We start from the raw sequence: 60,948 nt of genomic DNA, 5'->3' as shown, positions 1-60,948 counted from the left end.
TTATCCAGACGTTAACACAACAATACCGATTGAATAAGTAAATACAATAATTTGATAATTAAAATGCTGTAGCCCACTCTGAAATCTAATATCATGGATTGTATTATACGGAGCTATTTTTACAGCAACCTTTAATAGTTGATGTAGGCCCAGCTACCTCATGCAAACTCATGCAAATAATTAAGAGTAAAATATTAAACCGCCAACAGGGGGACAGTCTCTAAAAGCAGTTATAGTTTTACATATCTGTGATGTCATTCTCTGTTGGAGCATTTCGCGGCAGCAGCAGGCGACACGGGTTGGGTGAATAACAAGAGATGGGGGGGCAGTTGACAGTTTACCAGGCGTAAAAGACGGGAAAACGAAGCCAATTGACTAGCTACAACCTCCAGGAAGAAAGCAGCTGTGCGTCAACTTCTCCAAAACGCACTCATGTTATCCTTAGCCATTAGGATACGTTTTTATTCTGAATAGGCTCTTATTCTCCAATCACATCGTTCTCTTCTCCCAAAACAGCCCAGGATAGGATAGAGTGGATGTTATTGTAATAATAGCAATGAATTCGGCGGAACAGACGGTAACGTGGCTGATAACGTTGGGGGTCTTGGAGTCACCGAAAAAGACAATTTCGGACCCTGAAGGATTCCTGCAGTGTTCTCTCAAAGATGGGGTTGTCCTGTGCAAGCTGGTGGAGCGATTGCGCCCTGGGTCTGTTGAGAAAGTAAGGTCATATCTTATTGCCTGGATGTCCCACCTCTGCCTTAGACAACTATTATGTGGAACTTGAAGAATTAAACATTGTGTTAGTATTTCTTTTTTGTTGTAGATGTTCTCAAACCGATCCTAGTTTAGATCATTAACAGAGGGGTTATTGTACGAAATACAGCGGAATTTCCGGACAGATGTCCGTGTGTCTCTCTCACACTTCAGCACTGGTTTACATTGACAATGAGATACCTATTCCCTTCATTTATTCCAATATAACCTATTCTTAAGTGTGTAATAACGCAATTGTTTTCACATAGGCTACACATGGCATTAAAGTCCCATGTTTTTTTTCTAGATTGAAAACAGACGCTTAAAAAAAAAAAAAAACATGTTTGATTGTCGGCGTAAGTATGCACATTTGGCCACTGCATTTATTTATATTCCCCCCAAAAAGGATGTTGCTATAATAAACGGGTGTTTTTGGTTCGGATCAACTGCTATTAATTAGGGGTACACTACAGATAGATTCACATGAGTGGGCCGCCATTGACTGCATGCAAAGGAAGACCACTCCCCCTTTAAAGGAACAGTGTGTTTTAACACAATATTGCCATCAGAGTAGACTACTTATATAGGCTTACATTGTAACACTGGGAAACGCATTTAGCCTACTGATGGAACTCTCCCAATTATTCAATGAAACTCTCATTTAAGGGTTATGGAAACACCATTGTATTAGGGACAATGGGCATTACTTGTTTGTATTTTTTTATTGTAAAGCAATTCAAAATATACAATATAGAAAAACAGAGTATATAATGGAGTATACAAAGAACAGTCAGGGGAATACAGACAATACATTATATAAAGACAGTGATGGCAAAAGTACCCAATTTTCATACTTGAGTAAAAGTAAAGTTACGTAAATAGAAAATGACTCAAGTAAAAGTGAATGTTACCCAGTGAAAGTCTAAAAGTATTTGGTTTTAAATATACTTAAGTATCAAAAGTAAATGTAATTGCTAAAATATACATAAGTATCAAAAGTAAAAGCATAAATTATTTAAAATTCCTTATATTAAGCAAACAAGACATCACGATTTTCTTGTTTTTTATTTTATTTACAGATAGTCAGGGGCACACTCCAACACTCATACATAATTTACAAACGAAGCAGATCAGATGCAGTAGGGATGACCAGGGATTTTCTCTTGATAAGTGTGTGAATAAGACAAGTTTCCTGTCCTGCTAAGCACTCAAAAAGTACTTTTGGGTGTCAGGGAAATGTATGGAGTAAAATGTACATTATTTTCTTTAGGAATATAGTGGAGTAAAAGTAAAAGTTGTCCAAAATATAAATAGTAAAGTAAAGTACAGATACCCTAAAAACGACTTAAGTAGTACTTTAAAGTATTTTTACTTAAGTAATTTACACCACTTTATAAAGACTAATTAATTACAAACATTAAACGTTTTGATTGCTTTTTTGTTATGAGAAAAATAAATCGTCTTTATTTATTGACCTGACATTTTAACTGAGGGGGAAAAAAACGTTATTTCTGTCACACACCCACATAGCAAGAATGTACTTTCCCTTGCACACTTGCAATTTATGCACAATTGGAAAAAGTTAACAGCATAACTACAACAACAACAACAGGGTCAGGGACTTCTAAATAATAGCCAATTGACTATGGGCCTAATAATGAGAGAAATTGCTAGGTTATTAAGGTTATGAACCATGTGATTGCCACTATTGATATAGTCACGGAGGGTTCTGTTTGCACAGGTAGGCACCAAAAGGTGTAGCCACAGGGCTCTGGTTTTCACCCTGGAATATACACAACACGTCATTTCCTCTCCTACTAATCCAATTTCCCGATGGGAGATTGAGAGGCCTTTTAGAAACACCGATTGGAGATTTTAGTTTCACACTGAAATCGTGGAACTGTACAATCTCTTGCAAAACCGAGAACGAAACGGGTTACCTACCGACGGCCGTATGCGTGCACGTACGGCTCAGGATTTGCTTCATAAAACGTTTTCCACCCCTTCACACAGATCTTCCAAGAACCAAGGAATGATAGCGAGTTCCAGAGCAATATCAAGGAGTTTCTGAAAGGCTGCGGTTCCTTCCGAGTGGAGGTGAGTCATGTAACCTGCCTGCTGCTCTGTAACTTTGTTGCAAATATCGACAATACAATGCGCTCTAAACATGACTGAAAACACTGTATCAACATTTCATTTGATCAACACATGAGCATTCCCCATGGGGTGTTAGCACAGCCTAGTTGTTTTACCAGCCTACAAGTAGAAATACTACAGTTGCATCCGTCGCCATTTGGATACTAGTCTAGGCTATCATTTACAGTCATTTGGTATTTCTAACATAGTGTAACAATATTCCAAAATAATACTAGGCTACTCAGTGTGTAAGGTTAAGGTAGAAGGATTTGGTCATCATGATTTGGCCGTTTAAAGGAGAAGTTCACTATTTTACAACTTGATGGTAGGTGGTTCCTCACCCTGAAAATAATCTATGGCCGGGAGAAACTGCAATCCATGGTTCAGTTTTCTTTACAAGCCATTACAAACTTCGGCTAACATTAGCCACCGTTAGCTAAAAAAGCAAAGGAAGTGATGGGGCATGTGAGCATGTAACAAGAAAAAAGTGTCCAAATCACCTGAAACCAACTCCACATTTGGTTTGATGTTACTTAAAGGTTGATGATTTAGCCCAAAACATTATTTCTTTTTAAATACATGCTCACAAGTTAGCTGAAGTTTGTAATGGCTGTGTAAAGAACTGAACCATGGATTATAGTTTCTCCTGGACCATAGACTATTTCCATCTAACATGAAGTTGTAAAATAGTGAACTTCTCCTTTAATTCAACAACTAATTATTATTCTGCATATTGAGCTGTAAAGAGGTCAATATGCAGAACAAGGGAATTTAACTGTGGGCACATCTACTGTCATGAGGAGCCAAGGCTGAGGGCCATATTTAAGTCAGTCAATACCGTCAACCCTATTTCAACATTACAAAACACTTTCAAATGAATAATTATTATATTTCAACTGTGTGAAACCTGAGTTGTTGGAATTCCGTTTCAAGCACAAACTTCATCTATTGGAATACTGTACATCTATCACACATTTTTTCTATTTGTCATAGAAACAAGATTTGCCTCAAACTTCTGAGATATTGTGTGATATGGCAGGTGCCAGGTAGACATGTAAACAAAGGTATGATATGAACAGCCTCCTGATTTCAAATCTGTCTGGGAACTTACAGTCCACTACTCCCGAAAATATTAATGTGTACACCTTGTAGTAAACTACTTACCTTACCAAGGCCTAGTCTCACCTCAACCCTGTCACTGACTGCTTCAAGACCAGGCCTTATGAAAAGACTGTGACAGCTCTGTTGCAGTGTTCACATGGTACCACTGAGAATGAAGCAGTGTATTGGCATGCATCCAAGTGCTATGCTAGTGTGGATATTGGCCTATGACTCATACCCACCAGGAGTGAGAGCTGCTGGACAGTTATATCTCATGGCTGCTCACTGCAGTATTGAGGCTGGGCTGGGAAAGGCAGCAGCAATAGTAACTAGCATGGCCTTTAGCGCCTAACTCAGGGCTCTGGTGTCTGTCCTGTCTGTGTCTGTCTGTCTATCTGTCTGTGTCTCTGTCTGTCTGTGGTCAGTCATGCCTAACTGAATCAATCAATACAGTTTATACAAGAGGTGGTACTGGGGGGGAGGGGGGAAGTTCATGAGAATGTCAACCAACCAATGGATTTTCCAACGAGGTCGATTAGGTCGGAAGGCTAAATTCCAAAATGACCAGACATGGGCATACACTGTAGTGTGAAGGACCAATAAGATGTCATGGCCATGATTGATTATTGTCCCAAAACAACCCCTACCCTATAGACATTAATTCATGATAGATCTCTCCACTCTAGAGGCCACATTGAGCCCATCCACCATATTGCTTAATACATCCATTTAGTTCTCTGTCAGATCAGGAAGAGGTCATGTAGAAGTGTGTGTATAGGATTAGGGAGTAAGGGGTAGTTAGGAAGAGGTTGGGGGGTGTTAGTTAGAGAACATGATGTTGGGGGGTGTTAGTTAGAGAACATGATGTTGGGGGGTGTTAGTTAGAGAACATGATGTGGCAGAGATTAGAGAGATGGCTCAGACTGCTGGTAATCCCCCAGACTGGCCCTGGGTGGTTAAAGGGTAGGATTGAGGGTGTGTGTGGTGTGTGTGTGGTGTGTGTCCAGACTCAGGGGGCAGGGCAGGGGGGTAGAAGGTGGGACTGTGTGTGTGGATGCTTAGCCAGAGTGCTGGACCAGACTGGGTGAAAACGGCAAAGCCCTCAGAGCAGAGGCAGCATGTAGGGATGAGGAAACCAATGACACTACTGAGTTACCACTCAGCTATGAAAATGACCTAATACTCTTACAGGGAAGTAGACCAGGGTGTTGGCCTGGTTGTGCAACAGAGTGAGTACTTCTGCTGTGGCCCAGTCACCTGGTACAGTTAGTCACCTTAGGAAGCCTACGGCTGGTCATGCTTTCCACCTGGCTACCACTACCCAGGCCACCAGCTCTGCACCCTCCTCTGCAACTTGACCCCCCCCCCCCCCCCCCCGCTTCTCCTTTACACAAATTCAGACAGCTGATGTTCTGAAAGAGCTGAAAAATCGGGACCCCTACAAATCAGCTGGGCTAGACAATCTGGACCCTTTCTTTCTAAAATTAGCCGCCGGAATTGTCGCAACCCCTATTTCTAGCCTGTTCAACCTCTCTTTTGTAACGTTTGAGATCCCCAGAGATTGGAAAGCTGCCACGGTCATCCCCCTCTTCAAAGGGGGAGACACTCTAGATCCAAACTGTTACAGACCTATATCCATCCTGCCCTGCCTTTCGAAAGTTTTTGAAAGCCAAGTTAACAAACAGATCACCGACCATTTCGAATCCCACCGTACCTTCTCCGCTATGCAATCTGGTTTCCGAGCTGGTCATGGGTGCACGTCAGCCACGCTCAAGGTCCTAAACGATATTATAACTGCGATCGATAAAAGACAGTACTGCGCAGCCGTCTTCATCGACCTGGCCAAGGCTTTCGACTCTGTCAACCACAGCATTCTTATTGGCAGACTAAATAGCCTTGGTTTCTCAAATGACTGCCTCACCTGGTTCACCAACTACTTCTCGGATAGACTTCAATGTGTCAAATCGGAGGGCCTGTTGTCTGGACCTCTGGCAGTCTATGGGAGTGCCACAGGGTTCAATTCTTGGGCCGACTCTATTCTCTGTGTATATCAATGATGTCGCTCTTGCTGCTCTTGCTGCTCGTGACGCTCGGATCCACCTCTATGCGGACGACACCATTTTGTATACATCTGGCCCTTCATTGGACACTGTGTTAACAAACCTCCAAACGAGCTTCAACGCCATACAACACTCCTTCCGTAGCCTCCAACTGCTCTTAAACACTAGTAAAACTAAATGCATGCTCTTCAACCGAACGCTGCTTGCACCCGCCCACCCGACTAGAATCACTACTCTCGGCGGGTCTGACCTAGAGTATGCGGACAACTACAAATACCTAGGTGTCTGGTTAGACTGTAAACTCCACTTCCAGACTCACATTAAGCATCTCCAATCAAAAGTTAGATCTAGAATCGGCTTCCTATTTCGCAACAATGCCTCCTTCACTCATGCTGCTAAACATGCCCTCGTAAAACTGACTATCCTACCAATCCTTGACTTCGGCGATGTCATTTACAAAATAGCCTCCAACACTCTACTCAGCAAATTGGATGTAGTCTATCACAGTGCCATCCATTTTGTCACCAAAGCCCCATATACTACCCACCATTGTGACCTGTACGCTCTTGTTGGCTGGCCCTCACTACATATTCCTCGCCAAACCCACTGGCTCCAGGTCATCTATAAATCACTGCTAGGCAAATCCCAGTCTTATCTTAGCTCACTGGTCACCATAGCAACACCCACCCGTAGTCTGCGCTCCAGCAGGTATATCTCACTGGTCATCCCCAAAGCCAACACCTCCTTTGGCCGCCATTCCTTCCAGTTCTCTGCTGCCAATGACTGGAACGAACTGCATAAATCTCTGAAGCTGGAGACTCTTATCTCCTTCACTAACTTTAAGCATCAGTTGTCAGAGCAGTTTACTGATCACTGCATCTGTACACAGCCCATCTGTAATTAGCCCATCCAACTACCTCATCCCCATATTGTTATTTATTTTGCTCATTTGCACCCCAGTATCTCTATTTGCGCATCATCTTTTGCACATCATTCATTCCACTGTTAATACGAAATTGTAACTATTTTGCACTATGGCCTATTTATTGCCTTACCTCCATAATTTACTACATTCGCACACACTGTATATATATTTTCTGTTGTATTTTTGACTTTATGTTTTGTTTACCCCATATGTAACTCTGTGTTGTTGTTTTTATCACACTGCTTTGCTTTATCTTGGCCAGGTCGCAGTTGTAAATGAGAACTTGTTCTCAACTGGCTTACCTGGTTAAATAAAGGGGGAAAAAAAATGTCCTGTGTTTGTACTCCAGTGTTAGGTAATTATCTGATAAATACATTCACACCATATCCTACCAGGCCAGGGTACTCATAGCGTTTCATTTTGGTTGTGTTTGTCTAATGGTCATTTAATGGACTCTGACAATAACATATAGTTTAAAGAGACACCGCAGGCCAAATGAGACGTAAAACTTGGAGGAACACAATGAATAGGGTCAGATGTGTGCTGCCAGACTTAGGTGTGTTTGCACAGGTCAAAGTTGAAATAATAAACGCCCAACATTGCAGGTAGCAATTATTTTGAGAATAATACAGCATGAAGTGTCATGAGTGTATTAGTGGTTTGTCCCCACTTAGACAGAGGGAGCATTTCAACATGACAGTCACATTCCTGACCTGTCTGGACTGAGAACAAAGAGGGTGTAGGGAGAGAGCAGGATGTTCCTAGCCCTGGGGCTTCCTTCCTGTTGTTGTCTGTGGTACTATGCACTGCGCTGTCTAAATCCCAGCGTCTGTACAACGTCTCAGTGATGCTTGGGTAGATTATGGCTGAGTTCTGCTGCCTGTGTCTATCAGTAGCTGTTTTAACTCTGTGATGTTCTCCAGGCCTCAGACCTAGGCCTCCTTACTGTGAGAAATATCTTTACAGGTCACTACAGTATGGGAACACAGCTATGTCTGGAAGTTAATGTGTCAGGTTATTATCACTAGAACCAGATGAAATATGCACATGAGGTCTTTTGACAAGACCTTTACGCCGTTGCAATGTTATGAAACAGTGTTTGGTTTGATTTCAATCAGTTACACAGATGTGTTTTTTTAAAAACAATTATCTCTCCTCTCCCTCCTCTTCTCAGCCATTTGAGGTCAATGACCTTCTCCAGGGACTGAACTTCACCAAGGTGCTCAACTCTCTGGTGGCACTGGCCAAAGCCACCGAGGGTAAGTGGACTAAAACAGAAGCGGGTCTGTGGTGATTCATGGAAGGTTTCCTGTTTTCTATGCAAATTCATACCTGTGAAGTCCCACATGTAACCTCTAGTCTAGATATCAGAGAGGGTGTTGTGTGTCATTAGGCCTGTGTTTCTGTGTAGAATGATGGCTGCATGTTGCAGCATGTTGAGTTGTGTTCTTGACTCACATTAATGTGTGTAACCGAAAGTAGCAGGCGTAAAATAAACAGCCTGGAACTAGATCCCCCATATTCTGGTCTTGATGAGAATTTAAAAAAGCTGTTGGCGGTGGTTCTCGTCTGCGCTGTTCAACCAATCCAGTAAATGTGGAGGAGGAGTTAAGATGGAGTGTCGCCATGTTAACATCTGAAAGCAGAAATCACGTCACAGGCTCTCTTCTATTTCCCATGAAAACCGGAACGTATGGTTGTTGACGACCCCGCTGAGGCTAATGTGTGTGTGTGTCTTTATGTCTGTACTCATACCTTTCTCTCCTCCACAGACATAGGTGTGGGCAGTGACTCTCTGTGTGTCTCTGTCTATGTACTCATACCTCTCTCTCTCTCCTCCACAGACATAGGAGTGGGCAGTGACTCTGTGTGTCTATGTACTCATACCTCTCTCTCTCCTCCACATACATAGGAGTGGGCAGTGACTCTGTGTGTCTCTGTCTATGTACTCATACCTCTCTCTCTCTCCTCCACAGACATAGGAGTGGGCAGTGTCTCTGTCTATGTACTCATACCTCTCTCTCTCCTCCACAGACATAGGAGTGGGCAGTGTCTCTGTCTATGTACTCACCTCTCTCTCTCCTCCACAGACATAGGAGTGGGCAGTGACTCTGTGTGTCTATGTACTCATACCTCTCTCTCTCCTCCACATACATAGGAGTGGGCAGTGGCTCTGTGTGTCTCTGTCTATGTACTCATAGCTCTCTCTCTCTCCTCCACAGACATAGGAGTGGGCAGTGTCTCTGTCTATGTACTCATACCTCTCTCTCTCCTCCACAGACATAGGAGTGGGCAGTGTCTCTGTCTATGTACTCACCTCTCTCTCTCCTCCACAGACATAGGAGTGGGCAGTGACTCTGTGTGTCTATGTACTCATACCTCTCTCTCTCCTCCACATACATAGGAGTGGGCAGTGACTCTGTGTGTCTCTGTCTATGTACTCATACCTCTCTCTCTCTCCTCCACAGACATAGGAGTGGGCAGTGTCTCTGTCTATGTACTCATACCTCTCTCTCTCCTCCACAGACATAGGAGTGGGCAGTGACTCTGTGTCTCTGTCTATGTACTCATACCTCTCTCTCTCCTCCACAGACATAGGAGTGGGCAGTGTCTCTGTCTATGTACTCACCTCTCTCTCTCCTCCACAGACATAGGAGTGGGCAGTGACTCTGTGTGTGTCTCTGTCTATGTACTCATACCTCTCTCTCTCCTCCACAGACATAGGAGTGGGCAGTGAATCTGTGTGTGTCTGTCTATGTACTCATACCTCTCTCTCTCCTCCACAGACATAGGAGTGGGCAGTGAATCTGTGTGTGTCTGTCTATGTACTCATACCTCTCTCTCTCCTCCACAGACATAGGAGTGTGCAGTGACTCTGTGTGTGTCTCTGTCTATGTACTCATACCTCTCTCTCCTCCACAGACATAGGAGTGGACAGTGAATCTGTGTGTGTCTGTCTATGTACTCATACCTCTCTCTCTCCTCCACAGACATAGGAGTGGGCAGTGACTCTGTGTGTGCGCGTCACTCGTCCTCGTTACGGATCAAGTCGTTTGACTCTCTGAACACGCAGTCTCCCCGCGGACGCTCCTCCAAACTCCTCCACAACCAGTACCGCAGCCTGGTGAGTCACACAACTACATAGAACCCAACAGAACCAGAGAACCCAACAGAACCAGAAGGAACCATTTTGCCCTTGAGGTGGTTCTCACCTGCAGCTTGGGGTTGTTTTTGGTCCATCCTCACTTCCTCCATTTCTCTCTTCTCTCATGCTCCTTTGCTCTTTCCCTCCCTCCGTCTCCCTCTTTCCTCTCCACTAGGACATGTCAGAGAGCGGCGGGCAGCGGGTACTGGTGAAGGCCAAGTTCACCTTCCAGCAGACCAATGAGGATGAGTTGTCCTTCAACAAGGGTGACATCATCAGTGTGTCGCGCCAGGAAGATGGCGGCTGGTGGGAGGGCTCGTTCAACGGCAACAAGGGCTGGTTCCCTAGCAACTACGTCAAGGAGGTCAAAGGCAGCGGTGGGGGTCAGTGATTGGGCGGCTTTGATTTAATATAAGTAGGGATCATAGTTTGTATTGGCGAGTATAAACATTAGGCATATGCATCTCTATAACAACTTTATAATCATCTATAACAGCTCTATTACAACTGTATATTACCCAGAATAATATCTCCTGTGTTGAAGATGATATCTGATAGTGGCGCCCCCTATAGCTGACTGTACCACTGAATCATGCAGCTAAACCAGTCTGTTGAGATTTACACCACGTATTTAATGTGGGTCTCTAGGGAATATCTGCTGTTTTTAATGGCTATACATCAAAAACCCATTTCAGGCAGTCAGCATTTCCCCCGGCTGCTAGAGCTGTAATGTGTAATCCATTATTTTTTTATTTTACCAGGTAAGTTGACTGAGAACACATTCACATTTACAGCAAAGACCTGGGGAATAGTTACAGAGGAGAGTTGAATGAGCCAATTGGAAGCTGGGGATGATTAGGTGGCCATGATGGTATGAGGGCCAGATTGAGAATTTAGCCAGGAAACCGGGGTTAACACCCCTACTCTTACGATAAGTGCCATGGGATCTTTAGTGGACCACAGAGAGTCAGGACACCTGTTTAACGTCTCATCCGAAAGACGGCACCCTACACAGGGCGTTGTACCCAATCACTGCCCTGGGGCATTGGGCTATCTTTTTTTAGACCTGAGGAAAGAGTACTTCCTACTGGCTGTCCAGCACCACTTCCAGCAGCATCTGGTCTCCCATTCAGTGACTGACCAGGACCAACCCTTCTTAGTGTCTGAGGCAAGCCAGCAGTGGGATGCAGGGTGGTATGCTGCTGGCCAATGAGGATGATCATGAAGAGAATGATTTAAAGCTGCAATATTTAACTTTTTGGGCGACCAGACCAAATTCACATAGAAATGTGTTCTCACTGAAAGCAAGTCTAACAAGTGGGAGATCTGTTCTATGTGTGCTATTTCTATGCTACTTGTTCTTAAGTTTAGTTTTTGCGTCTTCTACTTTAGTTTTTGTACACCAGCTTCAAAGAGCTGAAAATACAATATTTTGTAGTTTAGATGGTACAATGATTCTCTACACTGGCTTGTTTTGTCACAAACTGAAATTAGGAGAAATATTAGAATTTTAGCAACCAGGAAATAGCGGAGCAATTTTGCATAGTGCACCTTTTTAAAAGAGGAATTACAGAGTGAAGGAATATGTTGCCAATAGTAAACTCCCCAGGACATGGCTCTACACCTGCTTATTCAATGGACCGCAATGTGCAAAGCATTACAGATAGAAATAGAATGTATAGAATGTGATGCAGATTAGAGCTCTGTTTGTTCTATACACTACTTTTCTATCTGCAACACTTTGTGTTCTATCAGATCATATACAAAAATGTCCAGTAGATGTATAAACTGTCTATTTGTGCACAGCTGTTGTGCACGGTGATTGTGCACTTTTAATGTAGCTATTGTGCACTGTAACTGAAAGGAAGGAAACTGCATGGTCAAACAAAGACAGGACGCTCCTTAGCTTAGCCTGTGGATGGGACTTCCCCAAACACACCAAACAGCTCACAGTGCTACCCTCTGTTGGTCTACTACCTACTTACACATTATGAACTATGTATCACACTGCCATAGCTTGGAATCAAAGTGCCATTTCTCTATAAGCTCACAGTGGTAACCCACCCCCTTTCTGTATCCAATCAGTCACAAATGAACATGCCCTCAGTCTCTGGCTGCAGAGAGAGAGGGAGAGCTACAGCTTTTTTCTTTGCTGTGTGTCATGTTCACTCTCCATTCAGTATTCTATCTCTGCTCCAAGGGTTAACTACTAAAACACAGCAACATGAATGTGTCCCCATTTCTCTGTAGTGCATAGAAAGCCTCTGGTCTGGTCGTTAGCTAAATGAAGCCAGCATCTTTCCCTGGACCCTGCCGGATAACATTGCTTTAAACTCTGTTACAAAATGAATGACTTCATGTTTCAGGGCTCGTCTGGCCTACTTCTACTGTCCCCTGCTTCTCCTCCTCTTTCTCTTCTAATCTCTCTCTCCTTTCTTCTCCTCTCTCTACCACACAGACAAACCAGTGTCTCCTAAGTCTGGCACCCTCCAAAACCCTGGGAAAGGCTTCGACACACCAGCCGTCAGCAAGACCTACTATAACCTGGTGAGAAGCTACACGACCTATTGTCACTGAGATCTGAAATGCCAGGAGGGTGTTTAGACCTTAGGCTTTTGCCAGCCGTGTGTGTGTGTGTGTGTGTGTGTGTGTGTGTGTGTGTGTGTGTGTGTGTTGTAATGTAGGTTGTTTCTTCCGTCTGACTGGCTGCTGTGCCAGCTGTGCCTCAGGGCCCTGTGACTGGCTGCTCTGTTTCTGTCTAGTGGTAGCACTCTGTCACTATGCTGTGTGTGTATCTGGGTCAGTGATAGTTCACAGGGACTGTGTGTCCTGCTGCCGTGACGGTGATAGGAGCACATTGCAAAGCATCCTGGGAGGCGCACTGTTTGTTTTGGTGCTGAGAGAAGAGAAGCCCAGGGAGGGAGATATCAACTATTCAAGACAAGACACAGAAACTGTCAGGAGAGTAGATTAGAGTAGATCAGAGTAGAGGAGAGGAGATGAGAGGAGAGGAGATCAGAGGAGATCAGAGGAGATCAGAGGAGATCAGAGGAGAGTAGAGGAGATCAGAGGAGAGTAGAGGAGATCAGAGGAGAGTAGATCAGAGGAGAGGAGAGTAGATCAGAGGAGAGGAGAGTAGATCAGAGGAGAGGAGAGTAGATCAGAGGAGAGGAGAGGAGATCAGAGGAGATCAGAGGAGAGGAGAGGCGATCAGAGGAGAGGAGAGGCGATCAGAGGAGAGGAGAGGCGATCAGAGGAGAGGAGATCAGAGGAGAGGGGATCAGAGTAGATCTGAGGAGAGGAGAGTAGCTCAGAGTAGATCAGAGGAGAGTAGATCAGAGGAGAGGAAATCTGAGTAGATCAGAGGAGAGGAGATCTGAGGAGAGGAGAGTATCTGTATTGTCCCAATGGACAAGAATACATTAAGATCCACATGGAGCAATCTCATACAAACCAATACATTATGATATGGGGAAAGAAGTCAATAGTTCAGTACTAGTCTTTATGAAGTGCTTCAAAGTAACCTCATCACAGTGTTAGGTTATCCTGTGTTACAAGATCCAAATGAGTCGAGAGTTGAAATATGAGCCCTGACAACATCAGGAGATAATAACTACCTGTCTGTCTGCCATTAGTGGATGCTAGAAGAGTTAAAGCCAACTTAAACCCTCCACCCTCTCCATCTCTGCATCCTGCCTAAAGCCTACTCTGAACCTAGCCAGTAATGACATGGACTAAAGAGGTCAGTATTTGATGAGAAAAGGATAGCACAGTTTATTTCTGTCCTCTGGTTTCTCCCTCTAATTGTCTCCTCATATGAAACTTAAAAAGACAACAGAAAATAAAGTACTTCAAAAAATGACGTAAAGAAGACCGGATTCAGGAAGCAGAATGGAAGGACTCCCTGGCCCCATTCTGTCAGCGAGGGGGAGGTTAGGAGGAGAGAGGGTGGGTTTCCTCAGTGGGTGTGTGTGAGTTCAGTATCTGTCTGGCTGTCTGTCCGCCTGCCTGTCTGTGTCCATCCGTCAACATCCTCTCCTAACCCCCCTGTTCCGTCTCTCTCCATCCAGGTGCTCCAGAACATTCTAGAGACCGAGACCGAGTATTCCAAGGAGCTCCAAAGCCTTCTGGCCTCTTACCTGCACTCACTGCAACCTACAGACAAGTGAGTGTGTTTGTGTTCACATGACTGTGAGTGTGTCTGGTGTGTGTATTTGTCAGGGGGGTTGTGTGTGTGTGTGTGTGTGGGGGACACACGTGTGAGTGTCTGATTTGAACATACTATGAACCTTACTGGACCCCCCCCCTCTTTTAGTCAACCATATCGCTCCACCTTTCCCCACCCCGTCTCCCTCTGTGTCCAGGTTGAGCAGTGCAGACATCAGTCACATCCTGGGGAATCTGGAGGACATCTCTACCTTCCAGCTGATGTTGGTTCAGTCATACGAGGAATGTACCAAGTGAGTCCCCGAACCCCCCCACACACACACACACACACACACACACACACACACACACCATATGATCAGTCCACCATTGACCAAATGTATCTCATCAGTACATGGATGTACCAAATGAGTGCCCATAATCTTCATGCAAGTTGAAAATATGAATCAACTCTGAAATAGACTCTGTCCTGTCTGACAATAGGATCTAAAGGCACACCTTAAAACACACTGTGTGGGAGGGTGCACTGTTCCTCATGTAGTACATCAACATGCCGTTTATACAGGTCACACTGACACATACTGGCCGTTTTCGGTAGTGCTGTGGTGGTGAGCACAATCTAACAAAGTGAATGCAATCCTCCCTGTGTGTGTGTGTGCAGGCTTCCAGAGAGCCAGCAGAGAGTAGGGGGCTTCTTCCTCAACCTGCTGCCCCAGATGAAGGGTCTCTATGTGGCCTACTGCTCCAACCACCCCTCGGCTGTCAACGTCCTCACAGAACACAGGTAACAGTGTGTGTACGTCAGCTGGGGGAGGTTAGTATGTTACTGTGTGTTTCAGTGAGGAGCTGGGGGAGGTTAGTATGTTACTGTGTGTTTCAGTGAGGAGCTGGGGGAGGTTAGTATGTTACTGTGTGTTTCAGTGAGGAGCTGGGGGAGGTTAGTATGTTACTGTGTGTTTCAGTGAGGAGCTGGGGGAGTTTAGTATGTTACTGTGTGTTTCAGTGAGGAGCTGGGGGAGGTTAGTATGTTACTGTGTGTTTCAGTGAGGAGCTGGGGGAGGTTAGTATGTTACTGTGTGTTTCAGTGAGGAGCTGGGGGAGGTTAGTATGTTACTGTGTGTTTCAGTGAGGAGCTGGGGGAGTTTAGTATGTTACTGTGTGTTTCAGTGAGGAGCTGGGGGAGGTTAGTGTGTTACTGTGTGTTTCAGTGAGGAGCTGGGGGAGGTTAGTATGTTACTGTGTGTTTCAGTGAGGAGCTGGGGGAGGTTAGTATGTTACTGTGTGTTTCAGTGAGGAGCTGGGGGAGTTGAGTATGTTACTGTGTGTTTCAGTGAGGAGCTGGCGGAGTTTAGTATGTTACTGTGTGTTTCAGTGAGGAGCTGGGGGAGGTTAGTATGTTACTGTGTTTCAGTGAGGAGCTGGGGGAGGTTAGTATGTTACTGTGTGTTTCAGTGAGGAGCTGGGGGAGGTTAGTATGTTACTGTGTTTCAGTGAGGAGCTGGGGGAGGTTAGTATGTTACTGTGTGTTTCAGTGAGGAGCTGGGGGAGGTTAGTATGTTACTGTGTGTTTCAGTGAGGAGCTGGGGGAGGTTAGTATGTTACTGTGTGTTTCAGTGAGGAGCTGGGGGAGGTTAGTATGTTACTGTGTGTTTCAGTGAGGAGCTGGGGGAGGTTAGTATGTTACTGTGTTTCAGTGAGGAGCTGGGGGAGGTTAGTATGTTACTGTGTGTTTCAGTGAGGAGCTGGGGGAGGTTAGTATGTTACTGTGTTTCAGTGAGGAGCTGGGGGAGGTTAGTATGTTACTGTGTTTCAGTGAGGAGCTGGGGGAGGTTAGTATGTTACTGTGTGTTTCAGTGAGGAGCTGGGGGAGGTTAGTATGTTACTGTGTGTTTCAGTGAGGAGCTGGGGGAGGTTAGTATGTTACTGTGTGTTTCAGTGAGGAGCTGGGGGAGGTTAGTATGTTACTGTGTTTCAGTGAGGAGCTGGGGGAGGTTAATATGTTACTGTGTGTTTCAGTGAGGAGCTGGGGGAGGTTAGTATGTTACTGTGTGTTTCAGTGAGGAGCTGGGGGAGTTTAGTATGTTACTGTGTTTCAGTGAGGAGCTGGGGGAGGTTAGTATGTTACTGTGTGTTTCAGTGAGGAGCTGGGGGAGGTTAGTATGTTACTGTGTGTTTCAGTGAGGAGCTGGGGGAGTTTATGGAGGGGAAGGGAGCCAGTAGTCCAGGTATCCTGACCCTCACCACCAGCCTCAGTAAACCCTTCATGAGGCTGGACAAATACCCCACACTACTGAAGGAACTGGAGAGACACATGGAGGTGAGAGGGAGACGGTCTGTGTTTATATTTTTTATATACAGTGAGGGAAAAAAGTATTTGATCCCCTGCTGATTTTGTACGTTTGCCCACTGACAAAGACATGATCAGTCTATAATTTTAATGGTAGGTTTATTTGAACAGTGAGAGACATAATAACAACACAAAAATCGAGAAAAATGCATGTAAAAAATGTTATAAATTGATTTACATTTTAATGAGGGAAATATGTATTTGACCCCTCTGCAAAACATGACTTAGTACTTGGTGGCAAAACCCTTGTTGGCAATCACAGAGTTCAGACGTTTCTTGTAGTTGGCCACCAGGAGGGATTTTGTCCCAATCCTCTTTGCAGATCTTCTCCAAGTCATTAAGGTTTCGAGGCTGACGTTTGGCAACTAGAACCTTCAGCTCCCTCCACAGATTTTCTATGGGATTAAGGTCTGGAGACTGGCTAGGCCACTCCAGGACCTTAATGTGCTTCTTCTTGAGCCACTCCTTTGTTGCCTTGGCCGTGTGTTTTTGGTCATTGTCATGCTGGATTACCCCATCCACGACCCATTTTCAATGCCCTGGCTGAGGGAAGGAGGTTCTCACCCAAGATTTGACGGTACATGGCCCCGTCCATCGTCCCTTTGATGCGGTGAAGTTGTCCTGTCCCCTTAGCAGAAAAACACCCCCAAAGCATAATGTTTCCACCTCCATGTTTGACGGTGGGGATGGTGTTCTTGGGATCATAGGCAGCATTCCTCCTCCTCCAAACACGGCGAGTTGAGTTGATGGCAAAGAGCTCGATTTTGGTCTCATCTGACCACAACACTTTCACCCAGTTCTCCTCTGAATCATTCAGATGTTCATTGGCAAACTTCAGACGGGCCTGTATATGTGCTTTCTTGAGCAGGGGGACCTTGCGGGCGCTGCAGGATTTCAGTCCTTCACGGCGTAGTGTGTTACCAATTGTTTTCTTGGTGACTATGGTCCCAGCTGCCTTGAGATCATTGACAAGATCCTCCCGTGTAGTTCTGGGCTGATTCCTCACCGTTCTCATGATCATTGCAACTCCACGAGGTGAGATCTTGCATGGAGCCCCAGGCCGAGGGAGATTGACAGTACTTTTGTGTTTCTTCCATTTGCGAATAATCGCACCAACTGTTGTCACCTTCTCACCAAGCTGCTTGGCGCTGGTCTTGTAGCCCATTCCAGCCTTGTGTAGGTCTACAATCTTGTCCCTGACATCCTTGGAGAGCTATTTGGTCTTGGCCATGGTGGAGAGTTTGGAATCTGATTGATTGATTTGCTTCTGTGGACAGGTGTCTTTTATACAGGTAACACATTGAGATTAGGAGCACTCCCTTTAAGAGTGTGCTCCTAATCTCAGCTCGTTACCTGTATAAAAGACACCTGGGAGCCAGAAATCTTTCTGATTGAGATGGGGTCAAATACTTATTTCCCTCATTAAAATGCAAATCAATTTATAACATTTTTGACATGCGTTTTTCTGGATTTTTTTGTTGTTATTCTGTCTCTCACTGTTCAAATAAACCTACCATTAAAATTATAGACTGATCATGTCTTTGTCAGTGGGCAAACGTACAAAATCAGCAGGGGATCAAATACTTTTTTCCCTCACTGTGTGTGTGTGTGTATATATATATATATATATATATATATATATATATATATATATATATAGTACCAGTCAAACGTTTGGACACACCTACTCATTCCAGGGTTTTTCTTTATTTTTATTATTTTCTACTACATTGCAGAATAATAGTTAAGACATCAAAACTATGAAATAACACATATGGAATCATGTGGTAAACACAAAAGTGTTAAATCAAAATATATTTAATATTTTAGTTTCTTCAAAGTAGCCTCCCTTTGCCTTGATGACGGCTTTGCACACTCTTGGCATTCTCTCAACCAGCTTCATGAGGAAGTCACCTGGAATCCATTTCAATTAACAGGTGTACCTTGTTAAAAGTTGTGGAATTTCTTTCCTTAATGCGTTTGAGCCAATCAGTTGTGTTGTGACAAGGTAGGCTTGGTATACAGAAGATAGCCCTATTTGGTAAAAGACCAAGTCCATATTATGTCAAGAACAGCTCAAATAAGCAAAGAGAAACAACAGTCCATCATTACTTTAAGACATGAAGGTAAGTAAATCTGGAAAATGTCAAGGACTTTGAAAGTTTCTTCGAGTGCAGTTGCAAAAACCATCAAGCGCTATGATGAAACTGGCTCTCATGAGGACCGCTACAGGAAAGGAAGACCCAGAGTTACCTCTGCTGCAGAGGATAAGTTCATTAGAGTTACCAGCCTCAGAAATCGGCAATTAACTGCACCTCAGATTGCAGCCCAAATAAATGCTTCACAAAGTTCAAATAACAGACACATCTCAACATCAACTGTTCAGAGGAGACTTCGTGAATCAGGCCTTCATGGTCGAATTGCTGCAAAGAAACCACTACTAAAGGACACCAATAAGAAGAAGAGACTTGCTTCGGCCAAGAAACACGAGTAATGGACATTAGACCTGTGGAAATCTGTCCTTTGATCTGATGAGTCCAAATTTGAGGTTTTTGGTTCCAACCGCCGTGTCTTTGTGAGACGCAGAGTAGGTGAAATGATGATCTCTGCATGTGTGGTTCCCACCGTGAAGCATGTAGGAGGAGGTGTGATGGTGTGGGGGTGCTTTGCTGGTGACACTGTCTGTGATTTATTTAGAATTCAAGGCACACTTAACCAGCATGGCTACCACAGCATTATGCAGCAATATGCCATCCCATCTGGTTTGAGCTTAGTGGGACTATCATTTGTTTTTCAACAGGACAATGACCCAAAACACACCTCCAGGCTGTGTAAGGGCTATTTGACCAAGAAGGAGAGTGATGGAGTGCTGCATCAGATGACCTGGCCTCCACAATCACCTGACCTCAACCCAATTGAGATTTGGGATGAGTTGGACCGCAAAGTGAAGGAAAAGCAGCCAACAAGTGCCCAACATATGTGGGAACTCCTTCAAGACTGTTGGAAAAGCATTCCAGGTGACTACCTCATGAAGCTGGTTGAGAGAATGCCAAGAGTGTGTAAAGCTGTCATCAAGGCAAAGGGTGGCTACTTTGAAGAATCTAAAATATTAAATATATTTTGATTTGTTTAACACTTTTTTGTTTACCACATGATTCCATATGTGTTATTTCATAGTTTTGATGTCTTCACTATTATTCTGCAATGTAAAAAATTGTAAAAATGTAAAACCCTTGAATGAGTAGGTGTGTCCAAACTTTTGACTGGTCATGTATATAAAAACAAATTGTGGGTAGATTAGCTTTAATATTGCAGATAGATTGTGGCTTCTATCAATGTAATTGTCTGCATCATTTCCAATCCCCCATATATTTTTTGGGTATGTGTATATATATATATATATATATATATATATATATATATATATATATATATATATATATATATATATATATATATATATATCTTCCATTATTTTCCCCTAACCCTACCACCCCTCCTCTAATTGGACTAAACTAATGGACATCAACACTTATGCTTCTACTTCCAGCTTATACATACTATATACATTTTACAGACACAGTATATTTTACAATAGCTATCTTTTGTTTGTTATTAGTCCCATCGCTCTGTGTTTCTGTCTGTGTAGTATGAATAAAGGTCATTTGCCTGTGAATGGTTGTTTTTTGTTGTGTAGGTGTATTGACTGTGTTAAACCTGTGATCTTCTGATGAATCAAACATCCCTCTTTTCTGTACCAGGAGCATCATCCTGATCGACCAGACATCCAAAAGTGTATGACCACCTTCAAAAGCCTCTCTGTAAGTCGGACATGAGTAGGCCGTATACCGTCCCTGTCTCGGTTTAATGACTTGTGTAGTGTTGAAGGGTTAAATTGACATGTCTCTGTCTCTTGGTGATGATGTATATGGAATCCAGTGTTGTTAAGGGTTAAATTGACATGTTAAATAGTCTTGTTGATGTATGTATGTATGCAGGCAGTGCAGTGTTGCTAATCCTGGGCTGAGGGAAAAGCTTTAGCCTGGCTCTGAGCTCCACGGCTTGGCTCTGCTGTTCTGTGGCTTGGTGCCCTGGCTAGGGCTTCTATGCAGCCTGGATCTTCCTGGCTTGTGTGTGTGTACATTTGTCTGTTTTTCTCTCTCTGTCTCGCTCTCTCTCACATGGGCTGGGATTCAATACTTTCAAACAACTTCCTTTTATTTATTTGTGTGTGTCTCCATGGCTCCAGGCTCAGTGTCAGGAGGTGAGGAAACGGAAGGAGCTGGAGCTTCAGATTCTATCTGAGACTATCAGACGCTGGGAGGGAGATGACATCAGAACCCTGGGCCCTGTTCTCTACATGTCACACACACTCTGCCACACACACGGATCAGAGGTAAGACACACACACAGATCAGAGGTAAGACACAAACACTCTGCCACACACACGGATCAGAGGTAAGACACACACACACACACACACACGGATCAGAGGTAAGACACAAACACTCTGCCACACACACGGATCAGAGGTAAGACACACACACACACACACACGGATCAGAGGTAAGACACAAACACTCTGCCACACACACGGATCAGAGGTAAGACACACACACACACACACACGGATCAGAGGTAAGACACAAACACTCTGCCACACACACAGATCAGAGGTAAGACACACACACACACACGGATCAGAGGTAAGACACAAACACTCTGCCACACACACAGATCAGAGGTAAGACACAAACACGGATCAGAGCTAAGACACACACACACATCTAAAATCTACACCCATGAACGTCTTAACAGTGTGTGTGTGTGTTTGTGTGTGTGTTCTTTAGGAGAAGAATGAACGCTACCTCCTGCTGTTTCCAAATGTTCTCCTAATGCTGTCTGCCAGCTCCAGAATGAGTGGATTCATCTACCAGGTCAGTATCTCTCTATCTATCCCGTTATCTCTCTCTCCAACTATCCCTTTATCTCTCTCTTTCTCTCTCTCTCCATCTATCACTTTATCTCTCTCTCATCTATCCCTTTATCTCTGTCTCTCTTTCTCCATCTATCCCTTTATCTCTCTATCTCTCTGTCCTTTGTTAGTATGTAGGGCCCTGTAAAATCAGCTTTGTGGAGAACATGACGGAATCCTGGAATCCAGACATTCAAACGGAATTAAACAATATTCAAAAATGTATTAAACTTAGTAGGAAATCAACTAAATGTATTGAACTTATTAGAAAAGTCATTAATTTGCCCAAGATTATCATAAGACATGAACAAAATGCATCAGTGATTTGTATTTTCCTTCAACTCTCTGAAGAGACAACTGCACAGGAATGCCCGTCTGTGTGTGCACGTTTGTCTACCACTTATTGTAGCCGTTAGCGATTATGCTAATGTGTTGCCAACTGTCTTCTGGTGGATGGTAAGGCTTTCCCTAAAACCTTTTCAATTAAATGTTAAAGCTGCAATATGTAACTTGTTGGGCGACCCGACTAAATTCACATAGAAATGTGACTAACAGATCTGTAATTCTCATTGAAAACAATTCTAAGAAGCAGTAGATCTGTTCTATGTGCGCTATTTCTATTCTTCCCGTTCTTAAGTTTCGTTTTTGCATCTTTTACTTTCGGTTTTGTACACCAGCTTCAAACAGCTGAAAATACAATATTTTTGGTTATTGAAAATATATTTCACAGCTGTTTTTAAATGATATAAGGAAGGCCCAAAAAATGGTCAAAGACTCCAGTCAACAAAGTCATAGACTGTTCTCTCTAATACCGCACGGCAAGCGGTACCGGAGTGCTAAGTCTAGGTCCAAAAGGCTCCTTAACAGCTTCTACCCCAAGCCATAAGACTGCTGAACAATTATTAAAATGGCCACCCGGACTATTTGCATTGACCCCCCCCCCCCCCACCCCCAAATAAATGCTTCACAGAGTTCAAATAACAGACACATCTCAACATCAACTGTTCAGAGGAGACTTCGTGAATCAGGCCTTCATGGTCGAATTGCTGCAAAGAAACCACTACTAAAGGACACCAATAAGAAGAAGAGACTTGCTTGGGCCAAGAAACACGAGTAATGGACATTAGACCAGTGGAAATCTTTGATCTGATGAGTCCAAATTTGAGGTTTTTGGTTCCAACCGCCGTGTCTTTGTGAGACGCAGAGTAAGTGAAATGATGATCTCCGCAATTGTGGTTCCCACCGTGAAGCATGGAGGAGGAGGTGTGGGGGTGCTTTGCAAACTTTGAGTGGTACAGAAACATCCTAACCAAACAACGGTCTCTGGCAAGTGAGCAGTTAAATTAATGGGTAATTACACCCAAAAATCTAAATTTCTTAGATTTTTCCCAGACCTCAAAAGTGGTCTCCTGATGTGGTTTAAGCATTGTTATGGACTTAGAACATCAAATGTTGTTATTTTTTCTATTTAAAAAAAGTGTGATTTTGAGAGTGAAAAAACGGGGAAGAAATGGAATCAGGCCAAAAATCGAACTGATTTTATAGTGCCCTAAATATGTAAACACAAAAGGTTTCTGTAATTCTTATTTGTCGTTGATTTGTTTTAAAGGGTAAGCTGCCATTGACAGGAATGCTAATCTCAAGGATAGAAGATTGTGAGATGGTCAAAAACGCTTTTGAAATATCAGGTACGTTTACAGTTTACGTTTATTGGTTGAGTTTAAACAGCTCAAATTAAGGGTAATGTCTGTGTAATTACATGTGTGTTTGTGTGTGGATGTGTTTAACTATACTTGTGGGGACCCGAAGTCCCCACAAGAATAGTAAACAAACAAAATGTGACCAACATTTTTAGTCCCCACAAGGAAAAAGGCTATTTCTAGGGGGTTAGGGGTTAAAGGTTAGGAGTTGGGGTTAAGGTTAGGGGTTAGGCAAAATAGGATTTTGAATGGGAATCAATTGTGTCCCTACAAGGTTAGTTAAACAAGACTATTTGTGTGTGTGTTACAGGCAGTACGTGTGAGCGGATGCAGGTGGTGTGTAACAACCAGCAGGATCTGCAGGAGTGGGTGGAGCATCTGTCGAGACACACCCAGATCAGAAACACCCCCTCCATGATCATGACCACAGCCACCGCCAAGCCCCAGTCTGTCCCGTGCCACACGGTAACACCCCCAACCTCGCCAGTCTGACTGTCAGCTAAATGGATAGTTATCAAAGTTTGTCTGACATTTTTATTGTGTAGATCCAGGTACTGTACATCCATTAGGATATCTGTAGGTTTAAATCCCAAATGAATGGGAAAGATAATGCTGCGTTCATAACATCTCGTAAATTCGTAAATGCGACCATACCACTGGGAAAGATCCATTTGAACGCTCCTCCAACTGGTAATTACCAGTGGGGAAACTCGTCTATCATCACTGACTTCTCCCACATGCTGAACTCTGATGTCACATACTAAGGAAATGACCTTGATAACAGCATTTTCGGCAGTTAAATGCAACAATAAAACATTATTTATAAAAAGCAATCTATTAATATAGTTTTTGAACACTATAATGTTTTGACAAGCTAGCTAGCTGTACTTTTAGTTTGTTTGAAGCAGCTTGTTTGCACCATCTAATTCCAAGAGATGCTACTTTATATAATTTATGATATACTCTCTCTTTGTTGTACCTGTATCTCTTCTCTTTCCTCCTCTCTTCTCCCCCAGCTCCCGTCCCATCCCCTGACCCCCTCCAGACACTCAGAGAGTAGGGTTGTATCTGGGGGCCCTGCCTACCACACCCTACCCCACCCCTCCTCCCACGGGGCCCCTCACACCTCCCCCATATGGGGACCCCTAGAGCCCCCCAGCACCCCCAAACCCTGGAGCCTCAGCTGCCTCCGCCCCGCGCCCCCACTCAAGCCCTCGGCAGCACTCTGCTATAAAGAGGTATGGTCCTGGGCCTTTGGTCTAAGAGGGAATAGGTTCCAAGCAGTAATAGCCAGCACAGTTTCCAGAGATGATTTTCCACTAGGGTTCTAAGAGAGCCTCTCTTTTCCTCTCTTTTCCCCCTCCTCTCTCTAGGATCTGAGTAAAAGTCCTAAGAGTATGAAGAAGCTGCTGCCTAAGCGTAAGCCTGAGAGGAAACCTTCAGAAGAGGACTTTGCTACCAGGAAGAGTACTGCAGCTCTGGAGGAGGATGCCCAGATCCTGAAAGTGATCGAGGCCTACTGCACCAGCGCCAAAACACGACAGACACTCAACTCAAGTAAGACTGCACCGCAAACACACAACCTGTCAGAGCCTCAGGACTTCAACCAATACCAGCTAGTCTTTGGTGTCATTTGACTTCTCCTCCGAAGCCTGTCTTTCATTTCTGTACTAACATGAACCATGTCCAGATTAGTTATAAGACTTCACTGGTTCTGGATAAATGCTCTTTAGAGTATAGCTCTTTAGATGTTCTATTCACTGTGACAGTGGCTAGTCTAATGCTATTCATAGTTCAGTGTTCTCCTCTCTCTTTAACTGTGTTCTCTCCTGTTTCTTTTCTTTGCATTCTGTTATTCTCTGTTACTCCTCCTATTGGTTTGTCTATTTTGTTTCCTCTATATTCCCCCCTTTTTTTAAACAAATATAATCATCCATAACCCCACACATCCCATTCCTCCTCGTTTTAAATACACCTGTATATTATTTATCCTATTATTATGGATCCCTCTCTCCACAAACCTCCTAAACCATTATTTATAATTCCTCCCCACATCGCTTTATTATGGTTTGATCCACTCCCCCCTCCTCGTTCCATATGGTTTGATCCACACCCCCCTCCTCGTTCCGTATGGTTTGATCCACTCCCCCTTCCTCGTTCCGTATGGTTTGATCCACACCCCCCTCCTCGTTCCGTATGGTTTGATCCACTCCCCCTTCCTCGTTCCGTATGGTTTGATCCACTCCCCCTTCCTCGTTCCGTATGATTTGTCCCGTCCCTCAGCGTGGCAGGGTACTGATTTGATGCATAACCACGTGCTGGCCGAGCCAGTTGACCGATCCAGTGTGGACGCTATAGGTTGCCGTAGCAGCCTGTCCAGAGGGACCGAGCCCTGGTCTGACCTATCAGAGGACTCGGATTATGACAGTATTTGGACCGCCAGTAGTTGCAGGACCGCCTCCGTTTCTCGTAAGAGCTACTGTCGCTCCTCCCATATATCCCACTCCCTGCACTCCTTTTTAATATTTTTATTTATTTAGAAAGAAAAATATGAGTTTCTTTCCTCATAGTTTGTTTTGGAATCTCATTCTAACTGCTGCCTTGGCCACGTTCAGTACGCAAACATTGTAGAACGTTGCAGATAGAAATGCCATGAATAGAACTGACGTGATTCCTTATTCTACATGCCCGAGAGCTATGTTTGTTCAATACAATACATTTCTATCTGAACGTTGGCCAACGTTGTGTCCTGCTGAATGCTACCCTGGTTTTCCTTCAGCCACCTTTTGTAGCGTCTCTCCCCCTCCCTTAGTCATGGTTAGTTGTGTATGGTTTACAGTAGCTCTGTCTGCTGTTTCTGTGAAATGTCTGTCATGCAAACCTCTCAGAAACTGAATATAGGAGGAACCTAACATGAACTCTCTGCCCCGTCTACAAACACACACACACACACACACACACACACACACACACACACACACACACACACACACCCTTCTCCCCTCAAAAGACCTCGGTGGACAAAGGGAATAACTGCTCCACAGCTCCCTTCTGTCCTCCTCTGTTCTCAACTACTAACATCTTCAAAGGACCTGGTGTCACGTTACAATCATTAAAATGATGAGTTAATATGCTGCTGTCATGGCTTAGATCTCCCTTGGAGAACAGAGATATTGAATCTCAATGGGATCTCCTGAATGAATAAAGGATAAATGGTAGATGAGAGGAAGACTTGATTTGCCAGATCAAGTTCTCCTCCTCTATCACACCTGTCCTGATCCTTCCACAGCCCCCCTGCCACAGTCCCCCTGCCACAGGCCCCTTCCTCAGGCCCCTTTCACAGCCCCCTCATCTGAATCTGGTTTGGGCTGTGTCCTAATACTCTAAAATGGCCTCCTTTCCTTGTCTTCTTTCCATCATTGCCGCTGATAAATGAAAGGGCTACTATAAAGGACTGTCATCAGGGAGGACAGGACACAAGGAGAGGAGGCTAGTTTGAACTATTGAGCTACAGCCTTGGTGTGTCAAACCTCTACTGAAAGGTCATCCACCCTCAGTCAGCCAATCAGTCAATGGGTCATCCCATCCATCGACCAATGTGCTCTGCTGACTGTCTTGTTCTACCAATCAGGATCCAGGGAGAAGTCAGGTCTGCACATGCTCTTCCCTGAGGAGGAGAAGATCATCGTGGAGGAGACCAAGAGCAACGGACAGACTGTCATCGAAGAGAAGTAAGAACTACATTCCTCCCAATGCATTAGATTGGGAGAATATGCTTACAGCTTCAAGTCTTCACTTCACACGTTCAGAAGTTGATATGTTCCTTAATGGGGTTTATTGATAATGGTGTGCTGTGGTTGGGTTGGCTAACTAACATGTCTGTCTTAGGACTCTAGTAGACGCAGTGTATGGGCTGAAGGATGAAGTACAGGAGCTGAAACAGGTGAGCGTTCAGGAGCGTTAGCACGGTTAGCATTCACTAAACCGTCACATCAAATAGCATGTCACAGTACAGTCATACAGCACCAGAATCATAATTCATCAATTAGAGGATCTCTATGACAAGAATTATCTTAAGCATATACATTCCAGAGCCATTTCTGCTCTGTTCATTCCAGTCATGTGCGATTAGAGCCTTTTCTAAGATCCAGCGGCCATCTTTGTTCCCCCCAACAGGACAACAAGAAGATGAGGAGGACCCTGGAGGAAGAGCAGAAAGCCAGGAAGGAGCTGGAGAAGATCCTGAGGAGAGTCCTGAAGAACATGAACGACCCCACCTGGGACGAGACCAACCTGTGAGTGCTCAGGTGACATCACATCAACATGGTTGGGTTTGGGTTCCACCGTGACTGGACCAAAATTGTTAACCACAAAGCCATCTGACGTAACGCTGTGAACTGACACACTGTGGAACACTGATCTGTCACTGTTGTAAGAATACTGGGTATGGTCCAAAGTTGAAACAGCCAATAAAAATGAAACATAGCATCCCTGAATCCCTCTGGAAGACCAGAGGGTCTGCAGCATGGACCTCAAACCTCTTCTCTGTGTTGATCTGGGAGGCTGGAACAATCACAGTAGTGAAGATACGACTGACGTCACTGATTCTCTGCCTCCTTCTGGGTGATTCTCAAAGAGGGATTCCTCTCTACCTCTCCCCTTCTGCATTGATCTGAAAGCAGGGGAAAACAACATGGGAATTTTCTGTCACTTGTGTAGTACTTTAACATCCGTGATGAGGAAAGGAAGTAAGTTCAGACTATTGAGATCCATCCTCTGCATGTAGAGCAGTAGTCTCAGGGAATAAATACTAGACAGTGGCTGCGTCTCAATAGTGGTTTGCTCTTCTCATCTTTGCTGATCTGCACTGATAGATGCAGTAGGTCCCTAGTGCCTACAAGGGGATTTCCTTTCACCTGTCCAGTTTTATGCAGATGAGAGATGAGGAACGGTAGCCACTGTAGACTATTGAGATGCAACCCAGACGATTTTGACAGATTATGATTTTGTCACTGCCTGCATACCCTGCTGCCAAGCTCCTCTCAACACCCCCACCCTCCTCTTACCCCCCTCTGGAGCATCTACCCACACATTCCTCTGAGCCTTGTAGGAACCTATGGCCAACACACAGAACAGGATAACCTCTAGCTCATTCCGGATGTTTCCATGGAAACCTCAGCAATACAATACTGGAATGTTTTCAGGTGATAAAAAAAAAAAAACTTTTGATTATGATTCTTTGAAGTATTCTTTGGGTATGGATGACCTATTTCTTGTTTGTTGCTTTTATTTTACCTGATAATGGACTCTCTATTTGAATGCTTTCCTGAAAACGATGTATTTCTACTTTTGTCTTCCTACTTTTTTGTCACCTATGATTTGTACAGAAACGAACCGTAGCGTCTCAAATTAATATCATGAAATGTGCCTTGGGGAAATGATTCCAGGCTCTTCAGTTTAAAATGCTTCAAATATTCCAATGCAATATTGACTCCAATGATGAACACTACTTATCTGTTTCAGATTCTATATTATGTCTGTAATTTATGTATTTAAATGAAATTGACTGATGAGAAATGTATTGTGCATTCCTTAAGTCTATTGTTCACTGAAAACCTCCCTCCCATACCCATCTCTATATTTATTTCACCTCTTTCTCTCTCTATCACTCTTCACAACTTGTCTCTGTGAATTAAACCAGTAAACTGAATATCTTGTTTATCTGAATACTTGCAATGACTGATATGTTGTTTTACCTACCTTAGATAAAAGACTGACTGTAAGTTGCTCTGCATAAGACCGTCTGCTAAATGACCAAAATGTAAATGTGATGTATCCTTCGTCCTGCAAAGTGCTGTCACTTTAACTTCAAATGAATCAGACTGTTATCATTGGATACCTGTCAGTGGTAGATTCAGGTGGAAATGTACTATAAACAGGCCAGGATTGGTGTCCGTGACCACGTTTACATGCCCACAGTATTCCAGATAGTAGCTCATATCTCGCTTAAGGTCTTATTCGGGATAAGCTGTTTACATGCACCTTTTGATATCCCGCTCACGAGTATCCCTGCATCCGTGAATAAACAGAATATTCCTAATTTAAGTTATATGGGTTAAATGGAATAGTAACTGAAATCTGGACACTGACTGTAGGCCTATAACCTCTCACATGTAGCCTAATATAATATTAACTCCTGCAGAATTATACATTTCTTGCAATAAAATAATACAACACATTTTCATTTTGTCTCTGGAACAGGAGTGGTATGATTTCTTTCTTTCAGCGTCTCTTGAGAGAATGTGAGTGTAACATGTTATCTTTGACACTGTTATGCAAGCAGATAGTATTTCAACCATATACATATATTTTTTTTTACATTTAGCAGACGCTCTTATCCAGAGCGACTTACAGTTAGTGAACACATATATATATTTTTTTTTATACTGGCCCCCCGTGGGAATCGAACCCACAACCCTGGCGTTGCAAACGCCATGCTCTATCAACTGAGCTACATCCCTGCCGGCCATTCCCTCCCCTACCCTGGACGACGCTGGGCCAATTGTGCGCCGCCCATGAGTCTCCCGGTCGCGGCCGGCTGCGACAGAGCCTGGATTCGAACCAGGATTTCTAGTGGCACAGTTAGCACTGCGATGCAGTGCCTTAGACCACTGCGCCACTCAGGAGTACAATGTGCAGCCAAGATCAACTGAAGTCTTATCGGAAACGTGATTCATTGTTTTCTCAGCTTTTCATTTCCTTAAAACCGGTCAAACTGATAACATTTGAACATTTCGCACAGGAACAGTCTTTCCATTATTTTGGAATTAGTGCATTTTCTCCCGGTCCCTAAACGAAAGACAACTTTACCGGTGTTAACTACAGTGCCTTGCAAAAGTATTCATCCCCCTTGGCGTGTTTCCTATTTTGTTGCATTACGACCTGTAATTTGAATTGATTTTTATTTGGATTTCATGTAATGGACATACACAAAATAGTCCAAATTTGGTGAAGTGAAATGAAAAAAAATTACTTGTTTCAAAAAATTCGAAATAATAAATAACGGAAAAGTGGTGTGTGCATATGTATTCACCCCCTTTGCTATGAAGCCCCTAAATAAGATCTGGTACCTGTAATTTGAATTGATTTTGATTTCATGTAATGGACATACACAAAATAGTCCAAATTTGGTGAAGTGAAATGAAAAAAAATTACTTGTTTAAAAAAATTCTAAATAATAAATAACGGAAAAGTGGTGTGTGCATATGTATTCACCCCCTTTGCTATGAAGCCCCTAAATAAGATCTGGTGCAACCAATTACCTTCAGAAGTCACATAATGAGTTAGATTGCACACAGGTACACTTTATTTAAGTGTCACATGATCTCAGTATATATACACCTGTTCTGAAAGGCCCCAGAGTCTGCAACACCACTAAGCAAGGGGCACCACCAAGCAAGCGGAACCACCAAGACCAAGGAGCTCTCCATACAGGTCAGGGACAAAGTTGTGGAGAAGTACAGATCAGGGTTGGGTTATAAAAAAATATCGGAAACTTTGAACATCCCACGGAGCACCATTAAATCCATTATTAAAAAATGGAAAGAATATGGCACCACAACAAACCTGCCAAGAGAGGGCTGCCCACCAAAACTCATGGACCAGGCAAGGAGGGCATTAATCAGAGAGGCCAAAGATAACCCTGAAGGAGCTGCAAAGCTCCACAGCGGAGATTGGAGTATCTGTCCATAGGACCACTTTAAGCCGTACACTCCACAGAGCTGGGCTTTACGGAAGAGTGGCCAGAAAAAAGCCATTGCTTAAAAAAATAAATAAGCAAACACGTTTGGTGTTCGCCAAAAGCCATGTGGGAGACTCCCCAAACATATGGAAGAAGGTACTCTGGTCAGATGAGACTAAAATTTAGCTTTTTGGCCATCAAGGAAAAGGCTATGTCTGGCGCAAACCCAACACCTCTCATCACCCCAAGAACACTATCCCCACAGTGAAGCATGGTGGTGGCAGCATCATGCTATGGGGATGTTTTTCATCGGCAGGGACTGGGAAACTGGTCAGAATTGAAGGAATCATGGATGGCACTAAATACAGGGAAATCCTTGAAGGAAACCTGTTTCAGTCTTCCAGAGATTTGAGACTGGGATGGAGGTTCACCTTCCAGCAGGACAATGACCCTAAGCATACTGCTAAAGCAACACTTGAGTGGTTTAAAGGGAAACATTTAAATGTCTTGGAATGGCCTAGTCAAAGCCCAGACCTCAATCCAATTGAGAATCTGTGGTATGACTTAAAGATTGCTGAAAACCAGCGGAACCCATCCAACTTGAAGGAGTTGGAGCAGTTTTGCCTTGAAGAATGGACAAAAATCACAGTGGCTAGATGTGCCAAGCTTATAGAGACATATTCCAAGAGACTTGCAGCTATAATTGCTGCAAAAGGTGGCTCTACAAAGTATTGACTTTGGGGGGGTGAATAGCTATGCACGCTCAAGTTTTCTGTTTTTCTGTCTTATTTGTTGTTTGTTTCACCCCAAAAAATATTTTGCATCTTCAAAGTGGTAGGCATGTTGTGTAAATCAAATGATACAAACCCCTAAAAAATTAATTTTAATTCCAGGTTGTAAGGCAACAAAATAGGAAAAATGCCAAGGGGGGTGAATACTTTCGCAAGCCACTGTAGATTACTGCATTCATTCTATCTATGTAAGACATAATTCTGGTGAGCACTGCTTTATTTAGTCTTCTGGGGCAACAAGTTATGACAGAAGAGAAGCTGCATGTACCTAACTATAGTTGACAAACAATGGCCTACTAAATGTCAGAAATTATCATCAGAAATGTATCTCAATTAGGGGTGAAAGTAGCCTAAACCAGTAGGCTATAAGGTCCAGTACAGAGTATCAGCAAAACAAATTATTATGGAATTATTATGGTGTATCGAACTGCGCAGGTAGCCTACTTTTTACATTTACATTTACGTCATTTAGCAGACGCTCTTATCTAGAGCGACTTACAAATTGGTGCATTCACCTTATGAAACAGTAAACAGGATAAGATGTTTATAGTCTAAGATCAGCATATCCCAGGCTTCTTATCGGGGTTTCTCATAACCGGGATACAAACTTTTTTGTGTTATTGTAAACGGGATATTATGTTTATTTGCGTCAACTCAAAAACAGAATACTTGAGTATCACGAATAATAATGGCATATTGGTGTGCATGTGAACGTGGTCAGTGACCCTATAACCAATGTTCCCTCTAAACTGCAGCTAGCCCGTGCAGAGAAGCACGAGATTGAACTTCACTCAACTTTCTAGTTTTCCCCTTTAACACTATCAACGGAATTGTGATCGAATTAACGCAATATTAGCCACTTTCAATGTAACATACCGAAACAAAACAGACTATGCAAGACTATGCAAAACGAACTGTGCAAGAGATTTTCTTGTAGGCAGAGCGCATTGGAGTAGGACTGTATTGCATTGACAGGCAGGACTCAGGCCATACTCTACACAGACCGGTGCAGCATAACCAATCAGAGCTGCAGTAGGCCTATATGCCAATAGCCATTGCCATTATTTGGATATGTGCCATTTACTTTGAACTGGACTGTGTTTACAGCATGAGCGGTGGTGAGTAGATGCGCTTGTTTTGAGATCAAAGCAAGAGCTGCATGTAGCCACCTGTGCATATTTGTTCATATTATTTGCTAGTTAGTGAGTTATTATCCCAGTTATAGCTAATTTCTAGTCAACAATGTGGGAGTGGTTGCTTCCTACAAGAGCACAAAATGTGTGCATTTCAAGCCATCTTTGAAAAGCGAGTCAGGTAGAGCTTTTTTTTTGTCTTAAAGGGGCAGTTTGTATTTTTAGACAGTCTTGAATAAGCTAAGTAGCCAATAGGCAGAACATAGCATAATTGGTCTGATTCTCTGTAATAATGGTATGGGAATAATAATGCATTTTATTTTGTAAAGTGGTTTCTTGCATCAAACACATTTTCAGTCACCACCTTGTCTGAAGGACAAGTGGATAAACAGGTTAATGTCAAGCCCTGCATGTTCTTTTCAAAAGTATCATGGAATGTAGGCCAACATTGAACACCACACTTTGGCTGCTACTGTAGGCTGAATAATAGAACAGCTATTTCCATTTTAAAATGTTATGGGATGCATGTTTCTCCATTGTTTTTGATGGTAGGCCACTCTGGTAGGCCTACATTATGATCAAATAGCCACAGTAGCAGTTGACCACTGTTAAAAGTGTAGCCTAAAGCGGGTACAGCCTCAGTGTTCACAGAAAACGTACCGGAATTTGCACTGAATCTTCCCAACGTTCAAGTTTGCACTCAGCAGACCTGAAATTTGCTCAGTGCCCAAAGAAATGAGAGGGAACGTTGCCTATAAACCCTGTCATTGCACCTCTCAATGCAGCTACCAACTGTGTAGGTACAACTGGCCCTGTTGTTCCACAGGTTTCAGCACTGTACCAGCAGGTGAGGTTGTATTCCAGTGTTGCATGCCTTCTGTTGGCAATGTGGCATATCTGGCATGAGCGAAGCCCGTTCTATTGTGGAGGGTCCATGTGACAAAGCTTCCTTTATGTGGAGAGAGGGATGGGGGTATTCAAACGGCTGAAAACCTTTGACGGCTGTGCCCACCTTTGTCTTGGCATAAGCCAGCGGTAAGTCCCCCCACGTTAATGCCACTATTGTGACTGTCCTCCTGCCCACTGCCTCTGACCATTGTTTCACAGTAATCCAGGTTTGGGCTGGAGAGCGGGGTGGAGGAGAGAGAAAGAGAGAGAGAGAGGATGATGAAGGTTTTGGCTGTGATTGAAGCCATAGTGGAGGAGTACTGTATGTCTCAATGTAGAATGGGAGCATCATTTAACCCTTTGATGGTTTGATACTCAGTTGGGATATTTTTGTTCCAACCCTGCACTGACTGGCACACCTGATTCAAATATATAATCTAATCATGGTTGCCAGTTTAGAGCAGGTTTAGTTTGGTCAGGTGCATTAGAGCTGGGCTGGAATAAAACCCTGCGCACACTGCGTCCCTCCAAGACTGGAGTTGCCTGTCCCTGTAAGTGAAATCTATTCAATCATCTCTCAGTCATCATAATTGAAAAAAGAGAGGAGAAGGTGCCATTTAAGAGCAGTGAAAACAGTGAAACGGATACAACTCGGGTGTAACAATGAATCTATTCAGCTCACAGACAGGCTAGTCCCACTGTTTCCCCAAAAGCACAACACCACAGCAGTCTCTACTCCAACACCATTATAACAAACAAAGTGGTCTGAATCATAAAGCCTCATAAAGCCTCACAGGTCCACAGAGACAACGGCATTGTGGGAGATTTAATCGCCGGGCGGATGCCCAGTCAGAGCGGAGCGCGGGGATGCGTAGTCGGACGGATGGGGACGAGCGCTTCTTCCTTCCTTCCTTTTGTTTGTGCAGAAGCGAGGGATGACATTTAGAGAGAGAATGACATCTAGTAGACATTTCCATGAGGACAAAGCTCGGGAGCAGCCAGCGGTGGTGGCCTGCCCACTAGACAGAGACAGCAGAGGCTAAATGTTACCTGTCTGCCCTTGATTAGAATAGCACTGGATCTCCAGACTGAGGGCTTGGAACACAATGGCTTGTTGATGTCTGTGGTGCTATTCTGTTCTGTTCTATTCTGCATAAAGAACTGATGAGGATATAGACTAGTAGTCTGTCTCTATGGTTTCACTAAAGCAGAGACTGTGGCCAAGGTTCAATGGGGGTGGTTTCTGCATTAAAGTTTCTTACAGTGGCGTTGTGCTATTCTCCTGGATGGTGATCAATCCAGACAGGCTCTGTTTTCTATACATGGGAGGTGAATAATACCCCATGTCTTGAACTGACAGAATATACTGATTTCAAGACATGTTTTCACCTCAGCAAGAAGTGATAGCAGAGTTGTCTCGGAATAAGACAAAGTTTCCGTTCTTCAGGAAGTAGCCAAATGACACTCCCAATGTTGGCTCCCATATCTAGACTCCTTCCTGGTTTCTCTGTGTAGTGCTTCTTTCTGTCATTCTAAAAGACATGCATAGGCAAGCCAAAGAAAGACAAAAGCAAAGCAGATAGTGAATTGAAAAGCGACAGTGCTGCATATTCAGTTCCTTCATAACAGCAGCAGCAGGCAGCAGAGAGAGTGAAGGTTGTATAAAGATGGCCTTATTAAAGTGACAAGGCAATTTACTGCCTTTATGGGGGCGATGACTCTACTTCATTGACTTACAATGGAAAGGATATAATTTTGCAGATGTTGGTGGAAGGTCTCAAATGTCAGCTTTCAGAATGCCAGCCTGGGCCTTGATGGTGAATGAATAATTGATAAGTCACCTTTGTCTACCGTTAAATATTCTTACACAAACACAAAAGCGCTGCAGAAAAATGTAAAAGAGCATCTAATGTATCTTTTTAGTCGGCAGATCAAACACGGTGATAGCTTGGATGTGCCAGGAGGGGTTTATAATGAGTATGGGAACAAGGGGGTTGATTAGCCTACTGTACCTGGTGCCTTAGAGCTAGGACATCTGGATGATCTTAAGTGAGCTGAAGCCTGTTTTTGTTTAAGCCTTGGGTGAAGATTAGGGCAAAGATCACAGAGAGCCAAGAGCTCCGAACTAAGGTGTCCACTAGTCTAAAGTGTCTGCCTCTCCTTGTGTCCTTTCATATTTTATGTGAAAACAAAGAATAGGTGAGGGCACTATCATGGAAGATTACCAGGAATTAGCTTTCACCTGTCCAGTTTGTTTTATCTCAGTGCAGATGGAGAGGATGAGACATTAGGGAGCTATTATAGAATATTGGATTTGGGACACACTCCTACACTCCACTGAATGCCAGGCGGTGAAACAGGTGAGGTAGCTGGCAAAGGGAGAGTATATTTCTCACATGCATTCAACACTCATATGGCAAAGATCAGTAGTTGGTATTCCTGCCATTTCAACCCTTTCAGCCCATTCTGAGTTCTGCCCACCATAGAGCCCATGTAACGTCCATTTATGGCAATACATGTGAAAAAAACTGTTATTATACAGTAATTGTGGAAACTGCTAGGTGAGGTAGTTACAGTCGGTAGTTACATGTTCTTAACAACATCTGTTATATCATCCTCATGACACCTTAGGCCTTTGGGTCAAGTCAAGTGTTCAAGTCTTGCAATGATAGTCTTGCCAGCTCCCTCCATCCACCTATACAGCCCCATAGTCCTAAGGCAATAGGGGGTATTGTCTAGGTTGAGAGCAGCAGATTGTCTGCAATCAATAGTTCTGTACAGAATGAAAGTGACAGCAAGTCACTGCAGCCATCTTACAATGGGCCTCAGCCAATTGTACAGCTCTGAAACCATCAAGGTGTCTTTATTTTTAGAGGCCTGAATAAATCAGCTGGTTACACCCCCCATGTGCATGCGCACACACACACACACACACACACACACACACACACACACACACACACACACACACACACACACACACACACACACACACACACACACACACACACTCCTCGCCTTGTTCCTGGCTTCTTTATACTGGCTCTGTTCAATGGCTAGTGATCATTTAGATTTGACATGTATTGTAAAACCCAGAGCTAGTCCCTCTCTCTGTCCCTCTCTCTTTCTCCACAGCCCTGTCATTAATTTCCAGCCTTTGCAATTTTCAACCCAAAAAAAGAGAGAGAAGAGGAAAGAAGACAAAGGCCAGGCAGACTGGATGCTCTTCTCTCAGGCTCTGTTATTGTACAAAATAGCAGAGCAATAATTTTTAGTCAATGGTTTACTCTAAAAGCTTTCCACGTCAGCTCTGTAAAGAAAAGCAATAAAGCCCAATTCAATGGGCATGAATAAAAAAGAAAAATCCTTTGGGGGTTCGACCAAAGGGCGCCTTTTCTTTAGCTGGTAATCAAATTGGAGCTGAAATGAAATGGAGTTTTCTTATGAAAATAGCCTTTGTTGCCAGGAAGGCTGGTAATTCATAAACAATAAGCAGGCCTTTGTGTTGATAATAATATATTCATGCTGGTGCTCCCGGGGAAGGGAAGGGTAAAAGCCAGAGCGTCAGGACTGTATGAGGAACAGGATATAAAAGGCAACAGAGGCTTGAGGAGACACATCAGTCCTACTGCCACAACTCTCAGAGATGGTTGCTGCTACTGGGCTCTCTCTCTCTCTCTCTCTCTCTCTCTCTCTCTCTCTCTCTCTCTCTCTCTCTCTCTCTCTCTCTCTCTCTCTCTCTCTCTCTCTCTCTCTCTCTCTCTCTCTCTCTCTGTGCTCTCTGATCTGCTCTCTCTCTCTCTCTCTCTCTCTCTCTCTCTCTCTCTCTCTGTGCTCTCTGATCTGCTCTCTCTCTCTCTCTCCCTCCACGCACTCACCATCTCTCTTTTCTGCTCTTTCTCTCTCTCTCTGTGCTCTCTGATCTGCTCTCTCTCTCTCCCTCCCTCCACGCACTCACCATCTCTCTTTTCTGCTCTTTCTCTCTCTCTGTGCTCTCTGATCTGCTCTCTCTCTCTCTCCCTCCACGCACTCACCATCTCTCTTTTCTGCTCTTTCTCTCTCTCTCTGTGCTCTCTGATCTGCTCTCTCTCTCTCTCCCTCCACGCACTCACCATCTCTATTTTCTGCTCTTTCTCTCTCTCTCTGTGCTCTCTGATCTGCTCTCTCTCTCTCTCCCTCCCTCCACTCACCATCTCTCTTTCCTGCTCTCTCTCCACTCTCTCCGGTCTTTCTCTTTCAGTTTCTTCTTCCTCTCTCCTCTCCGCTGGCACTTGTCCTCTCTCCTCTCCGCTGGCACTTGTCCTCTCTCCTCTCCGCTGGCACTTGTCCTCTCTCCTCTCCCCTGGCACTTGTCCTCTCTCTTCTCCCCTGGCACTTGTCCTCTCTCCTCTCCCCTGGCACTTGTCCTCTCTCCTCTCCCCTGGCACTTGTCCTCTCTCCTCTCCCCTGGCACTTGTCCTCTCTCCTCTCCCCTGGCACTTGTCCTCTCTCCTCTCCCCTGGCACTTGTCCTCTCTCCTCTCCCCTGGCACTTGTCTATCTTGTTCCTTCTTCCCCAGCTGCAGCAGAAGAACATATTTACTCTAACAGAACTTCACTTCTGCTCAGAAGCTTGGACCTGTACAGAGGGAGGTGTATGGATAACAACAGGTGTGTCTGGATTCCCTGTGGGGCGACCGAACAGACATAGAACACGTGTGGTGGAACACTTGTGTGGATGGTGGGAGGGGCCCCACCAGAGCGTGTGTGTGTGCTCCTGGAAGCTGCAGGTGTGTGTTACTGGAAGACTGAGAGGGACCTGTCGATAATTCTTGAAATTGGAACACTTGTGTGGATGGTGGGAGGGGCCCCACCAGAGTGTGTGTGTGTGTTCCTGGAAGCTGCAGGTGTGTGTTACTGGAAGACTGAGAAGGACCTGCCGACAATTCTTGAAATTGTGGACACTTGCTGCATACACACACACGTGTACACACACATTCACCGTTGACAGGACTGTGGCTGTCAGAGCAGAAAGAAAATATGGTTGGTGTTGAACGGGACATGCTGTTACAGCATTAGGACCAGGAAGAGTCTAGAAGAAGTGGTGGAGGGACTAGAAGATTTAAAGACACCTTCCCGGGAGAACAGAGATGGGACTGACAGGAAGTGAGTGTTCATTTTAACCTTTGTTTAATCATGCTGCTGGTTTGACATATTTGTTATCAGAAAATGTTATTGTGGTCCTGAACCTCTTTTACGAGGGTTAGGGAGATTGTAACCTTATTTTCCAGATTCCTAGATGTGTGTGTGTTTGTGGTGAGTGATGCTGTTGAGTTCAGGTGCGTTCAAAGTTACGCACCTTTTCGGATTTACCATGCATTGAATATAATCACTTCATAAGGGAAAAAGTTCAACAATGATTTGGAAGGTTGTGTTTCTAAATCACTTACGTTTTCTATGTGGACTTGAGTCTTATTATGATCTAGAGCATTGATTCTCAGCTGGGGGGGTCAAATTTGGGTCGCGGAAGGTTTCCTTTTTAAAAATATAATTTAGTCTCTAAAAAAAAGAAATGTAGTATTTTGAATATAGAGCTATTAACAGCACTATTTAGCAGATTTGGTTGATTATGTGGTCTCAAACCAGTGAGCTTACTACCATTCTTCATCAATATAGCATTAAAAATAGCTTTCCAGATGGCATTTTGGCAAAAAGAAAATCACTGTGTGAATATTGGGTTGCGAATGAGACAACATGGTCCAATTTGGGTCCAGAGGCAAAACCAGTTGAGAACCACCGATCTAGAGGACATGTCATGTAGATGGTAGTGGTGCTGAATGGTGCTGACAATATAGGACAGTATAGGATCATATTGCCGAGGACAGGGACGATCTGTTCACTTGGGGATTGTTTCTGATCAAATCAGACACTTTTAGAGATTGTTGTCTTGACAACCAAACAGCCTTTCAGGAAGTGAAATATACAGTACTTTTGTCCTGTATATTATACTATAGATGTGAACAGGTGAAGCTTCCATCATACAGTACTTTAGTCCTGTATATTATACTATTGTTTACAATATCATAAAAGACTGGCAACCAGGAAGTCTTTAACATCAACACCAAAGACAGTTTCCTAAACCTCAGTGTGTTGTCAGTGGCGAAGTATACACCTTGTCTGGGCTATGTAACTCTCTCAGGTGTCTGTAACTCACTCTAGGTTGTCCATGTGTGACTAAACTAAGTTGAGCAGTTAGGAAATCTCTTGCTGCTGTTGCTAAGTTACCAAACAGTAAAATTAAATAAAAAACAGACACATCAGTACTGCAGTAGCTACAGCTGTATTATGTAGCCTCATTAGAAACAAAATAATATTTTCTCAGAATACACTCACAGACTTGCAGGTGAATTGTCAGTTGAAAGCTACAGGACACAAAGGACAGATCATTGAGCAAAGTAGCCAGAGCCAGGCAGAAAGAGAAAGGGAGAGTGATATTGATTCTGAGACTATCCTGATAGATCTCAGCCTTCTACATGGGTTCAGAGGAAGAATGGAGGGATATACTGTAGATGGAGGAGGAGCGGAAAGGAGAGAAACGGGTGCTGGGATGAGAGCAGGTAAAGCAGTTTAGGGAGGTCATCTTTGTCTGAAGAGAGAGGTCATCTTTGTCTTGAGGGAGAAAAACAAATCAAAGAGATAACATGAAACTATGCTAGGGATAAAACCTGGCCTGAGTGAATGAACATCCAGACATAGGATCAAATAAAAATCAAAGAGAAGACTAGAGTGAGGTTGGCCCACTCACATGATGATGCTTCCATATGCTCTGAGAAGGTATCCCTGGATAGTAGTCTCAGTGAGGTAGGTTTGTGTGTGTTCCCTTCCATAAAAGTCTATTAACCTGTGCCCAGTTGTTTTCCCTTCACCAAAGCCTTTCTGATATCCGGCAGGTAGTTGTGACTATGTCTCAAAGTGAATCATGGAGTGGTTGCGACCAGAAGCTCTTGGTTGCCATCAGCTGGCGAGACAGGGAGAGTCCTGCCTTCCTGTCAATACTGTGAAGCCTACTGTCAACTCATGCAACGGCTTCAGAAATTCCCACTGAATGTCCACTATATGTTTTTCACACCCTGATCCATTAGCCTACATCTTCCTAATCAACTAGGCTCTTTGATTTGTCTGACTTGGTATTTTTGGAGTTGATATCTGAGTTGATAATGTTTAGGCAGTGCTTTCAGCTTCTCGTCACTAGATGGCAGTGTTGCCTAAGGAATCTCAGCTTCCTTTGCGTCCTGCTGAAACCTACACATCCAGTAGTGTTTTAATCCAAAAATTCCAGGATTCTAGAAAAAAAAGATGCACCTGTGACTAGTGGCCTCTAGATGTCACCTGAGCTCTGTGAGAAAACAGCACGCATCAACCTTCCATTGGTGGGCAAGGCTTCACTGTTGTAGACAGATGAAGGCCCAATGTTGACGAAAATACACTGTTAGTAGCCTAGACTGTAGTTCAGTGTTTTTAAAAGAGGTATATTTGACGGAAAATCTTAACATTCTGGCTACCCCATAATGAACTATTTGAATAGATATTATAACAAATGATTTGTAAACAAATTATATATTTGAAATGTAGCAAACAGGCCAGGGTCGGGTTCAATTCAATTTCAATTCCAGTCAATTCAGAAAGTAAACCAAATTCAAATTCCAAATGTTCATCATTGAAGAGAATTGGAATTGAAATGTCATTTTCTGAATTGACTGGAATTGAAATGGAATTGACCCCAACTCTGAAACAGGCCTTAGTTAGCAAAATATAAAAAATACCTTTGTAAAAAGGTACTATGTGTTTAGAACTCTTAGGGTTACTTCATTTTAGCCTTGTCAATAACTTCAGAAATACTTTTACTTCTCCCTCTGCAATGAATAAAGTTATTAGCCTTCCCTCTCTGTCTCTAATGATTTAACTGATAGTGCCATTAAAGAGCTTCAGTTGTATCCTTCAATATCAGCAACAACTTAAAAAACACAAGCAACATGGTGCCTTTAGTATCGAAGTGCTTCTCATGCTAACAGTGTGAACAAAAATCTATTTTCAGAATTCAACCAGAATTGCCTGCTATCAATGCAGGTAAGCAATGTTTGTGGCCGTCGAGTGCGACATTCATTCATTGTGCATAAATGTATAACCGGGCTTGGCGATTACAGGCAACAAGGTTCACAACAGGTTTTGGGTGCTTTTTGCAGCCACAAGCTGTACACAAAGATCCACATTTTCCTCCACCTCCATTTAACTCTGACCCCAAGACATGAGGGGTGCTCGGAGTCCGCCGTTATATTTTTTGAATAGCCATTCCGTGACGCATTTACCAAACCACTGGCTCTCTAATGGTGGACCCCAGCGGGAATAAATGGTGCATTTCTTTTAGTGCAATTATCCCTGTGGATTTACCTCCTACTCCTCTCCTCCGGGGCCACGCAGGCCTGTTCTCCACTCCTCTCCTCCACTCCTCCTCACACAATCAGCTTGTCCTGGGGCCTGCAGGCAGCCTGGGCTTTTTATGTACAGTCCCTACTCTCCAGCCCTACTTCCTCCAGGTCTGTGAAAAAGTCACCAAAACAAAGATGTACTGGCTTGAAGCTTGAGTGCGGTTCCTCTGCCACTTGGGAGTTTTCTGAGCTGACGGCCCGCCTAGGCTTTCTGTCTTTTGGCCTGGTTGTTGAGTGCCCTGGCTAAACCTGGCAGCTACAAAGAGAAGGGGAGAAACAGAGAAAGGTGTTTCTCTAAAAGTTGTGTCCAACGGCTGGGCAGCTCTGACTTCCTGTCACTCAGGGAGATGGAAGGTGACTCATCAGGGTTAGAGCTCAAAGCCTGTTGCCATGGCAGCCCCCCACCCCACCCCACCCCAGCAGGTGCCCAAATGTAAATTACTTTCTTACTCACTCTAGAAGACTGGCAAAGCAGGGAGTATTAGATTGTTTGCATTTTGGGGAGACATTGCATAATCTTGTACACGGTCTTGTGTACACTTTTAAGTCATTTTAAACCACATAATTTAATTTCTTTAATCCTATGCTCTTTAAAATAAAATCTCAGATAATTCTTATACTTTTATACAGGTGGAGTATAGAGAGAATGTACATCAGGAAGATTGACTGTAATTCCAAACCATCAACATTAATTTGGATATTTAGTCTATTACTTGAGCTCCCCTGTATGAGGAAACTAAGTAGCTAGGTCTTTGGATGTAAGTGCATTAAAGAAGATATTTAATCAGGGTAATGGTCAGCCCTATTATATGGATTTGGAGGAAACGTATATTGTTTGCATTAGCGAAGGAATATTGAGTGCCATTTCCTATTTGCCACAATCTATTTGACATTGAGAATTGAGCTGTGCAGGTGATGGACAGAATGTAAATGACATATGGGAATAGTAGCAGGGATTACAACTGAAATGAATCCATATGCTTGTCTGTCTTGCACTTAATATGAATGAAGTCAGATTGGGGCTGGTTTGAGGCAAACGTTTAGCTGTTGTTAGGGTTGGTAATGGGGAACCTCTGCACTTGACTTAATATGCTGCTATTTGTAACTTCTAAATTATTACTTCTGGACCTAGCAATATGAACATTTTATATATGTTTTATTCATTTTGTTGCCTAAATGTCATATATACACAACTAACAATTTTGCTGTTCACCAAGCACAATTTTGACAATTTACCCCATGCTGTGGCTGGTCTCTCTTTTTCTCTCTCTCTCTCTTGCACACGCACACACACACACACACACACACACACACACACACACACACACACACACACACACACACACACACACAGCAAAGGCTGAACAAAACAGAAATGAAAAAAGGAATTGACTGTTTACTGGTCCTACTGTAGTTATTATTATCAACATGTCAACAGAGAGTTTCTAACCATTTCTCTCCCCTCTATGATTAGACATTGTGACAGGGAATTTGTTAATCCATTAATTGGGATGTAAAAGCATTTTCAACATCTAAGTTGTGCACCATATATTTTCTAAAAGATGCATGTAAATCGTATAAAGTAAACCCTTTTGTTTGCCATTGATGGTAGGGCTTTCACTATACACCCGCTAAAGCCTGTCTGGAGCAGCCGATGGCATACAGCTGTATTATTATCCCTGAAGAGTGTTATTTCCCTGTCATGCCCTGATGGCAACTTGCCAACAAATGTGACAGAATAAGATCTTCCTCCAGCACTGAGTTGTCTGAGAGGGAGCAGGGAGAAGCCTGGGTTCTACAATCAACAATTAAGTGATATTCTATCGACATCCACTCACAGAGACACAACCAAAAACCATCTGAAATGTTACTATATAATGCTACTGTATTTTATCATGTATTTGTATTTTTAGGTATTCATATTTTGTATTATATATGATATATTATGTATGTTAGGCAGTGACTTGGGGCCAATTCTATAGTGTTTACACCTATGAAACGTTTAGCTTCTATTGTCCAGAGCCAATTAAACATATTATTAATAAAAAAGAGTCACATATAGGATGAGACAACTAAATGAGATGTTATAATTAATATTATGAGTAGGCCTGTGTTTAATCTTTTGTCTTTGGATAAAATTAACACTTGTATGAATGGCATGGTTAGTGAATCTGTCCCTTCTGGTGGTAAATTGAGTCCTTCTCCCACCTAATGTAGTATCTTCATTTACTCCTAGCAAGAAGAAACCAAACAAAACCCAGTCATTGTGTGCTTGGTTCTGCAGCAGTACAATCCTCCAATGACTTCTTCCTTCAAATTGGAGATGTTGGAGATGGGGAAAGTGCAGCATTGAGATGCAAGTTTAATTAAGATAATCATCTAAACAAATTAAACACAAACTCCTCCGCTCTAAATTACCTGTCCTTTAACTTGGTGCCGCACAACATCACAAGAAAGCCAACACTTCTTTGTGGAATTCAGGGAGCTATACATTCTTTGTGTCCACAGAAAGGCCTGATAACCAGTTCACAACAACCACTAAGGCATTTGATAGGCTAATGGGGAATAGTGTTCGCTGTACACCTTTGTAATTGGACATCATAAATCCTGAGAAGGTGAAGGGACGGAACAAAAGCCTGTTTTTGTCTGTGTGTCTCAGCCACTGCACTCCTCGTATATCCTGTTGCCTGTGAATAGGGGCTATCTGAATGGGCCATATATATGTTACAATGTGAGATGCATGGTCATTGGCCCCTGGGCATTGATCGTCGCGTTCCTCGCTGCCCTGGCTCTTGACCAGGAAATAGGCAAAGCAATCGGCGTGGCGATAACATAAGGCTCGGGTCTTATCATGATCCTTCATGTAGGTTATGCTGTCAGCCACCATTAACCTTGCCTTTGTTATCTGCACACTGGTGATTAGCTCAAAGCCCTTAAAGATCCATTGATGGGGTGGGGCCCATAGAAATAGAATGGCTAGAGAGGACAATAGCTAGAATATCCACATGATTTTTCACGATATAACTCAATATGGCGTCACGATAGAATTAGTCACTGGAGTCTCATTCTGCAAATGCCAATTGGGAAAAAAATAATTGAGAATCGCACTCTTTTGTTTTGGTTGTCTTCAGCCAGTCTTATTGCTATGAACATTGTTAGCAAATGACCAGACCCTTTAGTAATAGCATATTGCTTTGAATTGGACTGTCTGTTCTAGGGTTACACAATTCTGATAACGTTCCCAAAGTTCCCAGGTTTTCCAGATATTCTCTTTGGAGGATTCCGGATATCCTGCTTATTCCCTTCTGATTCCGGGAATGTACAAACAGGAATTTCTATAAAACCTGGGAATTTTGGGAAAGTTACCAGCATTTTGCAACCCTAGACTGTGAAGTCTATTTCTATGGTGTGACGCTCCCTTTTCAAAGCCAGATGGGGTATGATGGGGTCTGCTGTACGTTATTGGACAGGAGCAGGGAGGTCTGCTGAGGTGAAGATGCAGGGAGATAGTGTTATAAAGCAGGTCATAAAACTGCCCGTTTGTCATTTCTTTCAGAGGGACGTCAATGTGCTGACACTAATTAATGTAGAACCCCAGCTTTACTCTACAGAAACTGATGGAATAGAACCCCAGCTTTACTTTACTCTACAGAAACTGATGGAATAGAACCCCAGCTTTACTTTACTCTACAGAAACTGATGGAATAGAACCCCAGCTTTACTTTACTCTACAGTAACTGATGGAATAGAACCCCATCTTTACTTTACTCTACAGTAACTGATGGAATAGAACCCCAGCTTTACTTTACTCTACAGTAACTGATGGAATAGAACCCCAGCTTTACTTTACTCTACAGAAACTGATGGAATAGAACCCCAGCTTTACTTTACTCTACAGTAACTGATGGAATAGAACCCCAGCTTTACTTTACTCTACAGTAACTGATGGAATAGAACCCCAGCTTTACTTTACTCTACAGTAACTGATGGAATAGAACCCCAGCTTTACTTTACTCTACAGTAACTGATGGAATAGAACCCCAGCTTTACTTTACTCTACAGTAACTGATGGAATAGAACCCCAGCTTTACTTTACTCTACAGTAACTGATGGAATAGAACCCCAGCTTTACTTTACTCTACAGTAACTGATGGAATAGAACCTCAGCTTTACTTTACTCTACAGTAACTGATGGAATAGAACCTCAGCTTTACTTTACTCTACAGTAACTGATGGAATAGAACCCCAGCTTTACTTTACTCTACAGTAACTGATGGGATACAAAGACCTCACTCGCTTACTATTATAGTTTCTAAAACCTCATTCACATAATTGTAAATGACCCAATGTTTTAACTTGTAACCATTCACACTGTACTATTCTGATGTGTGAATAGCAGTTTGTGTTGTTTTTTTAATAGTCAGTACAACAAGGTCACTTTGACAGTCTTTGGAAAGGGTTTTACATGGAACCCAAAATGGTTCTACCTGGAACCAAAAGGGTTCTACCTGGAACCAAAAAGGGTTATTTAAAGGGTTCTCCAATGGGGACAGCCGAATAACCCTTTTTGGTTCTAGATAGCACCTTTTTTCTAAGAGTGTAGGCCGACACACCAGTGGAGGCTGCTGAGGGGAGGACGGCTCATAATAATGGCTGGAACGGAACAAATGGAAACCATGTGTTTAATGTATTTGATACCGTTCCACTAATTCCGCTCCAGCCATTACCATGAGCCCGTCCTCCCCAATTAAGGTGCCACCAACCTCCTGTGCTACACACATGTACACATGCACACACACACACACACACACACACACACACACACACACACACACACACACACACACACACACACAAACACTCCCACGCGATCGCCAGGCCAGGCAGAAAAAGTAAACCACAACAACCTCATACACTCTCCCTCTCACTCTAACTCTCACTCTCCCTCTCACTCTAACTCTCACCTAAGCTGTACCAATATTTGTGTAGCGCCCATCAGGTATTTGAGCAAGTCCTTCTGGGCCCCTCCACAGATGGATAAGCACTCGCGGTGAACAGCTCTCGTAGTAAGTGGGAAATGCCCTGTTATCACCTGACCTGAGAAGGGATCAATAGTAGTTAGTGTGGGTTTGATAATTGCAGCTGTTAGACACAAGTGCTAGTCCACCTCTCCATCGAGTGACTCCTATCACCTTGTGACTAGTCATTAGTGAATGGACCACGCCTGGGGCTTTGGGAGAGGGTTGTGGATTGGGCAGTGGTGGAAAAAGTATCCAATTGTCATACTTGAGTAAAAGTAAAGATATCTTAATAGAAAATGACTAAAGTAAAAGTGAAAGTCACTCAGTAAAATATTACTTGAGTAAAAGTCTAAAAGTATTTGGTTTTAAATATACTTAAGTATGAAAAGTAGATGTAATTGCAAAAATATACTTAAGTATCAAAAGTAAAAGTACAAGTATAAATAATTTTAAATTGTTTATACTAAGCAAACCAGAAGGCACAATTTATTTTATTTTTTACGGATAACCAGGGGCATACTCCAACACTCAGAAATAATTTACAAACAAAGCATTTGCATTTAGTGAGTCTGCCAGATCAGAGGCAGTAGGGATGACCAGGGATGTTCTCTTGATACATTTGTGAATTGGACCATTTTCCTGATCTGCTAAGCATAAAAAATTTAACAATTACTTTTGGATGTCAGGGGAAATGTATGGAGTAAAAAGTACATTCTTTTTTTTAGGAATGTAGTGAAGTAAAAGTAGTTAAAAATATAAATAGTAAAGTACAGATACCCCCCAAAATTACTTAAGTAGTACTTTCAAGTATTTTTACTTAAGTACTTTACAACACTGGGTTTGGGATTTGAAAGCTCACTCTGTATTGAACTGATAAATGTCAACGGACATACAGTGGGGAGAACAAGTATTTGATACACTGCCGATTTTGCAGGTTTTCCTAGTTACAAAGCATGTAGAGGTCTGTAATTTTTTATCATAGGTACACTTCAACTGTGAGAGGCGGAATCTAAAACAAAAATCCAGAAAATCACATTGTATGATTTTTAAGTAATTAATTTGCATTTTATTGCATGACATAAGTATTTGATCACCTACCAACCAGTAAGAATTCCGGCTCTCACAGACCTGTTAGTTTTTCTTTAAGAAGCCCTCCGGTTCTCCACTCATTACCTGTATTAACTGCACCTGTTTGAACTCGTTACCTGTATAAAAGACACATGTCCACACACTCAATCAAACAGACTCCAACCTCTCCACAATGGCCAAGACCAGAGAGCTGTGTAAGGACATCAGGGATAAAATGGTAGACCTGCACAAGGCTGGGATGGGCTACAGGACAATAGGCAAGCAGCTTGGTGAGAAGGCAACAACTGTTGGTGCAATTATTAGAAAATGGAAGAAGTTCAAGATGACGGTCAATCACCCTCGGTCTGGGGCTCCATGCAAGATCTCACCTCGTGGGGCATCAATGATCATGAGGAAGGTGAGGGATCAGCCCAGAACTACATGGCAGGACCTGGTCAATGACCTGAAGAGAGCTGGGACCACAGTCTCAAAGAAAACCATTAGTAACACACTACGCCGTCATGGATTAAAATCCTGCAGCGCACGCAAGGTCCCCCTGCTCAAGCCAGCGCATGTCCAGGCCCGTCTGAAGTTTGCCAATGACCATCTGGATGATCCAGAGGAGGAATGGGAGAAGGTCATGTGGTCTGATGAGACAAAAATAGAGCTTTTTGGTCTAAACTCCACTCGCCGTGTTTGGAGGAAGAAGAAGGATGAGTACAACCCCAAGAACACCATCCCAACCGTGAAGCATGGAGGTGGAAACATCATTCTTTGGGGATGCTTTTCTGCAAAGGGGACAGGACGACTGCACCGTATTGAGGGGAGGATGGATGGGGCCATGTATCGCGAGATCTTGGCCAACAACCTCCTTCCCTCAGTAAGAGCATTGAAGATGGGTCGTGGCTGGGTCTTCCAGCATGACAACAACCTGAAACACACAGCCAGGGCAACTAAGGAGTGGCTCCGTAAGAAGCATCTCCAGTGGCGCAGTGGTCTAAGGCACTGAGTGTCTAAGGCACTGAGTGGCGCAGTGGTCTAAGGCACTGCATCGCAGTGCTAACTGTGCCACTAGAGATCCTGGTTCGAATCCAGGCTCTGTCGCAGCCGGCCGCGACCGGGAAACTCATGGGCGGCGCACAATTGGCCCAGCGTCGTCCAGGGTAGGGGAGGGAATGGCCGGCAGGGATGTAGCTCAGTTGATAGAGCATGGCGTTTGCAACGCCAGGGTTGTGGGTTCGATTCCCACGGGGGGCCAGTATAAAAAAATATGCATTCACTAACTGTAAGTCGCTCTGGATAAGAGCGTCTGCTAAATGACTAAAATGTAAATGTAAAATGTCCTGGAGTGGCCTAGCCAGTCTCCAGACCTGAACCCAATAGAAAATCTTTGGAGGGAGCTGAAAGTCCGTATTGCCCAGCGACAGCCCCGAAACCTGAAGGTCTGTATGGAGGAGTGGGCCAAAATCCCCGCTGCAGTGTGTGCAAACCTGGTCAAGACCTACAGGAAACGTATGATCTCTGTAATTGCAAACAAAGGTTTCTGTACCAAATATTAAGTTATTTATTATTATTATTTTTTTATTATTTTTTTTTGGTTATTTAGCAGACGCTCTTATCCAGAGCGACTTACAGGAGCAATTAGGGTTAAGTGCCTTGCTCAAGGGCACATCGACAGATTTTTCACCTCTGCTTTTCTGATGTATCAAATACTTATGTCATGCAATAAAATGCAAATTAATTACTTAAAAATCATACAATGTGATTTTCTGGATTTTTGTTTTAGATTCCTTCTCTCACAGTTGAAGTGTACCTATGATAACAATTACAGACCTCTACATGCTTTGTAAGTAGGAAAACCTGCAAAATCGGCAGTGTATCAAATACTTGTTCTCCCCACTGTATTTATATCTGGGGTTCCAGAAGTGATACAGTCTAACCAAGGTAGGGAGTTTGTATCCCCCAGAATCCCATGCTTCAAGATACTTTAATACATCCAGCTCAGGGAGTCAAGAAAATCCACAGTGTCTTTTTAGAAACAGCTAGCTGAAAACATGTACTGTGTTTCTGTGTCTGTGTGTATGTATAGTTGGGGTGATTTGGTGACGCTTGTGAGAGGAGTTGTCAGACAGAAGAAGGAGATCACAGCGTTTGAGGGAGGGATTACACATCTGAAAAGACCTGTTTTAATAGTATTTCACCCATGGCAGGTTTTATTTGAATGCGGATGAATTTGGATTAACGTTGGATAAGGAAGTGATTGTGTGCGTGTGTGTGTGTGGCCTGAGGGCTTGAGGAGAAGCTGTATAATGAAACAGTTCATCTGAATGCTTATAGGTAGCGCTTCAGTTATGCCTTCAATAATGTTTCCTACTGGTCTATAATGATTATGTATTCATTGTTGGACTATCCTACACAGTATATGGAAGTAGCCATGTGTTTTACTTCATAGGAATCACTGTCTGTCACTACTCTGACTTCTTGATGGTGTATGCAAGTGTGTGTGTGCATGGCTGTGTGCAGTGTGTGCATATTTGTTTTTGTGTGTGTGCAGATGTAGAGGAAGACACATTTGTGTTTAAAAAGGGTGTTGGCAAATTAGGCTTCCTTGTGTGTTTTCTTTAAATCAGGAAACAGGATGAATATGGCTTTGATTGGCAGGATCTGGTAAGATAACATATCATACACCATAGTGTCAGCTGTCTTTCCAAGATCACGGCAGGGGGCAAAGTGTGTATGTGTGTGATTGTGGCATGTGTGTGTGTGTTAGATGAATCAGAACCCCATGATGGCGCTTCCGTCCTCTGAAAGGCTTTTGGGTTCACTCTGTAAATTATTCTGAAGAGTGACATTACCAACGTATCATGTCCCATGATAATCAGACAGGATATCACAAACGCTGAAATGTTTGCACGTCTTCCCCAGCAGCTCTCTCAGGTGAAATGCCAAATCTCTCTCACACACACACACACACACACACACACACACACACACACACACACACACACACACACACACACACACACACACACCAGATGTAGTCTTGTTTTCTCTCTAAAAACTCCCCCTCTCTCCTCCTCTCCTCTCCTCGCCTCTCCTCTCCTCTCCTCTCCTCTCCTCTGCTACCTAAATTCTCACTCTGCAATTAAAAAGGGAAAGAAAAACAACTCTGCCTGCCTTGCAAGTGTTACTTATCATATTAATTAAAATCTGGTGACACAATGACGAGAGCAGCTGTGGAGGAAAGCGAGGGAAATTAACAAACGTTTGATATGTTGTGTTGCTAATGTGACACGTATTATACAGGTCAGAGAAAAACAAAGAGCGAGCCCCAATATGCTAATGCTGCTGAGAGGACCCAGGCAGTTGGAGAGAGGGGACGAGGGGGAGAGAGAGGGGGGGGGAAAGAGAGGAGAGAGAGAGAGAGAGAGAGAGAGAGAGAGAGAGAGAGAGAGAGAGAGAGAGAGAGAGAGAGAGAGAGAGAGAGAGAGAGAGAGAGAGAGAGAGACAGACAGACAGACAGACAGACAGACAGACAGGCAGGCAGGCAGGCAGGCAGGCAGGCAGGCAGGCAGGCAGGCAGGCAGGCAGGCAGGCAGGCTTCCTGCTCGATAGCAAGGAGAGAATCCCTCAAATCGACTCGGGTCATGTGACCTCTTAATGGCAGACTGGGTTGGATGAAGTCAAGCGTTGGTTTGACAGACTGACAGGCAGGACATTAATGTAGATATCCAGACCTAGCGAGACTTCAGGATTTAGGATTGAGAGGAACGGGGTATGGATGAGGTTGGGAAGGTCAGGGTAAACGGTGAACGCACGGCCCCCACTCTCACCCTGACACGAGAGGCAAAGGCCAGAAGACAAAGAGAGAAAGAGGTGGAGGAGAGAGGAGGAGAGAGGAGAGGGCCTTGGATATGAGGCTTGGCTCAGAGGTCAGAACAGAGGTGATTCAATTCCATTATTTCCCTTCAGGAAGATTGTGTTCCAAGCCTTGTGTTGCCACATCAATCCAGAAATCAGGGAGACACGGGAGGAAATAGCACAATGTACACACTAGTGGAAATGAGCAGCGTGTGAGTGAGTGCACACCTTTGTTTGTCTGTTGTGAAAGGTTTGTGTTTGTGTGTGTACGTACAAACTGCACATAGCAACACATAGTTGTCTTTGTGGATATTTAACTTATTTTTTAAGGAAGGCTTTCTTATTTGTTATTACTGTCCTCACACATGTATTTCTTATTTCTTGTTTGTTTCTTTTATATCATTTTTAACTATGCAAATCAATAAACCATCACAGCTGGGACATGCCTGAGTAGCTTAACAGACACAAATGGGCATTTTATGTATTCACCATACCAGAAAGTCTCAACTGATCACATGTGATGTCAGATTCTGTACCTCAGCCTGAAGAAGTTGAGTTGAAATGTTTTAGGTGCTGCTTTCCAAATGCAAGTGTAGGATTATTTTATGAGAGATGTCATTATTTCTTAAGTCTCTGTTGTGTAGTTCTAAAATAAAGTGAATCCGTTGAATTGTAATGCTAACTGATTATCTACCTAGCAACTACCTTGCTCTATTCTGATTGGTCAGGTGTTTGTTAATTGTTGGAAAAGAACAGGAAGTAGTTGAGTTGATGTACGGCTGTAAGTGTAGTCAGTTAAATCTGCTATAGAATAATCTGTCTCCAGCCAGTGTTTGTCAACATAGAGAGTAATCCATCCATCATCTAAAGAACCCTCAAACTACACAAGTAAAGCCAATCTGTTTTTCTGACGTTTCACTGCCTGTTTGAGGTGAGTACACTACAGAATTCTGGTAAATGTATACTTTTAACTGCAAGGTTTCTCCACCATTGACGTTGCATTGATGTCAGACCTGAACCTTGATAGGCTAAGTGTTTCTCTGAGTGAGTTGGCTGGCCAACCTCAGACCCCCTCCAAGGGTTTGATAAGTCATCTATGTGATGTAATAATGACTAATGATGATGGGACAAGGTGGAGGAGTGAGAGGAGAGGGGGGTGAGAGGAGGAGGAGTGGGAGAAGAGGGGGATGATGAGAGGACGGAGAGCAGGGGTGAGTGGCAGTGAGTGACATGGTCTATGATTACAGGTCTATTAGGAGGAGGGTGTGTGTGTGTGTGTGTGTGTGTGTGTGTGTGTGTGTGTGTGTGTGTGTGTGTGTGTGTGTGTGTGTGTGTGTGTGTGTGCGTGTGCGTGTGTGTGCGTGTGTGCGTGCGAGAAAGATATGTGTGTGTTTTGTGTTGGACTGTGTATGGATGGATGCATGACAAAAAGGAGAATACTAAACGACTGTAATAATGAATCTGAATCCTGTTGGATAAATGTTCAACGTCCTCCGGGTATTGGACTTTAAACTTATACACACAATGCTGTCAAAACCCAGCACTGTTGTTGTTGTTGTTCTTCTGTTGTAGATGGAGTATTATGTATGGTAAATAAAAACAGAGAGAGACTACTGTAGACCTGATCACTGATTCAAGGCCTCCAGGTTTGCATTCATCTGGTTTCTCCTTCATCATGCCTGAGACACAATAGTCACTGAAAGGCTTATATTGTACAGACAATGATATATCATCTGGACTGTTTGTTGTTGTCAGTATGTATGAAGCTGAGCTTGTTCTGGGAAGGCCTATGCATGTGTAAAGGACATCACGCTGCTTGCTTAGCGAACACCGCTTCCTCCTGATTCGGCTCAAACCAAGGCACGAACCCAGGACCTCTGCTTTGCTAGCACACGTGACCGCTTTGCTGAAGCGTCTTACCAGTCGCGCCATGTGAGAAGTTAGCTATTTGGTGGCGCAAGTGGGGACACTTCAGGCTGAGGAGTAAGTTTCACACATCCCCATGCTACACATGCAGGGAAATCCAGAAAGTGGCCATTACGCAAGTTTAGTAGTTTTTTTGGTGGGGTGGGTTTTGGCAATGCCTACTACTATCAGTCATGTCCAAACCCAAAGCTTTTTAAAGTGTGGTGGCCAACCGAAACCTTTTACCTTTTCACGTAATAAAGTGAAAACATGTTTGATGCCACACAGCACCAACCTAAACCAGTGGCAAGTAGATGATGGCTGTCTGTCTTTCTGCACCATTTGGACATTGGCCGGGCCTGGGGCTGCTTAGCAACGACAGCCTGAGACTGAGCAGAGGAGATGATAAATGACTTTAGGATGGATCATATTCATTAAGCTCTAAGTGAGTCACATTTAACCTGCCTTACAGGAATCAATTACCCTGCTATCAGCAGGCCAGGAGCCTGGGGGAGAGAGGAAGGCTGGGGAGGAGACAGGGGGAAGGGGAGGCAGAGGGGAGGCTGGGGGAGACGCATGTGGGGAGGACGCTCCACCCTCCTCCATCAGGGAAGCAGGGAACAAGGGAAGGAGGGCTTTTCAAATAGGAGGTAAATAACTGGAGAGGAGTCCATCCCACAGGGCCTCCTCACGCTGTCTCTCTCACTCTCGTTCTGTCTCTGTTATTCATTGGGCTGAAGGCAGTGTCAGTGGAACAGTCCCAGGCCATCTGGTGCCAGCACCTTGTTTACTCGATCACAGCACAATATTTACCCAGGCTCCCAGCATCCCCCTGGGGCCAGTCATGGTGGTGGGAGGGGGTGGGGCTCTGTGCCAGGGCATGGGGGTGATTGGAGGAGGAGTATGACAGGAGGGGGAAGGGAGGAGGTTGGGAGTCGTTCATTTTAAAGGTGCATTTCATCAGGCCAATTAATTTACAAGCACCTGTTTAATCACTGGAAGCAGTGTGTGTGTGTGTGTGTTTACCCCCCTCTCCTGCCACACATACTCTAGGAGGGGATTTGAACACTGTCACTGACCCTGGTAGTAGGGAACGACTGTGTTTCATCCTCTTCCTTCTCCTCCACTCTCTCTCCGTTCCTCAACCCTCTCTCCTCTCTTCCCCTCTCTCCCCACCTCTCTCCTCTCTTCCCCTCTCTCCCCACCTCTCTCCTCTCTTCCCCTCTCTCCCCACCTCTCTTCCCCTCTCTCCCCACCTCTCTCCTCTCTTCCCCTCTCTCTCCTCTCTTCACCTCTCTCCCCACTTCTCTTCCCCTCTCTCCACACTTCTCTTTGCCTCTCTCCCCACCTCTCTCCTCTCTTCCCCTCTCTCCCCACCTCTCTTCTCCTCTCTCCCCATCTCTCTCCTCTCTTCACCTCTCTCCCCACCTCTCTTCCCCTCTCTCCCCACCTCTCTCCTCTCTTCACCTCTCTCCCCACTTCTCTTCCCCTCTCTCCCCACTTCTCTTCCCCTCTCTCCCCACCTCTCTCCTCTCTTCCCCTCTCTCCCCACCTCTCTTCTCCTCTCTCCCCATCTCTCTCCTCTCTTCCCCTCTCTCCCCACCTCTCTCCCCACCTATCTCTCTCGTCACCTCTCCATTCCCTCTTATTGTATTTCACATTCTTCAATCCCTCATGTATTTTCCTCAATGGGGGGGATTTTTTGGACTGGGGGGGGGGGGGGTTGATGTGCCATCGCAGCTTTCTAGCCAGCGCACTCTGTAATTTTCCATTTGGCTGATGCCCTGTTGGCCAGCCCTGCTCCTCTGATTAACGTATGCACACACACACACACACACACACACACACACACACACACACACACAATGCCAGCCAGAGTGGAGGCCAATGGTTTGTGTGTCTGTGAGGAAGTGTCTTACCAGAGATGCTGAGAGTGGATCCCGGTGTAAAGTGTGTGTGTTCACTGTGACATTTAGAGCCATGGAACTGAGCACATCACCTCCCCCATGCAGCTCTAAAAACAAACAATGTCAAAGCCAGCATGACGTCCTTACATCACCTGGCCTTGTGGAAGCTGGAGGGGATTAGGTAGACAGTAGCTGGCTAGCAGGAACTTAAGACAGTTGTTACACAATTCCACTAGAATGACTGGTCAACTAAAGCAAAATAACTGCTTTCTATAGTATCTTATGACAGGGCTTATTCAAGTTATTACAGGTTAGTTACAGCTATGTTGTTACATTGCCACTGTACTACAAGGCCCATGTAGCACAACAATAAATGGTTGCGTTGCATAAGCCTTGAAAGGCTATTACTTCAAATCTACTATAAATGTACTTGCAGGCTAAATGTATTGCCAGCCAAGCTAAATGTAACTGTGGTACTCTACAATGCTACTCTAAAAGATCTCCAGTAATAACACTAGCAGTGTGTCCCAAATGGCACCCTATTCCCTATATAGTGCACTACCTTTGACCAGAGCCCTATGGGCACTATAAAGGGAATGGGGTGCCATTTGGGACGTACATTAGAAGACAGGCCCAGTGATGTACCTTCATCTGCCTCTCCATTGCTCTCTGTGATCTCCTGCTGGTGTTGGGAATGAAAGGCCTTTAAGAAGCCATCTATCTGTGGCCCTGCAAGCCCTTCATCTTCAAACAGTGATACCTACACAAACTAAAGCAGCCTGGGCTAACATGCTTTCCTCTTGTTGTTCTCCCTGCTTTCTCCTCTCCGCTCTCTCTGTCGTGGCTTTCCTATTGGCTAAATGCCCGCGGGGCGCAATCTCTCTTAGGGCAACAGCTCTTTGAGAAATAGCCTTTCTTTTACTGAGGATGACACAGACAGACTGCCCTGCGATCCAGCAAAGAAAGCAGGGGTTGCTGTGTGTGTGTGTTTGTCCCTGTGTGTGTGTGTGTGTGTGCCTGCTTGCTTACGTTGCTGAACTCTGTGTAGAATATCAATGGGTGTGAAGGCGACTGGCCTGCAGCCGTGTCTTGTGTGCCACGCTCTGCCCAGCTTCCTCAGCAGCTGCAGATCACTGTTTGTTCAAAGCCGACTGGGAACTCTCTCTCTCCATCTCTCTGTTTGTTCACTTCTTCTACTGTATGAACACCTGGCGAGAGAGAGAGAGCGAGAGAGAGGGGGGAGGGGTGGTGTTTGCCTCTTCTACTGTATGAACACCTGGCTGATCCAGCCGTGAAAAGATGAGAAGGAGTGGTATACAGTGCATTCAGAAATTATTCAGACCCCTTGACTTTTTCCACATTTTGTTACGTTACAGCCTTATTCTAAAATGGATTAAATTGTTTTTTCCCCTCATCAATCTACACACAATACCCCATAATGACAAAAGCAAAAACAGTTTTTTAGATTTTTTTGCAAATGTATAAAAAATAAAAAACTGAAATATCACATTTACATAAGTATTCAGACCCTTTACTCAGTACTTTGTTGAAGCACCTTTGGCAGCGATTACAGCCTCAAGTCTTCTTGGGCATGACGCTACAAGCTTGGCACACCTGTAATTGGGGAGTTTCTCCCATTCTTCTCTGCAGATCCTCTCAAGCTCTGTCAGGTTGGATGGAGAGCGTTGCTGCACAGCTATTTTCAGGTCTCTCCAGAGATGTTAGATCAGGTTCAAGATCGGGCTCTGGCTGGGCCACTCAAGGACATTCAGAGACTTGTCCCAAAGCCACTGCAGCATTGTCTTGGGTGTGTGCTTAGGGTCGTTGACTTGTTGGAAGGTGAACCTTCGCCCCAGTCTGAGGTCCTGAGAGTTCTGTCAGAGTGACCATCGGGTTCTTGGTCACTTTCCTGACCAAGGCCCTTCTCCCCCGATTGCGCAGAGTCTTGGTGGTTCCAAACTTCTCCCAATTAAGAATGATGGAGGCCACTGTGTTCTTGGGGACCTTCAATGCTGCAGATATTTGTTGGTACCCTGCCCCAGATTTGTGCCTCGACACAATCCTGTCTCTGAGCTCTATGGACAATACCTTCGACCCCATGGCTTGGTTTTTGCTCTAAAATGCACTGTCAACTGAGGGACCTTATATAGACAGGTGTGTGCCTTTCCAAATCATGTCCAATCAATTGAATTTACCACAGGTGGACTCCAATCAAGTTGTAGAAACATCTCAAGGATGATCAATGGAAACAGGATGCACCTGTGCTCTTTCTCAAGTCTCATAGCAAAGGGTCTGAATACTTATGTAGATAAGGTATTTGTAAACATTTCTAAAAATCTGTGTTCACTTTGTCATTATGGAGTATTGTGTGTAGATTGATGGGGGGGAAACGATTTAATAGATTTTAGGCTGTAACGTAACAAAATGTGGAAAAAGTCAAGGGGTCTGAATACTTTCCGAATGCACTGTATATGTTTAAAGAGAGAGAAATGAAGAGAGAGAGGAGAGATGTGGTGGGAGAGAGAGAAACTGAGAGTGAGATAGGGGTACGAGAGGGATGGAGAGAGAGAAGAGAGATGGGGTGAGAGACAGAGATGGAGAGAGAGAGGAGAGATGGGGTGAGAGAGAGATGGAGAGAGAGAGAGGAGAGATGGGGGTGAGAGAGAGAGATGGAGAGATGGGGCTGAGAGAGAGAGTATGTGTAATTGTTTCTCTAGCTCTCTCTGTCAATATCAACTCACAGTTTAGCAGCATCATCACAGACAGTCTACATCCGCATGAACTCTGTCTCTCATCATATCTCCCCCATATCCCTCTCTCATATCTGTGCCAGGGAATAATGCCAGACAGGGGGTGGTGGTGGGGGACATCTGTTGGTGACAGACAGGAGGTCAGCTGTGAAGTCACCCCTGACAGCAACAGCTGTCTCAGACTAGATTTAGTCCCAGACGTGTCAGAACCTGCCTGGGACGTAATTCAGACATCAGTGACACATAGGAATTATCGCAGATGGATTTTTCAGACTCCCCCTGATCCTCTGCTCATGTGATTGAGGTTGAAAAGCTGCTGTTTACTGATGGCCTATGTGTGATGGTCTATTTACTGATGGCCCATGTGTGATGGTCTGTTTACTGATGGTATATGTGTGATGGTCTGTTTACTGATGGCCTATGTGTGATGGTCTGTTTACTGATGGTATATGTGTGATGGTCTGTTTACTGATGGCCTATGTGTGATGGTCTGTTTACTGATGGCCTATGTGTGATGGTCTGTTTACTGATGGCCTATATGTGATGGTCTGTTTACTGATGGTCTATGTGTGATGGTCTGTTTACTGATGGTCTATGTGTGATAGTCTGTTTACTGATGGTCTATGTGTGATGGTCTGTTTACTGATGGTCTATGTGGTGTTTTTGTTTCATGTCTATTTATTTATGTATTGTGCGGGGTTCAGGGAATTTGGTAACTTGATTCCACCAGCACTCTGTGCTTTTTTTCATAGTCCAGAATGTATTTTGTATTTGTCATCCAAGTTTGAGTACAATACCTGATTTACATGCACAAAAAAGAACCCCAACAATAAAATGCAACGTCTGTGAAATAAATATTTATATTTCACCAAACTTTCCCGATACTGGCTTGGCACTCTCCCTCGCCAGAGGCCAACCTGGGAGTGGAGGGGCTGTTTGTCGCTAGCTAGCCTGGAACACATGGCCAGATGACAATTACATCTAATCCTGAACAATCGAGAGAGCCTAACAACACATAGCCACACAGAGCCTAACAACACTGAGCCTAACAACACAGAGCCACACAGAGCCTAACAACACAGAGCCTAACAACACAGAGCCTAACAACACAGAGCCTAACAACACAGAGCCTAACAACACAGAGCCTAACAACACAGAGCCTAACAACACAGAGCCTAACAACACAGCGCCTAACAGTACAGAGCCTAACAGCACAGAGCCTAACAGCACAGAGCCTAACAACACAGAGCCTAACAACACAGAGCCACACAGCACAGAGCCACACAGCACAGAGCCTAACAACACAGAGCCTAACAGCACAGAGCCTAACAACACAGAGCCTAACAACACAGAGCCTAACAACACAGAGCCTAACAACACAGAGCCTAACAGCACAGAGCCTAACAGCACAGAGCCTAACAACACAGAGCCTAACAACACAGAGCCTAACAACACAGAGCCTAACAGCACAGAGCCTAACAGCACAGAGCCTAACAACACAGAGCCTAACAACACAGAGCCTAACAACACAGACCCTAACAACACAGAGCCTAACAGCACAGAACCTAACAACACAGAGCCTAACAGCACAGAGCCTAACAGCACAGAGCCTAACAACACAGAGCCTAACAACACAGAGCCTAACAACACAGAGCCTAACAACACAGAGCCTAACAGCACAGAGCCTAACAACACAGAGCCTAACAACACAGAGCCTAACAACACAGACCCTAACAACACAGAGCCTAACAGCACAGAACCTAACAGCACAGAGCCTAACAACACAGAGCCTAACAACACAGAGCCTAACAACACAGAGCCTAACAGCACAGAGCCTAACAGCACAGAGCCTAACAACACAGAGCCTAACAACACAGACCCTAACAACACAGAGCCTAACAGCACAGAGCCTAACAGCACAGAGCCTAACAACACAGAGCCTAACAGCACAGAGCCTAACAGCACAGAGCCTAACAACACAGAGCCTAACAGCACAGAGCCTAACAACACAGAGCCTAACAACACAGAGCCTAACAACACAGAGCCTAACAACACAGAGCCTAACAGCACAGAGCCTAACAACACAGAGCCTAACAACACAGAGCCT

At 44.0% G+C, this 60,948-nt stretch overlaps 1 protein-coding gene across 1 annotated transcript; it reads left to right on the top strand.

Moving 5' to 3' along the window:
* Positions 1-294: 294 nt before the first annotated feature.
* Positions 295-29,556, top strand: LOC311109784 (rho guanine nucleotide exchange factor 7-like). The gene is made up of 20 exons (XM_084152782.1): positions 295-721; positions 2,770-2,853; positions 8,153-8,237; positions 9,969-10,102; positions 10,299-10,506; positions 12,582-12,670; positions 14,194-14,288; positions 14,488-14,583; positions 14,952-15,074; positions 16,469-16,607; positions 20,399-20,458; positions 20,887-21,033; positions 21,488-21,574; positions 23,222-23,300; positions 23,623-23,777; positions 24,329-24,550; positions 24,686-24,869; positions 26,944-27,043; positions 27,201-27,255; positions 27,489-29,556. The coding sequence occupies exons 1-20, from the start codon at positions 557-559 to the stop codon at positions 27,609-27,611; spliced, it is 2,430 nt and encodes an 809-aa protein (XP_084008908.1). The 5' UTR covers positions 295-556; the 3' UTR covers positions 27,612-29,556.
* Positions 29,557-60,948: the final 31,392 nt, after the last annotated feature.

This window comes from Coregonus lavaretus (genome assembly GCF_964263955.1).
Source record: "Coregonus lavaretus genome assembly, chromosome: 35".
Classification (NCBI taxonomy): Eukaryota; Metazoa; Chordata; class Actinopteri; order Salmoniformes; family Salmonidae; genus Coregonus; species Coregonus lavaretus.
This window is presented reverse-complemented; position numbering and strand designations above follow the sequence as displayed.

Excerpts from the sequence above, each read along its gene's own strand:
- LOC311109784 (XM_084152782.1), top strand. The coding sequence starts at position 557 with ATGAATTCGGCGGAACAGACGGTAACGTGGCTGATAACGTTGGGGGTC. Across the intron at positions 8,238-9,968 it reads ACTGGCCAAAGCCACCGAGG|ACATAGGAGTGGGCAGTGAC; the intron begins GTAAGTGGACTA and ends TCTCCTCCACAG. Across the intron at positions 24,870-26,943 it reads ACGACAGACACTCAACTCAA|GATCCAGGGAGAAGTCAGGT; the intron begins GTAAGACTGCAC and ends TCTACCAATCAG.